The sequence below is a fragment of the Eupeodes corollae genome, chromosome 1 (genome assembly GCF_945859685.1).
Source record: "Eupeodes corollae chromosome 1, idEupCoro1.1, whole genome shotgun sequence".
Taxonomy (NCBI): Eukaryota; Metazoa; Arthropoda; class Insecta; order Diptera; family Syrphidae; genus Eupeodes; species Eupeodes corollae.
The window spans coordinates 14,819,685-14,891,773 of NC_079147.1; positions in this window are offsets into that span (position 1 = coordinate 14,819,685).

The window sequence follows — 72,089 nt, forward strand, 5'->3', positions numbered from 1 at the left end:
CGCCAATAAATTTGATTCCAATATCACCAGCCATCACTAGCACCATCAGTACCGCCATCACACACCACCTCGCCGCTTCAACGCCACCACCACTGCCACTTTTCCCCACTTCAGTAACCGGCCAGTCCGCCAGACGGAAGGAATGAGAATTGGTATATGAGATTGTCAGTCATCATCATCACATTTAACTAAAGTCACGGGTTCTTGAGATGAGTTGTCTTCTGTCACCATCATATGGCGCGAAGGTGCCATCTATGTTCACTATGCTGCAGCAGAAGAAGCAGAAGCACTTCATTACTCATATTGATTCGCTGTATGTTGCATCACCATGCAAATAATGAAGTGCAGACCGTGCTAACTCAATTGGAATCCAAATCCGAGCGCTCCGCATAGACAGAGAGTCCAACTGTCATTAGTGGCATTTTATGCCACTCTTAGATTTCGCGCGACTCCAACTGGCAATGGCGCAGTGGCGGGCGCGGGCTCGGGCGCAGCCAACACCGTTTGTTATAGTTTGTGTTTGACTTTTCTGTGGCTTCGGTATCGGCTGACTGGGAGCTGGGACTACCTTCTGCTTGCTGGATACTTGAGACAGAACTCGAGATCCACGAACCCGAAAAAGTGCACACAATGACAATTCTTTGACTCCTGAATGTTGGGATATTTGTTATGTCAATTAGCAGATTCAAAATGACACTTAATGTGACGGCCAAGACGATAAACTTATTCTTCTGCCCGACCGCAACCGCAACGCGACGCGACGCTACCACTGCACCGAACTGCGCGACACACCGCACCGCCTTGAGCTCACTTATATATTTCTCTGTGATTTTCGTAGGAAGGTATACGAATGGGCTGCCTGCCATCCGTCGGCGTCTGCGTTGTTGTCGTGAATGCCGGTGAGTTGTAGTTTGTAGTTCCCGTTTCCCTTGGTGATGGAGACAATTGAATCCACAGTTTTATTCCGAGACTGCAAATATACAATCCGAAGTTTTGTCCGCGATCCAACTAGCCAACAATAGCCATCAGCCAGCAAGCCCTCTGCAGCCAGCGGAACAACGAACGCCACCGCCAGAGGTATATTGTGTCGTTGTTGTCGTCGTCGTCATCATTGTTTGCGACAACCAACGGCAACAGCGAGAAGGCACTTTGATGATTGCCCGAACAGAACTGGTGTGTTGTTCTATTCCATTGATGATGATGATGACTACGACGATGATGATGATGATGACGGTGATTTGCCGTGTGAGGCTCTAATGACCTCCAACTACGCGGTCCTCATGTTTGATTCAATTGGGGACTTTGTTTAGCTTGGCTTTATTGTGATGGTACTTAGGACTCTTTGGTGCATTTTTGTTCTCGACTGATGGAGTCAATGTGTAGAAAAGTTATTGCTAGAGCGGCATAAGTGAGTCATTAAATAAACATAGACTTAGGCTGAGACTCTGACTATGACTCCGACTCTGGCAAAGTTCTTTCCATTGAAGAAATGCGCTTGAAGAGACATATTGATACTTTGTATGGAAAAATTGGTTTCAGGCTGTTAACTGAACTTCTTGTGAAAAGGTTCTTTTTTGTTTTTAATTTAAAAGTAGCTGACAGCTGAAGTAACGTGAAAGTTTGACATTATGTAACTTTGGAGAATCTAGCTAAGTCATACCAAAATAATTAATCCCAATGGCATTGTATAAGATGAGACATGTCTTCATTAAAAAAGAAGCTAGATAAAAGGGAGTTGGTTCTTGATGTAGAATTAAGTAGGCCAAATGTGCAAACTGAAAAATATACCTCGGGATTAGGAAGTAAGTCCCAACTTTACAAATTTGTCAAAAGTTAAACAGTGACTTCTTAAAACTGTTTCGTAAATTTTGGACGGTATCTTAGCTCAGCCATAACCTGAATAATATGGGTTTTATTGTTTTTAATTTCGGCGATGATTTTCGAAAGCACGGTCTTGGAGACGATCTGATGTCGGCGTCACCAAAACGTAAACTTGAAATACCAGAAAACTTCTCACGCTTGTTTTATCAAGCTTACATATCAAAGGAGTAGGACACACTTATGCCAGTTTATTGGCCCATTGTGATACCACATGAATCTTAAGGCTTCCTCCTAAGCTCATTGAAAGCAATTTGAGTCCCTTACGAAACTTGAGAGGCTGACTATGCTAATATGATTGAGCTAGAGCAGGGCAGGGCATGTACAGAGAATGTGAAGAACTGTTTCCTCCTTTTCCCTATCCATACAGCGTCTGCCAAAGTCATTTGAGAATACGCCTAACGGCGTGGCGTACTTTCCTATTAGACAGTGCGACCTGCTTAGAGATAGAAAGCACCTTGATCGCTTTTAATCTATTGTAGATGTTTTTTGTGACATCACACGCAGTGATGTTATTCCACCTGATGTTTGCCTTCTTCATGGGTTGTATATTACCATTTCATGGCGAGTTAATCTGCTTTACAATTTCCTGGAATGTCTCTATGGCACCCAGTAAAGGTGAATATTAAACTGTTGTGCCATCTCCATTAGGGATGATCGACGGTTCTGGACTGTTATAGAGAAACAGAGTCCGGAGATTTGATAGCGGACTGGCTATCTGAGAAAATATGGATATCAGATGTTAATATAAAGTTTTCTTTAAGCCAGGACAAGAGTTCTTCTATTGCCAAAAGCTCCGCCTGGAACAAGCTACAATGATTGGGAAGGCGGGATGAGAGACTTAATCTCAGTCGTGCAGAGTATACACCTCCGCCAACCCCTTCTTTTGTTTTTGACCCATCTGTATAGAAATGGATTTACTCATCTTCCAGGAATGTCATATCCTCCCAAAAAGATCTGGGAGGTATGGAAACCTGTACATTTCTGTCGAATTGCAGTTGGGGGATGGTGTAGTATGTGTGCTTTGGAATTGATTCTTGCAGCTATTTGGTTGCTTAATATATCAACAGGTGTTAGGTAGAGTAAGGTGTGCAGAGCCGCAGATGGAGTCGTGCGAAGCGATCCGGTTATACGTAGGCAAGCTGATGTTGGACTTTATTTAATTTGTCGCGGTTGCTTCTTCCTTTTGCACTTCAATACTTTCCTTGGGAAAATGTTTTGATCTTATCCTCTTAACGTGATCACCTGCGTCTGCTAAACGTCAACTCATTACAGGAACGAAGACATACTTTTCATACATTGGCTTTTCTCTGGTTCAGTTGCTCCTCTCTCTATATAACTCGATTTCTTTTAACACTAACATCCGTAACCTGAGGAACCCTCGCCTCTTCTACATAGCAACACTCCACACCTCATATGGCCTTAAAGAAACTGTGACTCAGATGCTTCGGTTGGTCAGCTTATATCCAAATTTATTAAATTTCAACATCAGCAAATAACTCCTTTTGACACACACCCAATCATCAGCTATAAGTTTACATTTAAGTTGCTAAGCTATGCATTATAGCTTGAATTAAACGAAATAAACAGGGATTAAGTCCCCACTAAAAATACAAATCTCATTTATAATATTATTTTTTTGTAGGTTTAAAAACATTGTAGTCTACATTTTTTTCAATTCAAGACTTCAGGATGATAAAAAAATTCGAGTATCGATGTTATGTCTGCTTGTTCGTTTCAAAGCCTGAAACCTAAACTACTGAAAGAATTGTTATCGGATCTTATATAAAATATAAACAATACGAGTTCGTTCCAATAAATGCTTAACCTACAAAAGAAAAACAAACATTTTAAAAAGTTTTCATATATTTTTCAACAAAGTCGGCTTTTAACTCCACATACTCGACCAAGCCATGTTGAAATTTCTTTAACATGTCTAAAAAATAGATTTTCTCAAGGTCTGCAAAGTAGGCATCCACGGTGTCAATGACCTCCTCTTTCGACTCAAATATTTGCCTCGCGAGTGACTTTTTCAAGTCTGGAAATTCAAAGAAGTCGCACGGGGCCAAATCTAGAGAATACGGTGGACGGTGCATCATTCGAAGGCTAATTCGACAAATTTGGTCGTGGCGAGGGCGGAGGTGTATGCGTTGTAATAGTAGAGGAGAACTTTTTAATTTGCCAAATGCGGACATTGTTTCTTCAACTCGAGGTCGAATCGATCCTTCGGATCGCGCTTAAACAGTATTAAACACTGCCTTGAAGTGGTCTCATTGTTTCACTTGTTGTACAGAGTGCGCAAACAAGGCACCCATCTTGCCTACAGCGTTCTCATACTTTAATTCGATATACCTAGGATATAAACCACGAGTTCTTTTGAGATGACTACTATCTCAGCTATCTCGTGTACATTCGATCGGCGCGGTCTGCCAATACATGATCGTGGCGCTCTCAGGCGGTATGCTAAGTAATTATCGAACCAATATCGTATACAAAATCAAACTTGAAAAATGATGGATTATTTTCGGTTAGAAGATTTTGATATGAAAAGAACTTCAGTAATAAAAATTAATTCCCATGTTATTATTTTTACATTTTCCTTAACTAATTGAATATTGAACCAATTCTAAATATTGAAGCCACAATTTTCAAAACAACCACTTTTTGACACATGTTGGGGTGGTATCTCAGCCATAACTTGACCATTGTTGGTTTTTAAGTGCTTAAAAATTAAAGGTTTATCTGCATAAACACGGTCTTTCGCGAAGCCCCACAAAAAAAAATCCAGCGGGGTCAAATCGCACGATTTTGGTGGCCAGTTCGCTGCCAGGAAATGTCTCTTTTAATTAAGTTAAAAAAGTCGGTTGTCATATGACCATATCTGAATTCACTGTAAGAGTCGTTTCATCGGCGTTTTTGAAGAAGCACCAAACACTTATTTTTTTGTGGATGTAATGGCCTCTCTTCAATTACTTGAGGATTCCCAGAACCAAAAATAATAACATACCTACCGAGTGAGAAATGTGCTTCGCCGAAAACCGAAAAATTGCAATCCCCGCTTGTTACGACGTTGTGAATGGTCAGCTGGTCTCAATTGTAGTGAAAGCTGGACTTTCTAAGCAGATTCTGGGTAGACCTAAGCAGCGATATTTTCAGTGGTACGATCTCTTAGGAATATCAAAACCCTTTTTAGCATCAGAACTTATTTCAATTGAGGGGGAAATAGATGAATTAAGTGGAACTATACTTGAAGTAGATACCATCAATTAATATAGAATTTGAAATCTCCAAATATTATCACAATAATTCCAGCTTGTCTGGATGGAACGACAAGCATCCTCCATTTGTTTATTACTCATATTTTCTAAACCCTTACAAAAATCACAAACAAACAACATAATTAAAGATTCAAGTGGGTATCGTAAAACTATTTTCTGCCAACAAAAACACCCACTGTGTCATCTGAAGTCCGACAGATGTTTTCCTTGAGGACTTTCCTAAATATAAAGAAACACAATGTTCATAAACCACAGGACATTTACTGCGCCTATACAGCACTTAAATTTGCCGTTTGTCATTGCTTATGTTGCCACTTAGAAGGTAATTGTAAACGAAATTGTTTTTGAAAAATGTTTCAGGTTAGGTACGGTACCCTGGGCGAAGTGAGTGAGGGTGAACCGCACACCTTGATTGTCTTTTTTTTCAAAAACGTTTTGGCGCTAAGATGTCTGCTTTGTTTTTCGGGAAGGTACGCATTTATAACAATGAGCACACGTTCTTCTTATTCCTTTGATTGGATTTTGTTTATAATAATACCTTCGTCCGTTTTACGAACAACAAAAAAATCATAAAATATCTGACTTTTCGACGAGAGCCGAAAAAAGAATAAAAAGTCATCCAATTTAAATAACTGAACTCTTAATTGCCTTTATCGGATTTGAAAGATTTTATCTTTTGGCTCTTTGTTCTGAGAATTATTTATTTACTTTTTTTTTATTCCTGCTCTTACGGGGAAGAGGACTTAAAGTCGTCGTTCTTCACCGTCGTCGTCGCTGTTTCGACAATAAGATTCGAAATTGAATTGTGTGCTACGTTGATTTAAGGGTTGTTAGGTTTATTTATTACTCCCACCCTTCTTCAATTCGGGCTCTAACTTACTCGTATTTTGTGTGGATCTTGATTTACCGGTCCTAATGCTCTCGTTTTGTAAAGCGATTACGCCAAAGGGAATTTCGAAAATCACTTCAAAGGGAGTTTTACATATAAATTTATCTTAATTGGATGGAATTGATGGGAATATTTGGTTGTTATCAGTTTTTGGGTAATGATTGTGCGATGACAATAATTCTATGTGAAGTGATTTAGATTATATTCAAACGTTAAAGCGCGTAAGGGGGGATTCCTAAGAAAATAATTTAGATAAGTAGTTATGCATACACATACATATTATATAAAAAGCTATTATAGGCTAAATGGACATTGGAAAATATTAGCCATAACCATCGAGTTACATAAAGATAAGATTTATGGTATAGTAGTGTGGATTATTGAGCAGGGCTTGAAACTAAGATTGAATATTAAAATTAAAAAGAACTTAGATGTGACCCACACAAAGCAAATTATTTAATAAAATATTTACTGTTTCATTTTGTACAAGTTCCAACAAAAAAGGAATAAAATAATATAATATTCAAAGGAAAATAGGAGATTACAGTCAAAACTTTCGAATACCTTTTTAGGCAGTCACATCGCAAGAACTAGTAGAGATAAGGACTCCAAATATTTTGCAGAGCTTGTTGCACTGATTACAAAACGGTATTTAAAAATTATGTAACATTCTCAAAATTTTGATTTATGACCTTCAATTAATTCAAAAAATCTAGCTACGTCAAATTTTAACCATTTTCGTATTTTTAAGCTGTAGGTATTGAAAAGAAGACATTTCGACATCTGATCTAGTTAAACCACCTAAACTATATAAGATAAACAAAAGTTCCATTTCCGTCACAGAAATACAATTTAGATCAGTTTCGAATAACTTTGCTTGACATTTCTATTAAACCACGAGATCAGAGTTAGTTTTGAAGTTGTGGATAAATTATTATGTGCGGTTAGAGTAGATGGGTTCGAACATGTTCATTAAAATTCTTTTTAGATTTTTTCTAAAAATCTTGACCAATTTTTCCATCAGCAAATTGGATTTATAGAAAACGATTTCAAGACAAAACCCAATTGGACATGATGTCGGAGTATTTTTGGTCAATAGAACGAGACACACACTATGAAAGAAAAACTTGCATCCAACTTTTGATTTATCTTTCTAACTTCCAATAGGAAGTTATTGTGATGGGTCCGATTTGTCGAATTGAAAATTTTAACATTTCTCGACGTTTCGAAGAGATATCGAATTCAAATAAATTTTGTTATACAGATAATAGTGCAGTAAGATGCGGATAAGGCTCTCAAGAAAATTGCGTACCAAACAGGTATATTTTTGAAAAAAAAAAACCAATTAACGTTTTTTTTATAAATAAAAAACAATTCTCAACTCGAAAATTTTAAGAATACAAAATGATTTTATCTCCAAAACAATTTTGTGCAACGGAAAATAATGTTTTTAACATCCGGTACAATTTTAAGAAAAATGGAATCGACAGTTTTTTTTATAAAAATAAAAACCTAAAAAAAAACATTACTCAAAGTTGGTGACTCAAACAACTTTTCAAAAATTTGAGATTATGGCTTTCAACTAATTTTAACTTATAAGAAATATTATTTTCACCATTGGGAAAAATTTTGTGAAAAATCGAATTGACAGTTTTTTTACAAAAAATAAAAATCTAACAATATTTACTTTCGACTCAAATAGCTTTTAAAAATTCAAAAATATTGTCTTCAAACTTTTTTTATGTCACAGAAAATATTGTTTTCGATATTCAGTAGTTTTTTTTATAAAAATCCAAATTTCCGTTTTTTAATAAAAAAAAAAATTAAATCTTCAAAAAGTAGTACGCAAAAAATTGATGTTTGTGTCTTGATATCTCTCAAATTAATTTCATTCATCCAATTTGTAAAAATTAAAGAAACGCTACTTAAATTGGTAAAAAATTGTTTTCGACTAAAAGTATGTTTAAAATAAAACTAGATTATCAAACTAAAGAAGAAATACTTGATGTAAAAAATATTGTTGGTAATTTTAAAATTTGTGAGAACAATTCAATTGACAACTTTTTTAACCCAACACGAAAACCTACAAACTTTTAAGTAAGAAAAATTGACAGACGGGATGGAAAGTTAGCAGTGTGGGTCGCATCCCAGCCTCTTTTATTTTATTTTTTTCCTGCTTCATTTTTAAAGAAATTATGTCTATAGGGCACACCAAACACTGACTTTTTGAGGAAATGGTGTCTAAGCAAATGCTAGTAAATTAAGATAACTTAAGTTAAGTTAAGGCTCATCGCTAAACAATATTCGCTTAAACTAAAATTTGTTTAGGCGTCGAGTCAGTCTATTTATTATGAAATGGAAATCCAAACTGAGATGAAGTGACAGCTGTCAAAACGACTACTTCTTCTTTTTGGTCTGCTATATCGAAGATCATGACTCGGACGATATGTGGTTTCAAGAAGACGGGGCAACAAATTTTTGAAAGGATAATTTTAGGTCTGTCTTTAGAACTGTCAGTTCGATTTTTCTTAAAATTTTACCAACTGTTGACAACAATATTTTTGAGCAACTTTCTGCATTATCCGTATCCGTATGACAAAATTTATTAGAAGTCGAAATTTCTACTGGTTCTTGAGCTATGGACGACGAAAAAAAACTTCGCATGCTCAAACATTTCTCTAAAAATCTTTTATTTCGACTCTAGTGACCTTTAAACGTCGAGAAATGTCAAAATATTCAACTTGACGAACCGGACCGATTCCAATAACATCCTTTGATAAGTTAAAAATTATTTAAAAATGTTTTTCGTACCGAAGGGTTTTGATTTAAATGTTTTTAACTACATTTAAATATACACATAGAGGGTGGTTACACTTTAAGGGCCGATGTTGAATGTGTTGTCTGCAATTCATTTGACATTTCTCAATTTCAGATCAATTCAGCGAGCATCGCGTTAAAGTTATAGAGGCTTATTACAAAAATGGGCGTTCAAATCAAAATGCATTACGTGCACTTCCTGATTTTGTGGGGCAATTTAATCTTCTAAATGTGCGAACAATCGAAAAAATCGTCCAAAAGTTTGAGCGAACCAGATCTGTAAGAGATGTGAAAACACCAGCTCGTACAGCTCGGACTCCAGAGAAATATTACTGCTGTTTGCGATAGAGCCGCCCTCCTCAACTCGTCGTCGTGCCCAACAATTGCACTTCTGACTCTCGTCGTTGGTGGGCATTATGCATAAAGACTTGCATTTACCCGTTTAAGGTGCAATTAACTCAAGAACTAAAGCCTGTTGACCACTTCAAGAGTCGTCAATGGGCGGAATGTTGGTACAAAATGGCACAAGGGGATGATAAATTTTCGAAGAAAATTATATATGGTGATGGGGCACATTTTCACCTCAGTGGATTCATCAATAATAATCCGAAAGTGTCGAAAACCAATAAACCAACAAAGAGTGACTATTTAATAAGAGTTATATGTTGGTAGCTTCATTGGGCCACATTTTTATCCAAAAAGAGGCCGTCAGACAGTTATTGTGAGTGGTGTTCGCTATCATCAGTTAAAAACGAACTTTGTATTGCCCAAATTCCAAAATATGGATTTAGACGATACGTGGTTTTAGCAGGACGGTGTTATCTCACGTGGTGACGTTGTCAACTGGCCGTCAAGATGTTATGATTTGACACTATTGGACTTCCGTCTTTGGGATTATTTGAAAGAAAAGGTGTACGCGCGCCGATCAGCCAGCAACAATTCAAGAGCTAAAGGATGAGAACATTAGGCACAATTATGGCCTCGGTGTAATCAAAAATTTCGGTCTCTGTCGTAATTTGACTGATATTTTGTTCTATATATAATTGAACCACCATACCATATGTGGTTGCATGCTAGTGAATGAGGCTTGCATTGGTGGATTCAATCTTGATGTGAATTGTCGTTGTACGCTTTTTAGCACTATTAAAAATCAAGACTTTTTGCAGAGTTTAATCCAATAACAAATGAACACACAAAAAGTCGTTGCCTTTTTTTGGTTCCATCGCACTTCTTAAATGGCTTTAGTTTCTACTTTGCAACAGTTAAAGACTTATTATTTGGCACAAGGTTTATATAAGGAGACATTTAAGGCACAGATCCGTAGTTCGTTGTCACTAAATCCTTCCAATTCCGATGCTTCTGGGTGCTTCGCAAAACACTTTAAGTGGTCGGGATGTAAAACCCCGACCGACCGTCCAGATCCTTAGTAGACAGAAAGCCGATTAAAACGTTCCTTACAGGTTTGTGCGCGGAATATGACATGTCGTAGAAGCCTTTTAAGGTGTACAATGGATATTAAGCCATTTCTCCGATACTCTTGGGATAAAAAGGGAGGTGTTTAAATTGAATCATTTTCCCCTTTCCCCCCTTTTACTAACAATAGCAACATTCCACGGACATTTATTTTTCAACTTCGCGCTCCGTTTGCCAAACTTTTAGCGATAAGGGTATTATCTGGATTGACCAAAATTTAAACAAGCAGAATTGTTTTTATTATGCACATTCCTCCGGGTTTCTTGATTAGAAAGTGGTGAAAATATTACCACAGGGCGCACAAAATCATTTGTTTTGGGCCAAAATTGTTGCTGACCAAATCGTTATAAGAAATTAACTTGGCCGACAAGTTCGTGTGATTTGACACATTTTGAATAGTTTTTTATAGAGGCTCTGAAAAACAGCAAACGATTGATTATCTAGAAGCAAAAATTTGATTTTTGATAAAAATTCGAATTAAGTTAACCTTCATGAATTGCAAGCGTTGATGCCATAAGGCAAAAATAGTTAAACATAATGTTGAAATTTTTTCATGACTGGTAGAACTGTATATATATGCCCCTAAAAGAACGATGTATTCTATCAACTCTTTTTCAATTCTGTCAACCTTTTGGGAAAATAAACTAATTAGGAATTTTTAGCTACAATCTAAGCCCTGCAATCTTCTATATGTACTTCAAAAATTCAAATGATTTCAAATTAAAATTTCGTTTTTTGTATAGTAGTTATTTCAACCCTCACTGATGACGGATAAATTTTCTCTTATCTTATCTCTATGATTTAATCATCTAATCTTTAGTTAACGAAGTATAAGTTTCTTAGCAGGGATTTTGTTTGTTCTGTAATTAACATAACGCTTGCCTTACCTTTTGTCAAGAATTCACAAGATTTTCTATCCACCCTCACGGTATGGCTGATTTGTTTTCATTCATCATCATTATAACTTACCTATTTCCTAAATTCACAACTACCACTTATCACTGTGATTATCGCCATCATCCCCTATTAATCATATGTACAGAGATGGGATTTATACTGCTGACCATTTTTATCCGATATGTAAACAAATACACACGACTGTCAAAATTTGCCTGACACATTAATCTGCTCAATAGTTCGTTGAATATAAATTTACTTACCATCAACTCGAACTCGAACTCGCTTTACCCGTATAATTGATCCTTTTGTTAAAATTGTCCTTGATGTATTCCTCACGTACAGTCAAAGATCGCCAATAGTTGATAAGCAATCGGTATATTTACACAATTAAATTTTATTAAATTCCTTGCCATATGTTATAATAGGATATAGAAGATATGAATCTTATTGGCAGATGATTATAATGCATTGCAAGAGATACTTTGCCTTTTGTCATAAAGTTAATTGGTTATATTTATTTCCATGTATAGTAAATTTGAAGGTTCTTGAGATGCTGTTTTTATTTTAAATTTTGTGGGAAACAAGATGATTCTTATTTTGAAATAAGAAATAAAGGTTTAATTTATCTGTTTTTGTGTTCAAATAGAAACAAAAAGATGACATTCGAATTTGACATACTTGATCGATCATGAGAATGAATGGTGAGGGTCTTGTGTGGTTCCCATGGTTGTTAAATATATAATTTTCTAATCAAAAAATTATGGGCTCATGCAGAAGTAAGTTATTTAATTGAAATATAAAATTATCTTGAAAGAATGCTTAGACTGTAACAGAAAAACATATCAATTCACATACTAATTTAACATGTATTTTAATTTTATATAAATGAACAATAAGGCATTGTACAATAATTCCTTATATTGTCACTGAAAGATTATACAACGACAGAGAAGTATTTAATTTCTTTTATAATGAAAATCTTGTAGCGTAAATAAGAACAATTAAAATGCTAGTTAAAAATTCGAAATCAAATAATCTTAGTAAAGAAAAAACGGGATAACATTTTGTATGATTACCGTACTTCGAGCGAATTCCAACATATTTTAAATGCAAAAGAAATGTTGTATAAATTGGATATAGTTTAGTTAAACGAAGATTGAATTTGGTTGTCTCGTCAACTTTTCACTTTACTTTCTTTCTATTAATTGTGTTTTTCCGTAACAAAATCTGGGGTAGTTTCCACAAGCCTGCCGAAGTAAGTTGTTTTCAGCAAAACTTGGCTCCTGAGGGGTAATATTAGTGTTTTTAATAAGTCTTTGACATTAGGCAAAAAGAACTTAAGGAAAAAATCTGCACAGTCTGTCGATTTTTCTTGCTTAAAAGTTTGTAGGTTTTCGTGTTGGGTTAAAAAAGTTAAAAAAGTTGTCAATTGAATTATTCTTACAAATTTTAAAATTACCAACAATATTTTTCAAAGAGAAAGAAATAGTTTAGTTTGAAAATCTAGTTTTTTTAAATAGACTTCTAGTCGAAAACAAATATGTACCAATTTAAGTATCATTTCTTTAAATTTTACAAATTAAATGAATGAAATTAATTTGAGAGATATCAAGAACCGAACATCAATTTTTGCGTACTATTTTTTGTAGATTATATTTTTTTTATGAAAAAAAGTACCTTTGGATTTTTATTAAAAAAACTACTGAATATCGAAAACAATATTTTCTGTGAAATAAAAAAAAAGATTGAAGACAATATTTATAATTTTAAAAAAAAACTGTCAATTTTTTCACAATTTTTTTTCCAATGGTGAAAACAATATTTCTTTTAAGTTATCAATCAATTTTTATCAACTTTTGTTAAATTGAATGTTGACAAAAATATTTTTTAGTCAATATGTCAAGGTGTTGAAAAGATATTTGAGTTAAAATTCAATTATTACCAACTTTGAGTGATGTTTTTCAAGTTTTTTATTTTGTATAAATAAACTGTAAATTCGATTTTTTTCCAATTTTTTTCCAGATGTTAAAAACATTATTTTTTGTCGTTGCACAAAATTATTTTGGAGATAAAATCACTTTGTATTCGTAAAATTTTCGAGTTGACAAATTTTTGTACAGTTTTATTTTTATTTATAAAATAATGTTAATTGGATTTTTTTCCAAAAATATACCTGTTTGGTACGCAATCTTCTTCAGAGCCCTTTCTGCATCTTACTGCACAATTATCTGTATAACAAAATTTATTTAAATTCGATACCTCTTCTGGTTCTCGAGCTATGGACGACAAAAAAAAAACGTGACGAACGTACGGACGTATGTACGAACACACGCACGCACAGACATCTTTCTAAAAAACTTTTATATTGACTCTAGGGACCTAGAAACGTCCTCTTAAAGCTTTAATAGTCTGTGTCTCGTTCTATTGACCAAAAAAACTCTGAAATCATGTCCAATTGGGTTTTGTCTTGAAATTGTTTTCTATGAAACCAATTTGATGTTGGAAAAATTGATCAAGATTTTTAGAAAAAATCTAAAAAGAATTTTAATAAACATGTTTGAACCCATCTACTCTACCCCACTTAAGAATTTATCCACAACTTCAAAATTACCTCTGATCTCGTTGTTTAATAGAAATGTCAAGCAAAATGATTGTAAACTGATCTACGTTTGTATTTCTGTTACGGCAAAATGGAGAAAAAAGTGATCGGGAGGTATGCCTATAAAGTATTGTTACGGAAATACGGTTAGGAACATTTCCGAACTATGGAAATACTATACTATTTGGGTGATATTACAATACATTCTAGAAAAATATCATACTTTTATTGTTGACATTCCAATAATTCATACAAACACTATAATGTATAGGAAATATAACAAAATATATAGCTTATTTAACAGATCTAAGTAAAAATGGACAATTTCCTACACTGTATAGGAAAAAAATGATGCCTGTATAGTTTTGGAAGATTTCCAATAAAGTATAGTTTTGACAACATTACAGATTGGTGTTTTTAAAATTCATATAAATGTACAGCTTAAATACCAATAATTGTTGATAAAAAGCCAATATTTTATAACAATAAAATAAACGTGTAAAAATAGAAATAAAAAGTTAAAAAAAAACGGTTTTATGGGTGCAATTTAACATTATGTAAGCTCAATTGATATTGATATCATTGCAATGACATATGGTGAATGCACCTACTAAAATTGGTTTCACTTGGTTTCCCATAATGTATTGGAAAAAGATGTTTATAATTGTGCACATAACCAATCGCTTCTACTCCCAAAATATTGAGGTCATATTCCAAGTCAAAAGGTAAAATAGCTATATCGGATAGTTATTTTAACAATACATATGCTTGGAAACTCTTAAACGATCAGGAAAAATAGCTATAATGTAAAGGCAATACCACAACCATGATTGGCTTGTAACCAATATGTGTTATTACGAATACCTGATTTCTATGTGTAAGAAAACTAAAACAATCGCGGTGTCACCTATTACTTTTGGGAAAGGCTTCAATACAAACAATTGGATACCCTTCATTTAATAGCTCTCTTTTCAAAAACGGCTGGTAATACACCTACATAAATTGGTGTCACGTTTCGTGCTTTAATGTATTTGAAAGAGATCTTTATTATTTTGTTAAAAACTTAACCCTTACCAATTTGAAATTATTAAGGGCATATTCCAAGTCAATAAGTTAAATAGCTGTATCTCTATCTGATGGTTATTTCAACAACACATTTTGTTGAAAGCTCTTATACAAATAATCAAAATACCTATTATGTTTAGACAAAAGCTCAAACAATATTTACATGTACCCAAAAATAGGTTTGTTAAAATACCGGCTCGCTTTGGTTGAAAATACTAAAGCAGAAGAACTATCACCCATTATATTTAGGTGAAGTTTCAATACAGAAAGTTTAAACCATTATTTGGTTTGGTATCACTGCAATAAAGTCCAGTAAACTTATCTATACCAAATGGCATAGTTTTATTTCCCATTTTTTATAGCAAAAATATCTCCTTTTTGGGGATTTATTCAACTCTAAAATATTAAAGTTATATATAAAAAGATAAATATATATAACTATTTTTACCTATACTCGTACCATATATAAAATGGATCTTTAATTCAGGGCTTAGATTATTATTTTTGTTCAACATATGCCAATTATAATATAATAAATTATAGATATATTATATCTGAAATTGATTCTTTTGCAACCTTCTCTCCTAAAATGTTCTTAATATTCGGTACAGCATTAACAACAGTAAAAATTTGCATTGGTTCAGAATGCAAATTTTATTTTTTCCAAAAAAAAAACAGTCAAAAGATTTTGTCTGAGCTCAAAAATGTTGCCTTGTGATAAGTTAAAACAATTTCTGCATTTCAAATATTGATGGTAAGGCATTATATTCCAATCTACAAAAAAATCAATATTTTATTTTAATTTCTACTTTAGCAAATACCGGTCATTTTGCTGTTTTATGTATTTTTATAAATTGAGGTTTTCCCGACCTAAAAATCAAATATTTAGATAATTATTCAATGACCTATTACTTCAAGTAAAAAGTGTGAATGATCTCATTTTGTTTTTAATTAAACAGAATTCGTATTTTTCGGTTTAATTTAGTTGTAGATACCTATTCGCTCCTTACAAAAGTTAATTGTGTGTCCCTGGTACAATTACGCTGGGCAACACTGTTTTGTTCCAGGCAATGATGTTTGGGTTTTTGCTGTAAATTTTCATAGACTTAATCCGACTTCATCAGTCTATCACACACATGAAATTATATACCTATACAACTTTTCAATACCAATAAAGTACTGTCAAATATCCAATACATTTTTGTGGGTTTTGTAACAATAAAAAGTAGAAGTCACGAAAACCCCTATATATTGGTTGCATTATACGTGAAAATTGAGCTAAATTACCAATAAGTTCTCTGAGTGTAGATCAGATGTTTTTTACCTCGTTGTCCAAATGTCTTCTTTTCAATACCTACAGCTTAAAAATACAAAAATGGTTAAAATTTGACGAAGCTAGATTTCTTAAATCCAGATTTTGGAAATGTTACAGAATTTTTAAATACCGTTTCGTAATCAAATATTTGAAGTCATTATCTCTGCTAGTTCTTGCGATGTGAGTGACGTAAAAGGTATTCGAAAGCTTCCACAGTACTCTCCTATTTTCCTTTAAATATTATATTTATTTTATTCCTTTTTTGTTGGAACTTGTACAAAATGAAAAAATAAAAAAGAGGCTGGGATGCGACCCACACTGATAACTTCCCATCCCGTCTGTCGATTTTTCTCAAAATTGTATCAAATGTTAAAAACATTATTTCTTATAAGACAAAATTAGTTTGAAGCCAATATTTCTAATTTTTGTAAAGATATTTTAGTCGAAAACCAATTTTTTACAACTTACGTTAATTTTTTTTAAGTTTTTAATTTTTTGTACAAAAACTGTCGATTCGATTTTTTTCAAAATTTTACTGAATGTTAAAAACAATATGTTTTGAAAGATAAAATTAGTTTGAAGCCAATATTTAAAATTTTTGAAAAGATATTTGAGTCGAAAATCAATTTTTACCAACTTTTATACATTTTTTTTAGGTTTTTATTTTTTGTAAAAAAACTGTCAATTCGATTTTTCTCAAATTTTGTCATAATATTGAAAACAATATTTCAAATTAGTCAAAAGCTATTATATAAAATTTTTGAAAAGATATTTGAGTCGAAAATCATTTTTTTACCAACTTTCGTTAATTTTTTTTCGGTTTTCATTTTTTATAAAAAAAAACGGTCTATTCGATTTTTTTCAAAATGTTACTGAATGTTGACAACAATATTTTTTGAAAGACAAAAGTAAATTAAAGCCAATATCTCAAAGTTTTAAAAAGATATTTGAGTCGAAAATCAATTTTTACCAACTGTTATTCATTTTTTTTATGTTTTTATTTTTTGTAAAAAAAACTGTCAATTCGACTTTTCTCAAGATTTTTCAAAATGTTAAAAACAATATTTCTTATAAGATAAAATTAGCTTGAAGCCTAAATTTCAAGTTTTTGAAAAGATATTTGAGCTGATATTCAATTTTTACGAACTTTGAGTAATGTTTTTTTTAGATTTTTATTTTTTATAAAAAAACTGTCAATTCGATTTTTCTCAAAATTTTATCAGATGTCAAAAACATTATTCTTCGTTGCACAATATTGTTTTGGAGATAAAATCATATTTCAGTCGTAAAATTTTGAAGGTGACAAATGTTTTTTACAGTTTTATTGATTTATAAAAAAACCCGTTATATTGATTTTTTTCAAAAAATATACCTGTTTGGTATCACGTTACAATATATTATATAAAATTTATTTCAAGTCCCTAGCGTTCTTGGTTCGTAATATATGTAGCGTTAACCAAAATTTTCACCTTTTTTTCAAACTGCTATGGTAAAAAAACCACCCACGCAATTTTCTTGAGAGCCCTTTCTGCATCTTTCTGCCTTATTATCTGTATAACAAAATTTATTTGAAGTCAATATCTCTTCTGGTTCTTGTGCTATGGACGACGAAAAAAACGTCGCGAACGTACGGACGTATACGGACGTACGGACGTACAAACGTACGTACACACGCACGCACAGACATCTTTCTTAAAATCTTTTATTTCGACTCTAGGGACCTTGAAACGTCGAGAAATGTCAAAATTTTCAATTTGACAAATCGGACCCATTACAATAACTTCCTATGGGAAGTTAATAAATATTTTATTAAATAATTTGCTTTATTATTTTTGTACAGAACTTAGGTGAATATGCTCAAAATAATGTCTCTCCCAAGCATTTTGCTATGCACACATATATTCCTGAACAAAAATGTTTCTCAATGATGAAAATGTTTCTGTACATATTTCATCATGTATATAGTTTAAAAAACTAAGCACCTATACACCTAAATACAATACTTACAATAGTAACGCCTTCACGCAATTTCTTCATTTCACAGACAAATCATTAAAATGTTAGGCAATATTGCATGGCTATTTGGCATTTCATCATTCAATTTGAAATTTTTTGACGTCATTAATTTCAAAAATACAAAGGTCATGAGTCTTTAAAAAATCATTTTAAAAACTCAACCATCTGTCCATGCCTTCTATTGTATAGTAACCACCTACGCCTATTCCATAATACACGTGGCAATAACGCAAACCAAATTCTTTCCAATCTGAATTTCTGCATAAAAATTACATTTCCATTGAAAAGTATCAAACTCAAACAATAATAAAACAACGAACACTAAAATAAAAATAACAAGAAGTAACTCCTCGTGCCATAGACATATATACAGCATCAGCAGTGTGTCAGAGTGCCACTAAATTGGCTAATAACCTTAATTCCATCGAATTCCAAGTCCACTTTATGCAGTTAAAAGGTACCTCTGCCACATTAGACCCATCACCAAACCAACAAACACTTCAGGATCAGCATAATAAACTCCTGTATGTGGACGATGTTTATCAATAACACAAACAACAAAAAGGAGCCTATTCAATAAGATTGCCACACCAGAAGACTCGACTCATGTCAAAGCCATCATAATGCAATCTTGAAGGACTCGCTCTCTTTTTTGTTTCTTTTCTTTTGAAATCTCTTTTACCTATATACCCTCTCAAGAATAAAGTCGCATTAACAACAAAAGGAAATCCCTTGGAACATCTATTTTCAAGTGTCAAACTGACATTCAAAGACATTTTAAATGCAATTTATACGCATTCACAGGACCTCTTCTTCGATTCTTCTTCAGTTTAGGAGGAATACGAATACAAAGTAAAAGAAAATAACCGAATACGTATTATAATGGCGGAAAGGTGTCCTCTCGTAATGCTCTCAAAAAGATCCTTTAATTCCTTTCTTATTTGCCAACATATTAAGGACTTCTACACACATAAAGGTTGCTGACTGATGATGGCACAGCTCGTTTTCCCCAGATGCCAGATGACTGTCAGAGCCGAAACGAAATAAGGTCTTGGCGTTTAGTTTGGATTGAATGTCCCCTGGTTCTTCTAGACTACTCCTCGGCGTGACTGATTGGTGGTTTTCCTGACATTAAATGGGGTCATAGATGTCCTGTCCTAGTCCTTAAATGAAAACTAGAATAGTGACTTGTTAGAAAAGAAAGATCATTTCTTTGTTTATGTTATGTTATCGTTTAATGTGGTAATGGTGTTGATATCCTTTTTTGATCCTTAGCATCCACATCCACTTAATCTGAAGCGCAGACAGATGTTTCCATGTTGATGCTTCGATCTACTGTTCCCATAAATACCTTTGTGTCCCTGATTATATCAAAATTCGAATCGAAAAATCAATGTCCAGTATTTTGTAATCGTGACCACTGACCACGATTCGCATTATAAGGGTCTACATCAATATTGTCCAGCATCACCATTCGAGATCCAAAATACCTACCTTCGAGTATAGTTTGTCTCGTCTCGACGAAACTGCTGGTCTTATCGCAATTTTCCAATCTGGGATTCATAATTAAATTTCATTATCGTTTCGTGGTGCAAGATTTTGGCGCCTACTTGAATATTCGCTGGGCGCTTCGCTTCGCTTGAAAACCAAATTGACTCTTTTATACCCGAATAGAAACGAATTTTAATTAGAAAACATGCTGATTTAGATTGAACTCTGATTAGAGTTGGCAACGGAGAGAAACTATTTACGAGTATACATGTTTATAGACATCAGGGTATTTTGTACAGTTTTCATTATTTCATTTATATATAAAATATGCAATGAATAGAAAATTAATTTCCATTATCTTTGGCATGCAATCATCCTTCGATAATAATGTAAGCTATTATCCAATGCGAAAAAATATTCACATCATTATTAAATTAATAATTTTTATAAATATGAAATGCTATGTTGGGTTGAATAATTGTTTAAAAAAACGATTGATTAGATAAGAAATTATTTGATTTATTGAATTCAAGAAACAAAATCAGGAAAAATAAAATAACTTCGGACAAATATTTAGAAAAACATTATTATTTTAATGTTGATAGGTTTTTTCTTTTACAACAAAGCTACGAAAATTAATTACCATTTATAATACAAAACTAAAATATTTACTTTCAATTCTAGAAAAAATGCATTTGTTTATTTTCTATCCTATTAATAACGGATTTTATTCAAAAAATCTTCTTCAAAAAAGGTGCTTTAAGTGCTTTTCGAATTTTTGAACATAATTTTTAGAAAATACAGATTCAATGAAGTTTTTCATGTTAAAAGTGCCTCAAATAGTGTCTTCCTATTAAAAAATCGTTCTTAATTAATGAAAAATTAATGAGCCTTATCGTTTACTTAAAAAATGGCTTAAGTTTGGAGAACAGAGAGCGAATTTTGTGAATATATCTCCATGATTTATACCCTTTAAAGAGCATTAGAACTTTCAATGGATAATAAAATTATATAATACAAATTGGGAGAAAGAGGTGATCTTAGAGAGTAAGTATTTCACACCCCTATGGATACATACTTTTCAAACCAAGATGAATGGATCAGCTAGTAAATTGGATTGAATTTTTCTTTTCTAAAATTATGTTGTCAATTCTGTAAAATTAAGGTCAATACCTTCCCATTAGAACGTAAGAGACATTTTTTTCGAAAATTACTTTTTAACTTCCTATAGGAAGTTATTGTAATGGGTCCGATTTGTCAAATTGAGAATTTTGACATTTCTCGATAATAAAATAAAAGATTTTTAGAAAGATATCTGTGCGTGTGTGTGTACGTACGTTCGTACGTCCGTACGTTCGCGACGTTTTTTTCAAAAATCAAAAAAAAACTGAAAAAAAAGTTTGTCACCTCCAAAATTTTACGACTTAAATATGATTTTATCTCCAAAACAACTTTGTGCAACGAAGAATAATGTTTTCGACATCTGATAAAATTTTGAGAAAAATCGAATCGACAGTTTTTTTAATAAAAAATAAAAACCTAAAAAAAATGTATAAAAATTGGTAAAAATTGATTTTCGACTCAAATATGTTTTCAAAAATTGTAGATATTGGCTTTAAACTACTTTTATCTTTCAAAAAATATTGTTGTTAACATTCAGTTAAATTTAAAAAATTGACAGTTTTTGTACAAAAAATTAAAAACCTAAAAAAATTTAGCAAAACTTGGTAAAAATTCACTATTGACTCAAATAGCTTTTCAAAAATAAAAACTTTCAAGCTTGACACATCGACAGACGGGATGGGAAGTTATTAGTGTGGGTTGCATCTCAGCCTCTTTTTTTGTCGTGGAATCAAAAAGCAAACTGCGACATTTTGGACTGGGTTTTGCTGCTTTTTCATGTTTGTAAAAGAAACTAAAGAGACATTTTTTCACTGGAAAAATCACCGAAATTTGTATTATCCGCCAGCAAAATCATGCTAAGGGAAATTTAAAAAAATCTTATTGAGTAAGTAACCAAACGTCCACAAATAAATTATGTTAGATGTCGCATAGCTGAATTAAAGATATCGTTAAGCACATTCGTCTAAATTGAACTTGATTTATTATTGCCGTTTATATTTTTGTCAATTTTTTACCAAGTCCGTTCATATTCCGAGGTAAAAACCTGGATTATTTAAAAGACCTACCGGGTGTACGCAAACTGCTCTGTCTGTCGAGAGGAAAGACTACTTGACTAAAAAAGAGGCTGGGATATGATCCACATCACTGATAACTTACCATCCCCTCTGTCGATTTGTCTTGCTTAAAAGATTGTAGGATTGGGTTAAAAAAGTTGTTAGTTGAATTATTTTTAAACAATTTAAAATTACCAACAGCATTTTTCATATAAAAAAATAGTTTCAATTGAAATTCTAGTTTTTTAAATTGATTTTTAGTCGAAATTTAAGTGGAATTTATTAAAGTTTTACAAATTGGATAAATGAAATTAATTTGAGAGATATCAAGAACCAAACATCTATTTTTATCAAATTTGTATTCTATTTCTTGTAGATTTAATTTTTTTTATTAACAAACGGACTGTTGTTCTTTTCGTTTATAAAAAAAAACTATTGAATATCGAAAATAAAAAAAGTTTAAAGACAATATTTTTAATTTTTGAAAAGCTATTTGGGTCGAATGTAAATTTTTACCAAGTTTTAGTATTGGTTTTTGTTAGGTTTTTACTTTTTGTAAGAAACTGTCAATTAGATTTTTTTTCAATTTTACGAAATATTGACAACAATATTATTTAAAAGACAAAATAGTTTAAAGCCAATATCTCAAAGCCTTGAAAAGATATTTGAGTCGAAGATCAATTTTTTCCAACTTTTATTCATTTTTTTGTTTAGGTTTTTATTTTTTGTAAAAAAAAAATCAATTAGATTTTTCGCAAAATTTTTCCGAATGTGGAAAACAATATTTTTAAAAGATAAAATACTTTGAAAGCAATAATCCTAATTTTTTCAGAATATAATTGAGTCGAAATTCAATTTTTACCAACTTTAAGTAATGATTTTTTAAGTTTATATTTTTCATAAAAAAAAATGCCCATTAGATTTTTCTCAACATTTTACCAGATGTTAAAAACTTTAGTTTTCGTTGCACAAAATTGTTTTCGATATAAAATCATTTTGTATCCGTAAAATTTTCAAGGTGACACATTTTTTTTCAGTTTTTTGATTTGTAAAAAAAACCGTTAATTAGATTTGTTTCCAAAAATGTACTTAGAAGGCTACACTATACAAAATGTTATATAAAATTTAATTCAAGTCTCTGGCAATATTGGTTCGGGAGATATTTAAGGTTAACCAAAATGTTTGTCTTTTTTTAAACTACTTTGGTAAAAAAAACACCCACGCAATTTTGTTGACAGCCCTTACTGCATCTTCCTACCTTATTATCTATGTAACAAAATTTATTTGAAGTCGATATCTTTAGTGGTTCTTGAGCTATGGACGACGAAAAAAACGTCGCGAACGTACGGACGTCCGGCATCTTTCTAAAAACGTTGAGAAATATCAAAATTTTCAATTTGACAAATCGGACCCATTACAATAACTTCCTATGGGAAGTTACCAATAGTATATTTCATGTCATTTTTACAATTTCCCTAGATCTAAAATAAATTTTAGATCTGGGGTTTTGGTGATTAATTTGATTACTGAAAAAATTGTTACTCAAAATACAAACTTTAAAAAAAATTGTTTCGTTTAAATAAGTAAAGCAACATTTTTTTTAAAAATTTAATTCAAGAATGGATTTCTAGCTTTGAGAAATACTACACCACAATAATCTAAAGGTGTTGCAGTTGTTTTAAAATCTTTGATTATGTATGCCAACTTCCGTTTGTGAAAAATTACACCTCCCGCTTAATAGCCCCCATGCTACCCTCTAGCAACTAGCTTTTTCTTTTAGCCCAATCTTCCCACTTAAGAGTTATGCTAATCCTCGACTCAAATATATTTTTTGTTATTTTATTGTTAATTCGTCGATTTTAGTACAAAAAAAATAACTTTTGTTAAATTTTCCCGAAATTTTGTGTTTTGAAAATGTGTCTATTAATCTGTTCATTTGAATAAGAAGTACACAACCAAATAACTAAATGAGACGTATTTTTCGTTTGCTGACAAATTGTAAAAATGTCACTTAATACCTTCTTACGGAAAGGTATCGATGATTTCTTTTTTTTTTTCGCAATTTAAGGTTTTTTTTTTTGGATGTCTCTCTGGAGATACAGAACTCGGAAACTGAATGATTGAAAAACTAAATTTAACGTCATTTCAGAGATCTATATTAACACCTCTTGTCGAAGGGATAGGGGAATCCTGGCTAATGCGTTGCGGTATCTGTAGGGCATTTAAAATGCAGGATATTAAAACAAGGGACTACAACTCGAAAAGTTCGAATAAAAAATACTAAGGTTTTCTAGTTACACTCTTATAAATGCCTGTTAAAAATTACAATACAATAATTGTATGCAAACCGTTCGTTAAAATAATTGTTGCAACAACCATGATCCGGTCCTGGCCTAATAGAACAAATATTGCGATCCCACGCCATCCAGCCGCGCACCCCAAGGCCCATGTTATTTTCCGCGTAAGCATGGTCTGCTACTGTGTCGCCTGACATAAAATGAACTACAAAGAATTTTCCAAAAATCTCTTCTAGAGTACATACAGTTATTGATTGTTCGTGGATGAAATCGTCCTTCTTCACATAAGGGCCAACAATTATCCTTCCCCTTGAATGCGTCTAAGAGGTCAGAGTGCTTTTTTACTAAGCGCCCAGGTCTCGGATTCCATTTGTGAGTACTGGAAGAACCATCGTCCCAGTACATCAGCTGCTTAGAAATTATGTTAAGGTTTCTATATTTAAAAAGCTTTGACAGATTGAAGTAGGCACTCTTATTTTTGAGCAACCGTCCGTGAATTTCATCTTCTATGTTGTTACTGTTGACCGTACGTATTTGAAGGATTACACTACTAAAAACTCCTGGTTGATTGTTTGACCAATAGTTCTTCTCGCAGTCGATGCCATTACGTGGCTTGATTCTCCTTAAAGGATGGGTAAAAGAATCGTGCATAGCTTGTTCGGTTTTTCCGATTCTATGCTATCGTAGGCGGCCTTAAAGTCTATAAACAAATAGTAAGTTGGAATATTAAATTCTATACACTTTTCCATCGCCTGCGTTAGGGTAAAAATCTGATCGGTTGTTGATTTGCCTGGGATGACGCCACACAGATATTGCGAAAGTTAGTTACCTAAATACAATATTTTAAGGATTTTGACAAACATATGATAATATTTAACAAATATTTTATTTTTCGTTTTGAATCCTATAAAAATACTTAATATCAAGTACACACAATTGTTATGTGATAAGAATCTTAATTAAAATAGGTTATTCAGAGATATTAATCTTGGATAAAACCGAAATTTAGTAATAGACCCGGTTAAAATATTTTTGAGAATATCAGTTCAAAGCTCTATGACATTTTGCACACCAAACAACTTCCTTAAACTATCGCATCTGTAGCCAATATTTTAACACAAAGTGATCATAAGTTGCAATGCCATTTAAATTAAAACAACACAACAATTCCCACTCCTTTTCTTCACATAGTAAAGGTAAGTAATCGAATCTACGTAGTAAGCCTGCACAGACCGCAATGCGCATGCAATTAACACCTCCACGAACACTATAGGCACATAGGTACCCAAGCCCTCTAAACACGCAAACTAATTATCCACCTACTTCTCCGTACAGAAAAAACGAGTGTATAGATATGCCACAGGGCTGTGCAGTTGCACCTAAGTTATTAACTTACACGAATTTTTTGGGTTTGGCTTGGGACGGGAGTGTGAAAAACATCCCGTCGAACATATGCCCCGGCCAGGCTTATACCTATACGAGTTACGAGTACGTATTTTTCTGCTTATTGTTTGTCGTGATAAATTAAATTCTATTAATTGGATTTCTATGGGAACCATATAAACGTAAGCAAACGCTTACGAACTCAATATACCAAACGCCTACTTTATTTATACCGCACAGACGGAGTCCGATAAGGAGTCCATCCGCTAAATAACAACGCAGACGACTGCAATGAACGTAGAAATCGACGAGGGACGATAGCTTGGGTACGGTTCGAGGCCGGTTAATGCGATAATTGCAGGTGATTTGCTTTATTCGAACAAATCAGCAGCTAGCTATAGACTTATATAGGTATAAACAATAAGGCTTCCTTCTGGCTCTGGGTTTGATACTAAGAAAGTGCAACGAGTCAATTCTTCAAAGAGCTGTTATTGTATCCCGCCCTTCTTCTCGTCAGGCATCTGATTGTGGGTACTTGAACTAGAAATTTGGCACGCATTTCGAAGTGTGAATTCAAGTCTTGTTAGGTCTTTCAATATCGGCGGCAGCGTGATAGGCTTCCTCTTTTGTTCCTGCACAATGTTGATGGCCACTTGTGAGTTTGAAGTGCATTTGAAGCGCCCTTAAAAGTATGCGTCCAACGGTCGGTCGGTTTATATTGTTCAATCAATTGTCCGACATATTGTTTGTGTCCTTTTGTTTCTTGATATTTGATTCCGATTCTTATTCAAACTGAGCCTCAGGGGGTGGATGGTGATATAATTGCAAGAATTTGCTTTTGTTCTTCAAAGACAATCCATATTCTAAACTGGAAAAGGTGTGACCTATTGGACATGTGCAGAGCATAGTGCAGTGCAATATCTATGAGGTGCATTTTATTTTTCTTAAGAAATCCTTTTTGTTTCTGATCCTTTGTTCGGGTCGCATTGTGTCACAAATTGATTGCTTTTTGTGTTGGAAAATACTTTCAAATTAGGCATAGAGAATGGAGTGACTCAAAACAACTCTGCCAGACAATTCGTCACGACAAGGTGTCTAGTGTTTTGCAAGAACATGGCGGGAAGTACGTTATTATTGTTTTACTTGTAAGGTGACAGTGGTATGATGACAAAAAGAGAGAACAAGATTCAAAAACCAAGAATTTATCAATTCTAAGATATATTTGAAACACATTAAAAAAACTAAATATTTTTTGCGTAGGTAAGTCAAAACTTAAATTTTTGCATTTATTAATTATTAAAAAGTTCTTTGAGAATAACGAATAAAAGTTAATTACTCTTCGTATTTTTGATAGGATATCCTTTTCAAAAATTAAAATTCTTTTATGGCATTTGTACGTATGTTCGCCGCACCTACGAGCAACATATTGCATTTAATCAGTCCAATTTCTCCCTACTTCCAATAAATCTGCCCTTTTGGTTTAAATGGTCTTTTGAATATTGGCTTCCAATAATTTCAAAGTTGTTTATATTTTGGTATTAACTATAAATTAATAACTTAATGAGAAGTGTTAAGCGAAAAAACGAAGGGAACAGTTAAAAGAAACACTTTGGACATAAAGCTGTTACCAAATCGATTGAATAAATTAATTCATAGTTAAGAGCTCCAAAACTAAACATTGTAAAATAGAAGAATTGTTTTGTAAACTTTCCAAACAGTTTTTTTTTCGCTCAAAGTACATTTTAACAAATTTTGAGTCTTGATCCAGTTTTCAAATAATCTTATATTCTTGATACTAAGAATTAAAAAAGGCACAAAAGATTATTTTCTTCTGGAGTAAGATAGTAATCTTTAACTCAGGAGTTCTTTTGATAGTGTTTTGAAGTTTCGAAGTAACAAAAACTTTAAATGCTTTCCAATCATAAAATTTGTCAATGTCGTTTTAAAAAATAAATAATAGAAGTCTTATATGACTTCCTTCAGAAACCACGGTGTGGTATAATTTCCCTTTAGCGGTCAGTGTCTGTCGTAAACAAGCGGTCATTGAAAAATCAGAAAAAAATTTGATTTTCTTCTTCATTTCCGCTCATTGGTGGTGGACATCGGTAACTTCAAAAAGTTTACTGACTTATTGAAATAAGATGTTGAACCAAAGCCTGTAAAGAAGATCAGTGTTACATTGTAGTAGAAGCGCAGTCTATGCTAAGAATATGGAAAGACCACTTCTCCAAATTACATACATAACGGCAATAAAAAATAAAAAGCGATGACTTGTTAGGGAGTATACGTACCCCAAGTCACCTTAAAAATATGGTAGGAAGAAAACATGCCCGATGAATGCAATTGCAGTCAGCATTGTTTGCTTAATACTCATGAAAATAGGCCGCCTTGAATTGAGCCAACTACAAAGACATAATATCTACTGAATGTCCTTTCTGCCTAATGTGAATATCTGAAGTCGTTCGTCAAAAACCTGATAAGGCCTTATCAGTGTGTCTTTAGATCAGGAAAGTCCATTATTGACCAAATATTCAAATTACGGTAGATCTTGGAAAAAAAAAACCAGGAACGTCAAATCGATATCCACTATCTTTTTATCGATTTCAAGGCCGCATATGACAGCAAATACAGGGACGAGTTGTATAGAGCCATGTCCAGTTTTGGCATCCCTGCCAAACTCTTCCGTTTTTCGTAGAATGACGATGGAGAATGTACGCTGCCCATCAAGGTCTGAAAAGATCTCACCGATGCATTTGTTGTCCAAAATATAAGGTGATTATACGACTTCTTCAACATCATTCTAGAAAGAATTGTGGAAAACTCAACCGTCAACACTAGAAGCACAATCTTCTAAAGGTTAATCCAATTACAGGGATACGCCGATGATATTGACATAGTTGGAAGATCAAAGCATGATGTCAGTGGAGTGTTTGGAAGCATTGCGACGGAAGCGGGGGACCAAGAAGACCAAGAACGTCACCATGGACAGCTAAGCCCTAGATAGGAAGTTAGGGACTTTGTTTACCTAGGAACCACTATTTTTTCTACTCGGCTGATTATTTACGCTGCAAAAGGTTATGCGGTGTATTCCATGAGTACTATTGAAGTGTAACTATCCTGGGCATCGACTTAAATTGTTTAAAGTAATCCGAGCAACTCACGAAAAAAATAAACACAAAATAGGAGCAAAACATCTCCATTCTAAATATGTCATCAGAATATTTCTTCTTCCAGTTTACGGCACAGAACAGAATAGTTTTTGCTTGTATAGGTATGTGGGATAACAAAACATTACATTACATTTTAAGCTACTCAGCACATAAATGTACAGAGTAGAGAACACAGCACCTTGAGCGACTAGACTATGTAAGGTGATAACAACACAAGACATTAATACAAGACAGAAGGACAGAAGAGAAAGAACAACAGACAGAAAGAACATATGAAAACAGCACGCGGTAGGCTTCGAGATGGTCCGCCATCTTCCTACTAACCACGCTCACTGATGCTTGATTACGGTAATCGATGGGAACCGAAGCTTTATCAGTAACTAGGCCGTTGCCTATGTGGGATAACATATAACATACTTATGCTAAGCTTCAGTTAATCTCTAAAGGGTTTTATCCAGAGATGGCAGAGTAGATTACGTCAGGTAATCATTTTCATCATATTTCTGTCATTATTCGAAATAACACCGTATATAGTGCTGTTAAACTTGTCTTTGCAGATTTCGATAGATTTCTCGAAAATTTTTGCTATTTCTTCGGCAGTTTCGCTCAAATTTGTGAAGTCGAAGGATTCAACAAATATGTTTTAACCGGTTATTGTTCTCATTATAGTCAGAACATTGTGTGTCTTGGTTGCTTTTCTTCCAGCCAACAACGACCAACACACCTTCCGTTTCTGTATGGAGCTGCATGAAGGCTTCCTTCACTTCCAAGTGGACGGTATCAAGGAACCTTTCAGCCAAATTTTTTTTGATAGAGGCTTAAAAGATGGTATTAACAGCCTTAAGAATGCTAGAAACCAATCCGACTCGACCACAGCTTTTCGTCTATGCAGCCTTGGCTTCGTTTTAATTCTTTTTATTTGGATTGGGACTTATAAACGCCTTCCTGGAGCTTGGAAGCTTTTTGAGCGATGATGTTGTACTGGCTGATGTAGATGGTGATATTGAAATGTTGCTTGGAGATGAGGACGAAGACGCTAAAGGGGTGGAATGATGCTGAGGTGGAGTTAGTTGACTTTGCCTCATCCGACACTGTCACCAAACTCGTGTAAGCTCTAGTTGTTGACGTAGGAGGTGCCTGTGACACATCATCGTCACCGCGATTTGGAACACAAACCCGTCTGAAAATAATTTATTGAAATTGAAAAATTTGATTTCTAGCGAATTAAATGGTTGTTTTTTGACTTGAATCTTTTCTTTAACCTTAATTGTATTGTCTCGACTCGACTCTAGGAAACAATTTTACTATTTGAGGAAGTACGAGCGTATTTACATGTGGTACTGGAGCATAGATTTAGTTGTGTTTTTTAGAATATTAGCGCATTCGTTGCAGAGCGCTCCTATTCTGCCGTTTTATATCTTTACAGGCGTGAAACCTCCTGGAGCTTTCTCTGTCCTGCTTAATTTGGCATTATTCCCTATAACTTAACTATTATTGTCTTATTTATGCTTTTCGAGGATTGGTTTTGTTCTTAAGTTCAGTTTTCAGATTTCACAACACACAACAGTAAGCGACGAAACTTGAATGAAATGAAACTCTCAATTATATGCCAGTAAGGTCCAGAATAATATTAACTGCATTGTTAACTGGTGTACTATTAAATGGATTATATTTCAATGATAAAACTTACAGTTTTTCAAGATTTTCCAAGATACTAGATTTAATTTATTACAAAAACAGAACTTAAAATTATTCATTAGGAATATCGGTAATGTAATTGCTAGAAATAACTAAATTTTGAGTTATGTTTCTAGAAATTATTACTCTAAATTCCTTATTAGACCTTTGCTTGAATATTTTTGTAACCGCGCAGCAAATTATTCAAGCATTGACAAATGCTTTACAAAATTTGCAAACTACTCCCACCTCACCTAATTTAGATTTTGAGCAACATAAGGAAAATGAAGAACCATTTAACAACTACATTAAAAGACTGGAAAATTATCTTGCACTACGAGGTGTTACAGATGCTACAAAGAAACGGCAAGTACTGATAAATTGCATTGGCGCCAAATACTACCAACTTCTTTCAAAGTTAACAGCCCCAGATGAGCCTGACGCAAAAACTTACGATAAGGTGGTAGTACTCCAATTTTACATGTATGGCATGCAAACAGTCAACCCTTTCAACTCATCTTCGATCACAATTCTTGCGAGGGCTTAGAGATTCCAACATTAAAAAAAGGCATCTTAGGAAAACATTGATTACAATGACCATGGATAAGGCTTTTGAATACGCACTCTCCATGGAGACTTCAAGGACAGAGACCCGCAATATGCTAAATTTTCACCAAGTGCGTGCGAAAAACACGTCTGTACAGAGTATGAAAACTCTGAGAACGATATTGAAAAAGAGCCGATTGATGATAATTACGAATAAAACGTGCTTAGCCCAAAATATCAATAAAAACCTTACATCGAAAGTTGAATCTCTGTTAAGTACAACATAACCTTACAAGTCAACGACAAAAGCCTGGTTATGGAGTTAGACACAGGTGCAGAAATATCGGTCATGAATTACGGTACATATATATCACTTTGGCCAAGAGCAAAACTTACACCTACAAAAGTTATCTTAACAACGTATAACAATGCAACATTTCCAGCTTATGGAAAATCTCAAGTACATGTTGGGTACAATGGGCGTGAGGTTATGTGCGATCTATACATTTTAAAGGAGCCATATAGTAAACTTTTGGGAATTACGAGAAGGATCATCGCCTATATTTGTAAATCCAGGTTCCATATGCTATACGCCCTCTCATTAAAGATGAATCACTCGACTGGAAAATTATGGTATCATTGAAAAAGTCGAACATTCAGATTAGTTAACACCGGTCGTGCCTGTTATAAAAGCAGACAAGTCGATGCATTTATGTGCAGACTTTAACTTTGAATAAACTCATTGTAAACGATAAATATCCTATTCTCAAAATCAAGAAACTCTATGAAAAACTGAAGTACGTTGAGTTCTATTGCATTTTCGACATTTACAAAGCTTACTTGCATCTTAACATGACGGAAGAGTGCGCTCTATTACAGACAATAAGCACAACAAAAGGTCTATAAAAAGTGAAGAGGCTAATGTTTGGAGTTAAAACCGCACCCAACTTTTGGCAACGCTTTATAGATCAACATATTATCAATGATCTCGAGAGAGCAGCTTGTTTCTTCGACGATATTATTGTTATGGGATGAAATTTGGAAGAGATTCTTAAGAGATGCTACTGCCTACTTGAAAAACTATATAAGTTCAATATTCATTTGAATAAGACTAAATGCAGACTGTTTGACAAAAGTGTAATTTATTTGGGACATAAAACAAGATTAGACTGCACAAAGCATCCGACAAGGTACATGCTATCTCTAAATTGAAGCCTCCGAAATATGTTTCTAAGCTACTCTAGTTTCTTGGCATTCTTAATTACTACCACAAATTCATTCCGCACTTGTATACCAAAATGCATCCTTATACAAGCTTCTAAGAAGACACACGATTTGAATGGTTTCCGGAGTGCCAGCATGCGTTCGAAGTTTTAAAAAAAGAGTTCAGCAGTGAGAATGGTCTCATACCATTTGACGAAAATGTGCGAGAAGTATTGTCTCGACAAGAATTAGTCTTGGAGGATTTGTTACTTCCTCGCGAGAAGGTAGGTAGAGATTGAACCCAAGACCTCTGGCGTGACAGCCCTACTCACTAACCAGTAACCACCACGCCACAAGAACTACTTTTTCAAGTTTTAATTGGTTTAAACAAATTTATTATATATATTTTTAGTTATTTATTTTAACGGGTGTTTAGTAAATCTTGTTATTATTTTGATGTAATTTTAGTCTATATATAAAGTTTAGTACTTGAAAGACGAAATAAATAAATGAATATTTAGCAGCTATATATAAAAATTCCTATCCATACTTCTATGAATGCACAGCAGTTTACCCTTGACAAAATGTCGGGCGCACTGTACAGATATGCTTTCTTAGCGGCACTGCAAGAATGTGGAATTCCTTACTCGGCTCATTACAACGAACATTTATTAAATACCATTGTACATCTGTATTTTTTTTTATAGTCCTACCTTAATTTCTTCCACATTGCATTTTTTATCATTAAAAGGGTATTCATTACCCCTCGTTTAATTTAAAAAAACCCTTTCTACTTGTATGTGAACTAATAAAAATTAATTACAAAATATGTCTTTTTGTGTATGTACACTTGTGCCTTGATTAATAAAAACCCCAATGACCTTAAGTTTGAGTTCAAAAGTATATACAACTCTCCGCGAAACATGCGTGCCCCAAAGTAAATCGAGTCAAGCCATACCAATAATTCCACAAGGTTGTCATAAAAGGCCTCGTTTGGCGCAATTAGCCACAATGAATGCATGTCAAATTAATAATATACAAAAAGAAGGCAGATAAATTATCCTATCTGATATCTGGGGAGGCTTTGTTGCCGTGTGACTCTTGGATTTATTGCTTGGAAGTGCGAATTAAACAGATGGTTATTATGGGTATTTGGTTTGGTTGGTTGCTTAGTCTCCCTGGGAGCAATTCTGAGAGTCTCTGTGTGTCCCTCATCATCAGACCTCCTTACTCAAGCCTCTGAAAGTCGGTTAAAATGTTACAGGATAATTCAATGCGAGTGGTGCATAATTGGCGGCATCATGCTTTCAGTCCAAATCGGTAATGGATTGTGACTTAAAGCTACATTGCCTTCGGTTTATGGAGACCTGAATGAGCTTGAAGGCAATAACATCAGGCAACATCAGCCCCATTCCGCAGCACGTCGCTCGCGTCGCCAATCTCAAGAATCACCGTGAAATGGGATTAAGGTTCGTGTAGCATCCGTAAGTGTCAAACATATCCTTACACAAATTTCCGATTATGAACACCAAATTAACACCACATCGCACGGATGGTTTGGTTTGTATATTTTCAATAATAAATTAGCCAGATGGACGCGACCCAACGCGGATACCATAAACGACGCGACGACTTCGACTCCACAAACGACGAAAGATGATTCTGCTGCTGCTGATTCTGCTTCTCTGCTTTGGCGCAGTGGCAGTTGTGATTTATTGGCTTATAATTTGCGCGCGCACATAAGACGCACCGTGTCTTGGGCTTCGTGAGTCATGGACATTGTGGACGACACCTTGAACCGAAAGGCTGCTGCTGATGATGATGATGACGATGTTGATGATGGCAATGCTGTGCTTAATCAATGGACGCAACGCATCGCCTGTTATATGCTTGACGCTTGATTTGCATGCGTGAGTGAATTCCATTAGGAGACTCGCGACACACGGATGACGATGATGTTGATGATGAAAATTGCACTTAGTCTTAAGCGCACAACATTTAGTGAAACATTGTAACGTTTATTATTTACCTGGCATATAGCTTAATTGAATTTATATATATAGATACTAAGGCCTACATGTGTTAAGAATCCTAGAGCGCAAGGTTTGTTTGTTTGGGTTGATTGCTTTGGGTTTTCAATGTTCAAAGGCAGAACTATACTTGGATAATTTTTCTTTTATTTGAACTACATAAACGAAGTATTCAATTTAGTTTAGAATGTCAGCTTTAATAACCGTGCAGTTTTTAAACTAAACTCATTAAAAATTTGACTGATAGTAACGTAATTCTTAGTGTCTTCACATTAGTTTCAATATCGTAGACAACAAATCAGAACAGTGGGAGAAAAGTAAAACAAAATTAGAGGAAGTAGTTCAGAAGCCGTTTTAAATAAAAGCTGAGAAAACATTTATCATCAACATAGTTTAAGACCAAATGTATTGAATCTAAATCCTTTTAAGAACTGCTGAAATTCGAAAAGTTCTAATATTCTTAAAGCTGTCCTAAATACTTTGCGCTTTTAAATCTACCGAAATAAATTATACTGATTGCTTTTAAATGATGATTTTTTGGAGAACAAGTTCTTCAATTCTTGTCCTGTCTCAAATAACCATTTCAGATTCAGCACAAAACTGTAGGTCCCCTCCAACACTGACATTAATCGCACACAGGAATGGTTGAGTGAGTCAACCAGTCTTCGGGCTGTTGTGCAACCTTTTTTTTTTTTTTAATTATTTGTAGTTTAATGAAATTCGGTTTCGAAATAACTTATCAATCGGCTTTTGTTAAAAAAGTTTTTTGGTTTTCATTTTTATCAGAATTCTTGATAGATTAAGAATTAAAATCTCAATTGGTAATGTTTAATCACTAAAATTCTAGTATTTCTCTTTTTAATCATCGCATTTTATTTCGGCGATGTGTTTGAGCTTCCTCCAATTCTTCGAAGATTTCTACTCACCTGGTTTTTCTCTATGTACTTCTAATCTCCCAAATCTTCTGGCTTCTTAAGTCAGTAGATTCCACTGACGGCTTCCCTGCACTGCTAAGCTGTCATTAATTATTCGACTCGTGTGTCCAATTTAATGACGGAACCAGAGGGGGGTCATAGGGGTCTTGAGATATTTTTGTAGGAATTCCCTTCAATTCAAAACTACTTGTATTGAGTAAATGAATATGACCCCTATTATATTTTGAATTATGTATTTTTTTTATATAAAAACATAGTTTGTATTTTACTTCTTAAAACGTTGTTGCCAGAAGTACCACTTTTAAATGAGGACTGGACCTAGAACCTAATATGAATCGGAAATTCTGCGCTATTCCAAAAATTTGGAACAAATTCATAAAATTTGGACCAGTGGACAACCCGGGGGGGAGGGTTATATGAGCCAAAAAGCTTGTACAGTCAAGTTGTATAAGTAAAGATTTTATCTAAAGTTTTCTTAGTAATAAAACGACATACACCAAAAAGTGGATTTACAGTCAAAAACAACTAACATTTTTATAACCTTAGAAATGCTTTGAATTATTTTCATATAATTTGTTTCTAAGAAAAAAAGAATAAGAGATAGTTAATAGTATACTAAGTTGCCTTTAAATTCCTGAAACTAGCCTTCAATTCCATCTTATTTTGAACATTGAAGTGATAAGACAAGTCAAAAAAGTGGGCCTCCAATTCCATCCGTCTGTGTGTCTGCCTTGGCCCCTACAGCCTAAACCATTGTGAAATACATATTTTGGTATTGCTCCAGAAGGGTACCCTTAATTATTTTGTTTTTAAGTTTTCTCAAGAACTAATTGACCGGTTTCAATAATCTTCTCTTTCAACGCAAGCTCTTGTCAATATTCAAATTTTAAAATTGGTGATGATTTTTGCTTTAGTTTTAAGAAAATTATATTTATGAATAAATATAGACACAATTTTAAAATTAATTATATATAATTTAAAAGGTTTTCGAATAAAAAATTAAGTTAGGTTTTCGTGTTAAGTTAAAAAAGTTGTCAGTTGAATTATCCTCAACAATTTTAAAATTACCAACAATTTTTTTCATATAAAGAAACATTTTAGTTTGAAAATCTAGTGTTGTTAAATAGATTTTTAGTCGAAAACAAATATTTACCGATTTTTGAAGTATTTCTTAAATTTTTACAAACTGAATGAATGAAATTAATTTGAGAGATATCAAGAACCGAATATAAATTTTTGGTGGAATTTGCGTACTATTTTTTGTACTGAATATCGAAAACAATATTTCCTGTGAAATAAAAAAGTTGGAAGACAATATTTTAATTTTTGAAAAGCTATTTGAGTCGAAAGTAAATTTTTACCAACTTTTAGTTTTTTTTTTTTGTTGTTTATTTTTTGTAAGAAAATTGTCAATTAGATTTTTCTCAAAAATTTACTGAATGTTAAAATTATTATTTATTAAAGGTGAACATTAGTTGGAAGCCATATTCTCAAAGTTTTGAAAACATATAGATATGAGTCTAAAATCAATTCTTACCAAATTTTTATAGTTTTTGTTTGTGGGTTTTTATTTTTGTAAAAAAACTTTCCCTTCAATTTTTGTCAAAACTTTTCTGAATGTTGAAAACAATGTTTTTTATAATTGAAAATTAGTCGGAAGCGATAATCTCATATTTTTAAAAAGATATTTAAGTCGAAAATCAATTTTTACCAACTTTTATTAGTTTTTTTAAACTGTTAATTTTATTTTTCTCAAAATTTTACCAGATTTTATAATTGATGTTTTGACAAATGTCCTTATCAAAAGTATTTTTTCTGGATTATTAACTTCCCATAGGAAGTTATTGTAATGGGTCCGATGTGTCAAATTGAAAATTTTGACATTTCTCGACGTTTCAAGGTCTATAGAGTCGAAACAAAAGATTTTTAGAAAGATGTCTGTGCGTGCGTGCGTCCGTACGTCCGTACATTCGCGACGTTTTTTACGTCGTCCATAGCTCAAGAACCAGAAGAGATATCGATTTCAAATAAATGTTGTTATACAGATAATAAGGCAGAAAGATGCAGAAAGGGCTCTCAAGAAAATTGCGTGGGTGGTTTTTTTACGCTAGAGACTTGAATAAAATTTTATATAATATATTGAAACGTGATATCAAAGAAGTATATTTTTTGAAATCAATATAACGTTAATCAATAAAACTGAAAAACAAATTTGTCACCTCCATAATTTTACGACTGAAATATGATTTCATCTCCAAAACAATTTTGTGCAACGAATAATAATGTTTTTCATATCTGATACAATTTTGAGAAAAATCTAATTGACAGTTTTTTTTTTATAAAAAATAAAAATCTTAAAAAAAACTTTACTCAAAGTTGGTAAAAATTGAATATCGATTCAAATATCTTTTCAAAAACTTAAAATCTAGGATTCAAACTTATTTTATCTTATAAGGAATATTGTTTTCAACATTTTGAAAAATTTTGAGAAAAATCGAATTGACAGTTTTTTCTACAAAAAATAAAAACCTAACAAAAATCAATAAAAGTTGGTAAAAATTGATTTTCGACTCAAATATCTTTTCAAAAATTGTAGATATTATCTTTTAACAACTTTTATCTTTCAACAAATATTGTTGTCAACATTCAATAAAAATTTGAAAAAAATCGAATTGACAGTTTTTTTTACAAAAAATAAAACTCTAAAAAAAACAATTCTAATACTTGGTAAAAATTTATTTCAATTTAAATAGCTTTTCAAAAATTAAAAATATTGGCTTGAAACTTATTTTATCTCACAGAAAACATTGTTTTCGATATTCAGTAATAACAGTCCGTTTTTTCATTAAAAAAAATCTACAAAAAATAGTACGCAAATTTGGAAAAAACTGGTACGAGTACATATAGACAAACTTTGAAGCAAGACAAATCGACAGACGGGATGGAAAGTTATCAGTGTGGGTCGAATCCCAGCCTCTTTTTTTTGTTTGCTCTCAAATGGGATAATAACTGGCCACGTTTGGGGAGAGGCCTGTCTCTCACACGTCGCGTCATTCTCAAGCGTTGGGCATCTCTGTGACGTCGTTGTGGTGAATTTTGCGAAAAAATCTTGGCCTTCATCTTTACAAGATTAAATTGACGTAAGAACTGAAGAGTCTTCACCACAAGGAACGTCGTATGTTCGTGAATTGGGCTGAGCAACTACTTGAAAATGATTCAGATTTTTATCGAACAATTATTTAAGCCTTCATTAGATGAAATGGACTTATAGGAAATTTGGTTCTAACAGGCTATTTCCAGCAACGATTGATGAACTTCGTACGGACATCGAACGTAAATTGCAGCAGTATCGGCCGATTTATGCTTGAAAACTGTCGAAAAATGGGTTCAGTTTCTGGACTTCCGCAAGTGTACCCCTTTTGGTCATCAAACAAAAAATCGAGATCCATACATAATGGCATCAAACGTACTTTCACAGGAGTAAAGAATTTCATTGCTATCTAAAACCGCTTTTGTTTTATTTAAAAAACTTTTGTAGCGCTCTTATTGAAAAAAACTCGTTACGAGTATAACCACACAAAATGTCTTAGACAATATTTTCAGTGCACTATTAGATAATTTTTAGTTTTTGGGTAAGGTTTGCTCTTATAAACTACTTTTTAAGATTTATAATTGCATTTGTCATTCGATATTAATATTACATTTTTTGTTGAGAAGGTTTCTATTACATCGAAATACAGTCCCTACGGTTTTCAAAAGAGTGTTCTGATGAAAATATGTGGTAAGCGTCGTTTGTACCCTAGTTTTTAACTATTAGGGGTTTGAAAATTCTTTCAGGGAGAAATATGTTAGGCGCCAGTTAAAGCTATCATTGAAATCGATCCGGAAAACTTTTTGAATCGATATTAGAAGGTGATTCCCTTTGATTACAAATGGAAATTGTACACCTACTGATGGATCGGAAATCAAACAAAGAATTTTTTTGAGAAAAAAAAGTGTAGCTAAGCATTTATTTTGCTCTAAAAATGTATTTTTTTATTTTGCGGACGGAAATTCATTTTCCCGAACAGATGATACTTTTATGTTCAAAAGTGAAACGAATCGTTCTACTGATTTGTGTTCCAATTTCACAAAATTCCAATGACAGATTTCTGTCAGAAAATTTGGTCGGTGGTTTTCAATCAGGAATTTCTTTTTCAATGACAGACATTTTAATTGAAAGCTTTAAACAACCTGCCAAAACATTCCATTGTTTGTTTTCAATTGTAAAACCAAAATGATAGCTATAACTGGGGCCTTATACACATTTTCTTTAAGAGATGAGATAATTTAAATTTTAGATTAATTGATAATTATAGTTTGTGTGGCTTACAAGTGCTTAAACCGGTTTTTCAAATAACCATACATCTTTCAAGTAGCAACTTTCTTAAAACCAGTCGCAATAAAGTTTACGAATCAAGTATTATTTTTATAACCAACATAGACGTTCAAATGCAAACTATGCTAAAAATCTGTTTTATATTTATAATATAAACTATAGCTACTTATAAACTAAACAAAAAAATATGTACCATATCATCAATTAAACAAATTCATAACATTTCCCCCTCTGAAAAAATTATGGGCTGAACCTTTCTTAAAAACTCCCAAAATTAACAAAAAATGTATTAAATTGATTCTTTCATAGATCGACCGGAAACAGGAGTTCCACCCATTTTTATAATTAAAACGCATTTCAAATTTCAGTTGAAAAATTATATATTTTAATAACAGAAACCAGTTGTTCAAACAAAAACAACTGAACCAATCTTATATAGAGCTTATCAGAAAACGGTGTGGAGACGAAATAACCCGAAATATAGATACTTAAATATTTTGTATCAATATTCAAGCAACCAACCAAATGACAAATAAACAAAATTTGATTAAGCGTGTCTCATTGTACAAACAAGAACCTTCATCACGTTTGTTTCCCTTAATTTCTAACACCCATCCGCTTCATCATCAGGAACAGAAACTAAAGGTACGCTAGGACTTCGTCTATAATACCACACAAAACTTGTATCATTAAAATCAAGAATATGTCATTTGAGGAACGTTAGGTATTTTGTGAACGAAAGTTGGTCCTTTTTATTGTGTCAGATAACAATGGAAGCGGACGAAAAAGAAGCAGTTGAGTCAGCATCGGAGCAGCCATTTTTTCCATTCAACACATTATTTGCTTCCTATATTTTGCAGAGCCATCATTTTATAGAAGACATCAGGAATTACGGAGATGGAAGTATTGGAAGTCCCTCCATCCATTCGTTTCGTTTTAGACAAATCGCATGGCAATAAACGAGAATGCTCAACCCTAAAAGACGTTTCCTTGTTAGTTTCTGGAATTCGTTCGAGTGTGATGAATTGCGTTACGAATTCCAACCAACAAATCGCTATGTTTCTATACTTTTTCCTGCCGAAATGAGTGCGCGCTTGTCACATTGTAATCTTGCACCCTACATTATTAGGAATATTGAGGGCTGTACTCGTGTTAGAAGCGATCATCAGGAGGAGTCAATTCACATAATGGCTTGGCTATGGTTCTCTTCTCGCAGCCAAAAAGCCGACACATGTGGCATCCATATCCATGGACGTCTTTTGAATTTCAATGGTGGTTTAATGAGAAACGCATTTGCGAAATGATATATTTATAGAGACTTTATAATAATTACTAGCGTAGAAGCATCATCAGTAACAAAAGCAATACAACGTCATTATACTCAAAACATCAAGCTGCGAAATTAAAAAATTTCCATGCGAATGGCGGCGGCCGGCGCAGAGGGTGTTCTTTTGGTGTTTTTGTATCGAAATAGTTTTTGATACTCTTGATTAAGATACTTGACAGCATTGCTGACAGCTTAACTATAGTTTTGGACGATTAATTTTCCATTTAAGGGGTGTTTAAATAATGCGGGAAACATGACAGTGTTAAGTATCAATGTGTACAATATACATATGAGTGTATACTTTACCAACTTGACTTCTAAATAATGGTAGATAATGGAAATAAATCGAGAACAGGATTAACAATAATTCAAGTGACAATGGTGGGAAAGTACAGCAGTTTAGTCGGAGTTTGCTTAAATTAATATACAATACGTAGATTATGGAAATCATAATAAAGGAAAGCAATACAAATCTGCATTTGTAATATATTATATTTAACAAAATGTTAGTTAAAATAAATTTAAATTTTATTTTGAATTGTGGTAAATTGTTTGATACATGAACATTTCTAAATGTCCTTAAATACCTCAAAAATTCTTAACTATATCATGATAATTTCGATGAAAGCAGAAAGGAGATGTTGGTGCATATGCATATTGATTTTGAATTTCCAAATATTGTAATGAATGGGTAAGACAGAGTGTGGTAAGGAATTCCATATTCGCGTAGTACGACTAAAGTACGAATCTCTGAAATTGGCAGTGCAACCGAAGTTAGGCTTGAGGGTATACTGACAATATTATAGAAGTACTGTATTATGGTTATAAAAGGGAGGAATGAAATTTACTATTTCTATTGAGCATTAACCGTTAAACTTTATGACAATGTTTAAGCGACGTAAATGAACCAATGACGATATTATTACCAATTAATTTAAATGCTCTACGTTCAATACAGGCGAAGAGACTTAAGTATCTTCTTCTTGCAACGCCTTAGAAAACCCAAACTCTTGCTGCATTTTTGGCGATATCAGGTATGTAATCCTTCCATAAAAGGTGGTTTGTTAAACACATAACGAAATGCAGGTGCTATACATGGCTAATGACAAAGGAGTATATCTCGCTTTAACGAAACAAGATATCATTATGTTTTTGAAGCTTTAAATTTCACACGGTTTTTTATTTCAAATTGTACAATGCTGTTTAATTTGAAATTTATATTATATCTTATCATTTTTTGAGGTTGGAGTTCAACATCCGAAGAAGATGGATGGGTGGCCGAAAACTAATATGAAAAGCCAAGAGTTCTATCGTCAGCGAAACAATTATTGGATAAGAAGTTGAATACAGGCATTCACTTAACAAATTATAAAGGTGTAGAAGACATATAAATTTTTTTTGAAATATAAACGGCAATAATCTTACTTTCTCCAAAACGATGCAAAGATCACCAATGGACCTATTGCTGCGAAAGCTGTAGTGCCAGTCATTAAAAAGCTTCAGTTCTTCAAGATATTTCTTGACCTGATATTTACTCACTATTTCCATGGTCTTAGAAGGAAGTTACGTTAGTGCAATTGGTTGGCCAGCTATACCTAAGAAGTACGGTAGATTGACAAGCTTAAACAGTGGTTTTTCCAGCGTTGAAGAACACCTCTTAAGAACAGTGGTGGATTTATGTGTGTTGAGATTTCTTAGAACTCTAGCCACAGTACGAATGCGAACAAAGATTGATCCTTAAAAAGATGTTTTTGAGCTTTGGTTAATCAAAACACAGTTCTTAACAATGAAAACATGAATTTGATGACTACAAAAATAAGTTACAATGTATACAATAAGTCAATAAATTTTCTAGAAATTTGTAATAGTTGTAGGCCTGCAAAAGGATAGATAAAAAAAGCAAAATATTGTGTTCTTAAAAATTTTATTTTAAAAAATTTGAATTTTTTCCAAAAATTAAAATGATTTCGAAAAACACGATTTCATTTTGAATAGCCCGTTATTTCATCAGCTGTCATTTTTAAAGTTGTAAAAGTAAAGCTTTAACAAAAATGGAGAAAAATTTGCGGTCACAATGCCCTAAATTATATATGTTTTTTGAGCTGTCTCGATCGGAAATATTAAAATTAGTGGATACATTTCAGGCAAGTTAGTTATACGAATAATCAAAATCGTATGCGTTGCTCAAGAGAAATTGAGATTATCGCTGTCGTTGTCTAGTTGTTGACATCACACCGTGTTTTAAATAAAGACATAGTTACTTTAGGATTTCGATTTAAGTTGGTCAATCGCCAACACCGTCGTATTTTCGCTCATTTGACTCTCGAAATGCACCAAAATGGTATGGATTTTTATTAAAAAATTATTTTTAGTGATCAGTGATCTTCCTCTTTGCAAAAAACTTTTCATCAAACTAAAATTTGAAAGGTCCAAAGCCTTTTCTGAGAAGTGATAAGTTATGTTATTTTGCAAAGTATTGTATTTTGGATTTTGAAAAGGTTTTCAGTAATGTGAAAGGAGACATTTTCACTTGTAAATAAGAGTTTGTTTTGAAAACTTGTCAAAAAAAACTAATGAATTGTTTTGAAAATTATGAAGTAAATAATAGTTTAACAGATAATTTTGACGAATTTACTAAAGAATATGAATTTTGAATCTTAGGGTTAACGCGTTGATTTATCTTTTTTTTAAAAAGTGGCTGGGATGCGACCCACACTGATAACTGCCCATCCCGTCCGTCGATTTATGTTGCTTAAAAGTTTGTAGGTTTTCGTGTTGGGTTAAAAAAGTTGTAAGTTGGATTATTCTTAAACATTTTAAAATTAACAACAATATTTTTCATCTTAGGAAATTGTTTAGTTTGAAAATCTAGCTTTGTTAAACAGACTTTTAGCCGAAAACAAGTTTTTACCAATTTAGTAGCATTTCTTAAATTTTTACAAATTGGATGAATGAAATAAATTTGAGAGATATCAAGAATCGAACATCAATTTTTACGAAATTTGTATGTAATTTTTTTTCTTAGACTTTATTTTTTTTATTAAAAACGGACACTTTTTATAAAAAAAAAACTTCTGAATATCGAAAACGACATTTTATGTGAAAAAAAAAGAGTTTTAAAACAATATTTTTAATTTTGAAAAATTTTTTGAGTCGAAAGTAAATTTCTACCAAGTTTAAGTATTGTTTTTTTGTTAGGTTATAATTTTTTGTAAGAAAATTGTCAATGCGATTTTTCTCAAAATTTTACTGAATGTTAACAACAATATTTTTGAAAATATAAAAGTAGTTTAAAGCCAATAGCTTTAAGTTTTAAAAAGATATTTGAGTCGAAAATCAATTTTTACTAACTTTTAATAATTTGTTTGTTTAGTGTTTTATTTTTTGTCCTGTCAATTCCATTTTTCTCAAATTTTTTTTCTAAATGAGGACTTCCTCTTGTAGCTGCTTGTGTTAACGGAACTATGATAGATATTGATTCATTATTTTTTTCAATCCATATTTGATCTTTATAAGCACAATCTTAGGTTAACTTTGAAACTATTCAAAATACGAACTATGGAACTGCAAAGTTGTATTTGAAATTGGTGAAACACTTTTACTTTTGAAATAAAGTCTAAGAAAGTAAAAAGTGAAACACTGTGCACTTTTCTTAATTATTTTATTGCAAAGTTAAAAGTGTTTGGTGAAATATACCCCAGGTTTATTTTCGGATTTGTGACTCAGAAAATCCAAGAATAATCGAAAGCGAGATTGCGCCATCTAGCCATAATTTGTACAGATACATTTTTTCAGGAAACATTTTCTGAAATTGTTTGTATTTCTCGAAAAGGTTCTCACATTTGAACATTTACCTTTACCAAAGCCAAATGAAAGATAGCATCCATGTCTTAGCTTTCATTCGTTGTCATAATTTAAACCAATACTTGGAATTTTTTGAAAGTTGGTCCTATTTTTTGTTGAAAATTTCTGTCATCGAATACAAATTTCCTTATTGGAATATTGAAACTAAAGCTGAGAGGTGCGAGTACAAACGAAAATGTAATGGTTTTTGTTTTGAAATGAAACGATTATATTCCAAAATCTGAAATCAACAATCACCTGTTCATTTAAAACGATTTCAACATTGAAAAAATAAAAATGAACTAAATGAAAAGTTCTGGGATAAATAAGGTTTAGGTACATAACATATGTGGTTTTTTATTTGGAAAAATCTGCAACTGATCAGCTTCATTTTGATAACAACAATTTTTTTTAACTTTTGACTTTCAAGTACAGATTCATATTTGTTCCATCGAATACCATAATTTCAAACAAATAAGCTATATGCTTCACTTGAAATGGATCTTAGAAGCATAAACTGGAATAATGTCTTGGAAATCCGATCCCCCTGCGAACAGGCAGATTTTCTGAATAGCAGGGTGAATAGATTATTTGAGAGCCATGTGCCCTTAAAAACCAAAAGCTGCGCTCCTCACAACAAACCATGGTTCACAAATGACATACGTTCTTTGATGAAACAGCGGGACCTAGCCTCTAGACGGTTTGTTTGCAACTCGCATCAATGCGTTGTTAGGAAGTAAGCAAATTTTTAAAAAATTGAAGAATATCGGTGTTGGAAAAGTATCTTTTGGTTTGGCTGAAGACATAGACATCAACGCTCTCAACAATTCTTTCGTTTCTAACCCAATTATTAACCACCAATCGTTAGAACCCCTACAATATTTTGAAGAGATTTTTTCATCGCATACCTCAAACTCAAATTCATTTATGTTTTCTGCAATAACTGCAGAGGATGTTGTAGAAGTACTTCTCTCTATTAAGTCCAATGCTATAGGCCTTGATAATATGCACCCATATTTTTAATTCCATCTTGAAACAAAATGAATTCCCAACACAATGGAAAAGGGCAAAAGTCTTACCCATTCCAAAAACTTTAAAAGGAGACGAATTTAGGCCAATCTTAAAATTGCCATTTGTATCAAAAGTTTTTGAGTAGATTATACAAAAACAAATGAATGAGTTTCTTAATCTGTTCAGTCTATTAACCCCCAAGCAATCAGGCTTTCGAAAGAAAAACAGCTGCATTACAGCTTTGTTAAGTGTCTCGGAGGATATAAGGAAACCTAATAGACGAGGATGATGTCACAGTTTTAATACTCCTCAATTTCTCAAAAGCGTCAGGCTCTTATTTTCATACCTTCCTGATCGAAAGCAAGCAGTAGAAGTTAACAGAACTCTTTCCAACTTCCTACCTGTCGTTAGGGGTGCTCCGCAAGGTTCAATACTCCTGTATGCTGATGACACCCTACTCTATTTGAGCTGCCCATTGGGACGTATTGAATACTCTGCAGCTTGTATAAATGAGGACTTAAGCTTGATTGAGCGTTGGTCGGTTCATAACTGCTTACTTCTTAACTCGAAGAAATCAAAGTGTCTCGTGGTTTCAAAAAACAAAATTGATGTGTCTTACTTTCCAGCAATCCTTTTGAATAACTGTCCTGTTGCTTACGTCGACTCAGCTAAAAATTTAGTTATAGTTTTCAACCGCAGCCTTACCTAGACACATCATATAAACAACAGAATTGGGAAGTCGTATGATGTCCTACGCATGCTATAGTCAACACAGCACTTTATTCCTTTAAAAATTAGAATTCTGCTAGTGAAAACGCTGATTTTACCTCTGCTTACTTGCGGATGTGAAATTGTAAGTTAAACTTGGAGAGTAAAAGGAAATTAACGGTTGCATTTAATAGAGCAATAAGATATATTCACGGGCTATCGTTAATAGAGTTTCGCAGCATACATTTGTTTGAGAATTTTATAAAATTCCGCACAATAACCTTGTTCTCTGACATGCTTCTTACCCGCCAACCTGTGGATCTTTACAATCAATTAAACTTTTTCAACTCTAACAGCTGTCGTGATCTAGTAATATGATATTGTATCTTAAAGTGTAAGCTAATCAAGAAAAAAATAAATTCAAAAAAACTAATACATTACAAATACTCTTTAAATTGCCTTTTAATCTCAGTAAGATGCTGACATTTTTATTTGACGGTAATACTAAATCTTTTCAAAAGCTTTATTTGATATATTTTAATAATATTCTATATGATTCTTGGCACATTTCTTGCTTAAGATAGTTCCTAAGATAGTTTTGCTTATGTATAATGCGTTGGACCTAAATTATATTAAACGTTTTGGTCTATTTGGCCTGTCCCCACTGGTTTGAGGATATCCTTGATAGCAAGGCCCCTGAGTGAAAGTATTTCCTCCAAAAGGTATCATTTATATTTATGTATTGTAGAACTGATCATTGGGATAGAACGGTATTTACCAATCAAATCAACAAAAGAGTTTGGTAGCATCAAATTTATAAGATAGTTGATTTGTGAAGTGTCTTAGATCCTTATCAACAACGGACCTTAATCAAACCATCATCCCGCATTCTTAAAAAATAGTATTATCTAAACATACAATATTTTAAAATTAAAAATTGTTTTCAACTCAAAGGTCAAAAGACCCATATAGAGAGAGCCTATGGCAAGTCCTTAACTTTCTTACAATGTCCCATTATATCCTTAATCTTCACATTTTCATGATAAGAGAAGATCTTTGTTTCTTTAAATTAACAACCAGTATCTTAAAGTCATTTAACAATGTAAATTGTAGTTATTATACTTGAGTAAAAAACCGTCTTGATAACGAAACCATTGAACTTCTGTACCCTCAATCATTCCAACGTAATTAAGTGTACAAGAAATAATTCTTAAGATTTAATTGCCCAAGAAAAAAACAAACACAAAAACACTAAGACAACAATCAGCATCAATAAAATTTTCAAAATTATTATTATTTCGTTTTCATTCGGGTATAAAAAAACCCGCCCCGATAAGACGAAAATCGATATTTCGGAATTACAGTAGTGGAAGAAAAAGAAGTGTCCCGTCTCAGCCGAACGTCTTCCTTTATCATTCCCATAAATCACCTCACACTTTCTTTCTTCCCGACTCCAAAAAGTCCAAGAAATATTCATTATAATCACATAGAACGCGGGTTTGGGATGTCGATACGTAGCGTATACGCTGTATAAAGAAGGACAACAAGGTCAGGAGCAATCTTGTGCCATAAAGGAAGCCTTATCACCCGAGAATGTGATATCGTAATTGAAATTAATCTGACTGCACAACATTCCAATGGTTGAGACACCCAACGCAGAACAGAAACAAAACGCACATTAGGGTTGGTAATTGCGTCGTTGATTGAGTTGCGATACCAGAGGAGGAATTTCTGTTCCCCAACAGAACTGCTAGGACGGCCTCTATAGACAAATGCAGCGATAAGCGCACTTGACCCTTTCGCTGGTAACCTCTATCCTAATCGCTTGTACATTGATTGTTAATTGATGCTTGTCCGCATGCGAGAATGTCATTATCTCGAAACAATTATACACAGCCGATAAGGAGCATCGCTACGCCGCGCCGACCGTTTCAATGTCACCAACCAAAACGCTTTGTTTATGAGTTCTACTTTGGAGTGTTGTGTCGTTTTCGCTTCTCGAAACTGTCAGATTTCACGCCTGTTTTTCGCTGAGAATGAGAAATTTGAATCGAACGCCAGTGTAAACTGTGCGATCGGTGAATGGCGCCAGGGGTGTTAACTTAACTGTCTGGCGGAGGTGTGTATTGCTCATTCGAAACACATGCATCTTCCTTGGACATGATACTCTGCCATTTCGTGCAATACATCGAGAAGCCACTTCAGATCCAATTACCACTGCATCAGAAGTCGTCCTTCCACGAAGGATGATGCGGCGCGGCGGCAATGCTTTGCACTATGATCGTTAGCCCTCCATTTAATGATCCTGTCAAATGAGATCTCGACCATATTCGAAGGAGTTTGACGCGATGATTTATTTCGCGGTCAAAACATGTGTTTGACTTGACAGCTCTGAACGCCACCGCCGCCGCTGCTCACTCGAATACACCGCCAATGAGGCTGCCATGATTAGTTTGTGGATCAAATTTCTAAACGTATGTGCGGTATAAGTTCGACAAGGAACACGAAAAATCCGTTCTGGTTGAAATGATTTCCAAGACACAGAGACGTTTGGGCTTCTGTCGCATCGCACAGGATGTAGGAGTTAATGATTTGTCAAAATAAGATTAACAACGTATCTGTACTCATGAGTAGTGTTTAATTTCGAAGAGGATACCGGAAAAAATTGTTAGGATAGAATTTTTGAAAACGTGTGCGATTCCAAGGAAATTGTTTTCGAATGGAAATTGCGTTTAATGGATTTTTACACGGTGAATTATTTTGGAGTATTTCTTAGAGGGAACCAAAACTCATTAGAAATGAATTTGGGATTTTTAAATTAGAGCATTTTTTGAATTTTTTGTTAATATTGTTGATGCTGTTTGTAGTTTTTAGTAAAATAAAAATATAATTAATGGATTGGAATAATGTTAGACGGGGAGTCACCATAGTTAAAGAGACATATTGAAAATTTAGTTTTTTAAGAAATATCATTAAAAACATTGTATTCGGGAAATAGTTGTCATTTTGTATCATCATTCATTTTGTTTTTTAAACTATATCCTAAAATACTTATTTTCTTATACGTTAAATAGAAAAAAAAAGCAGTTGAAACATAAAGAAGATTTGTTTAACTCTTAATATCGGAATATGCACAATTCTTTGTACATTAAAACTTTTATCATTTTCATTGACAATAGACATACAGAAATATTTGACTTATAAGGAAGGATATATTCAAGGAAAAATCCATTTAGAGAAATAGTTGTAAACGTTTCCCAGAAATCAATATGAGATTAAAATTAGGGAAAATATGATATTTTTAAATCAACGGACAAAATTACAATGTGCAGTGTTTTTAAAAAGAAATGCTAACTGAAATATCGTCATTTTATATTTCAATATTTAACAAATCTTAACAATTGCAATTACATTCTTTTGAACAGCAGGGCTTTTCAGTCGAAATTATTATTTTTTGCTTCTCATGAATTGATATACATTTTGTACATATTTTATTATTTAAGGAAGTACACGTATGTGGATTAGGAAATCGTTCATAACAAAATTTATTAAATGGCTTGAAGTCTGAGACTTACAAAATTAATACTAATGATCTGCAGTCTTATTATAATCTCGGAATACTGCTCGTCTTCTTAAAAAAATAAGAGGTAAATTTAGAAAAAAATTTAGAATTCTTTTTACTAGGGAGAAAATCTCCAGCGAAATGTTTGATTGGAAGTCCTATAAAGATTCCATTAAGATATTTATATAAAAAAGAATTGAGAAAAACCTCGAAAATGTTTTGGACAACTTTTTGCAGCAATATAGAAGGCCACGTAAGATCCTCCCAAACCTTAATGGTTCCTGCAAAGAATCCCTTAACCTGTTCAAGCGAAGTAAATAAACTTATGATGATATTAACATCTATCAATTCAAATGCTCTATGTTCAATACTATCCAAGAGGCTTAAGTAAGTTGCAGGAGCACCAGCCCAGAGATGGAAGTTACACTCAAGCTTTGGACGTATGTAATTCTTGTTGATAACAGCGAGATCAGAAGGGGTGAAATATTTCTTGCATCGCCTAAGGAAACCCAAACAACTTGCGGCACAAGAGGTGATTGGTGACACACATACCGAGAATATCGAGGTGTTCAGTCTCATTGATGCAAGTGCCATCCATGGATAATGGCAAAAGGGGTATATCTCACTTTAATGATACAAGACAGCACTGGGTTTTCGAAGCATTAAATTCCACGCTGTTTTTTAATCTCCATTGAACAATACTGTTTAGGTCGGAATTTAATGAGCTTATCATATTTTTTGTTGCAGTTCCACATCCGAAGAAGAGGGATGTGAATCTGAAAATGAATATGAAAAGCTAAAAGTACTATTGTCAGCGAAACAATGTATTGGATTAGATGTTGCAGACAGGAGATCAATAATAAAAATGAAAGAGAGTGTTGGAGATAAAACAGAGCCCTAGGGCACACCAGCATTTATTTTGTGGTTTTCAGACTTGAATCCATCCAATACAACTTGTATTGAACGATCCGAAAGGTAATTACTAATGCAATGAAGCAGGGATTCATGAAAACCGAAAGCACGAATTTTCGATAAGAGAGCCTGATGCGAAACCGTATCAAATGCTTTTGAAATATCAAGTGCAATAATCTTACTTTCTCCAAAGCGATCTCACTATTTTGTGAGATCACCAGTGGACCTATTGCTACGAAAGCCGTACTGCCGGTCAATAAGAAGCTTTCAATCTTCGAGATATTTTTTTAGCTGATAATTTATCAGCGTTTTCATGACCTTGCAAAGAAAGGACGTATGTGCAATCGGCCGGTAGTTAGAGGGTGAGGAAGATTCGCCTTTTTTAGGAATAGGCTGGACAAATGCCGTTTTCCATCCGCTCGGAACGAGACTTGAGAAGTACGATAGGTGAAAAAGCTTACGCAGTGGTTTTGCCAGTGATGAAGAACACTTCTTCAGAACAATAGCGGGGATACCATCCGGACCATCGGATTTATGTGTGTTTAGATCTCTTAGGACTCTTGCCACAGTACGAGTGCGAAAAAAGATTGGACTCATAAAATCACTTACTCGCTCAAGTACAGGCGGAGTCATGACACTCACTGGCAGCGTAGAATTGTCGGCGAACTGCCTAGCAAAGAAATTAACTTTCTTCAAAAAGCTAACAAAAGGAGTGTCATTGACAACGAGCGTAGGAACCGAAGAAGATTAAGAATTCTTCATGTTTTTTACAAATGACCAAACTTTTTTACTGCCTTTGATTACATTGCAGTATTTTTTGCCTTAAATGTTGGTCATGTAAAAATTTGGTCCTTCGAATATGGCGTTGCAGGCCTTCCTGGCTTTTTTGAAGTTTTTTCTTCAGTACGGTTGGCTTTATAGCAACGGAAACTTACCTCTTTGGCCCTAATAAACTTTTTACAGCTCGAATCGAACTATGCGTTTAAATTGGGTCTGATACTTTTAACCCTGTTCGGTATAAAAGTTCTCATTCCCAGGAGAATTAAACTTGTGAGCATAGTGACCAGTTAAAGATCCTGAAGTAATTATTGAGAATGTCCCAGTTGGCTTTCTCGTATTGCCAAACGGTTCTCTTAGGAGCTCTTTCTTTAACTGAACAGTTTTGACACGAGAAATTTGCTGATTTAACACAATGGTCAGATGTGCCTAGAGGAGATAGAACACTAACAGTGGGCAGGTGGGCTCGTTGACTAGTTGAGTTAGGTGGTTCAACTCAGCGAAGATTTCTGCACACACTCCATCGGGTATTGTCTGGCCTGAATGTTGAAGTTATGAAGAATTGTGTACATTGAAATCGCCCGTAACAACGATTTCAGTGCGAGTATAGGACCAAACAATTCTGTGGATAGAATCAGACAAATCATCAAATTCACAAGAAGTTGATACACTGTCTAAATTTGGGCTTCGATAAAAGAAGCAGTAGTGAATGGTAAGCTTATTTACGGAGAATTTAAACCACATATAATTAAAAAAGGAATTGTTGCAAAGGCCATATTGTGGTCAGAGCTGATAAGCAACATCATTCCTAATGTATATGGCGAGGCCATGGTGGGAAAAGAATAAAGGCACCAACCATGAATACAAAATTCAGCAGGATTGGAATCCTCACCTAGTGCCAAAACAGCTGGCATGTATGAAACAGTATGGCGGTATGCCAACAAAAAATTCTAGTTTTGTTAACAAGAATTTTTAGCCAAAAACAAATATTTACCAATTTTAGTATCATTTTTGAAAAGTTTTTATTTCTTAGTAAACAAATATAAATTGGATGAATAAAATTAATTAATGAGATATCGAGAACCGAAAATTAATTCTTTCCAAATTTGCGTACTTTTTTTTGTAGGTTTTATTTTTTTATGAAAAACGAACTGTTGGATTCTTATACAAAAATTATTGAATATCGAAAACAATATTTTCTGTGAATTAAAATAAGTTGATACCAACATTTTTTAGCTTTAGAAAAGCTATTTAAATGAAAGTAAATTTTTACTGAGTTTTAGTTTTGTTTCTTTTTCGGTTTTTATTATTTGTGAAAAAAAACTGTAGATTAGATTTTTCTAAAAATGTTATCGAATGTTGAAAACAATATTTCTTATAAGATTAAATTAGTTTGAAGCCAATATCTCAAAATTTTGAAATGATATTTAAGTCGAAAATCAAATTTTGTCTACTTTTGTTGATTGTTTTTAGGTTTTTTTTTTTGTAAAACAAGCTGTCAATATTATTTTTTCTACATTTTACGAGTTATTGAAAACGTTTTTTGTCGTTGCACAAAATTGTTTTGGAGATAAAATCATTTTTTGTTTGTACAATTTTCAAGGTGAAATTTTTTTTTGATAATAAGAAAACCGTTTTTTGGATTTATTTCCAAAAATGTATTTCTTTGGTATCAAGTCTCTAGTGTTATTGGTTCGTGAGATATTTAGGGTTATTAAACAATTTCACCTTTTTTTCAATCGGACCCATTACAATAACTTCCTAAGGGAAGCTAAAAATGTAAAACGTCCTTAAAAAAAACAAAGGATGCGAACTTTCTTTTGTTTTTTTTTTCAAAGTATTTTTATTTTCTTTTGAAAAATTCAGCAGAATATTTTGGATTTTAATGAAATATTTAAGTTTTCTTTATTGCTAAAATACACTAGAACTCGGTCAAAAGCTCGACTGCATTTACACTGATTATTCTAAAGGAATTTCCTCCCCAGTTTATAGCATGGATTTCATCTCATTGTTAAAATAGATCTTATCAAGTTAAATTCAGAAGTTTATTCTCAAACTCTTTAATTGCCAAATCAGGTGTTTCCCAGGGTAGTCATTAAGGATCTCTACTCTTTATCTTTTAGCTATCTTCTTCTCCCACAAATTACCGACCGATAGCACTAACGTCCCTTCTTTCTAAGGTCATGGAAACGCTGATTAATTATCAGCTTAAGAAATATCTTGAGGAACGGAAGCTTCTTAATGGTCTCATGGTTCATCTCACCGAACAGTGGAACAGATCTTTACATCGTTTTGGAGAAAGTAAGATTATTGCACTTGATATTTCAAAGGCATTTGATAAAGTTTGGCATCTTGCTCTCTTATCGAAAATGCGTGCTTTCGGTATCGACGAATCTCTTCTTCGTTGAATTAGAAATTTTCTTTCGAACCGTTCAATACAAGTTGTTTTGGACGGATTCAAGTCTGAAACTCATAAAATAAACGCTGGTGTGCCCCAGGGCTCCGTTTTGTCTCCGACCCTCTTCCTCATTTTTATAAATGATCTCCTGTCTGCTACTTCTAATCCAATACATTGTTTCGCTGACTATAGCACTCTTAGCTTTTCATATTCGTTTCCAGACTCACAACCCTCCTCTTCGGATGTGGAACTGCAACGGCAAAATATGATTAGCTCATTAAATTCCGACCTACACAGCATTGTACAATGGGGAATAAAAAATCGTGTGGAATTTAATGCTTCGAAAACGCAATGCTGTCTTGTATCGTTAAAGCGAGATAAACCGTCTTTGCCACTATCTATGAGTGGCACTTGCATCAACGAAACAGAAAATCTTGACATCCTAGGAATGTGCATCAGCAACCACCTTTTGTGGAGCGATCACATACGCGATGTTGCCAAAAATGCCGCAAGATGTCTAGGTTTTCTGAGACGTTGCAAGAAATTTTTTTCTCCGTCTGATCTGGCTACAATCTACAAAACCTATATACGTCCGAAACTTGAATATAACTCTCATCTCTGGGCTGGTTCTCCAGTAATTTATTTAAGCCTCTTGGACAGTATTCAAAAAAGAGCTTTAAAAATGATTGGTGACATAAACACCATCAACTCGTTTACATCACTCGAACATCGACGCAAGGTTTCTTGCCTCACCCTTTTTTACCGTTATTTTAACGGACTATGCTCTAGTGAAATAGCCAGTTGCATGCCTCCCCTTAAACAATTTAACCGTAATACCCGCGCTTCTAGGAATGCCCATCAGTTTACCCTTGAGCCCAAATTCGGACGTACTATGAAGTACAGAGATTCTTTTTTTAGCCGCACTACGAGAATTTGGAACGCCTTGCCACGCTCTATCTTTCCCTGTCATTGCAATGTTCAGAAATTTAAAACCAATGTACACCGACACCTCCTATCCAACCCTTCCCTCTTTTCCTAATGCTCACACTGTGTCTTTGGCATATTAAAGGTATAAAAACCCTTTTAGTTTTTACTAATTATAAAAAAAAAAAAAAAAAAATGATATACCCTTTATGAACGATACAGCAACGTTTTAATATATGCGGACGCAGAGCCGGATTAACGGGAGTGCAAACGGGGGGCCCCCACAATATAGGCTTGGAAAATTCAAATACCAACTAAAAACAACGCCTATTCGGAAATCAAAGAAGCTCTAACCAGCCTATCTTTCAATAAAGAGCAAAAAGACATCGTGAGGAATGAAGCAACGCACCTTCTACAGAAGATGAGTGGTCTCAAAACCGCTTTGTTTGCAACATTTTGGAACGGTATCTAGGAGCGATTCAACGCTACAAACAAGATGTTGCAAGACCCTATAAATAATTCCTGAATCTGCAATGGTTGCACTAGACTCATCGAAATCATTCGTGGAATCCAAACGAAATGATTTTGATAAATACAAGGAAGCAGCCAAAAAAATATCCCATACTGATGAGTGTGAAATGTGAGGTTGAATCCACTCGATTACGGGAAAGCACGAGACGCAAATCTGTCACCGAAGGAAAAATACAAAGTATTCGCCTCCATCCCAGTCATTGAACAGCAATCCGTTTCTCTTACTGAAAGATTTGCCTATGAAGCTGTATACGTTTGAGATTTGGATTCCTGAATCACATCGTGGAGACGGATGCTGAAAATTTGCACACTGCAACAGAGGCATTTGTAAAAGTGTATCCGAATGATCTAGAGCCTAGGTAATGAGTTGTTTCAATTTGTGTGTTTGATTGCCTCAAACAAAAAAGAAAAGGACTATGGAACAGATCAATTGCCGGAACTGTTGTTAATGAAAATGATAGTGTAATTCTCGAAAATTTAAATTTCAGAGCTACATTCCCAAACCTCGAAGTTGCATCGCGAATGTATTTGGTTTTGATGGTAACAAATTGCACTGAGTAGCGCTCATTTTCGAAAATGAAAATTATAAAAATACGATGGAACAAAAACGTCTATCGAAGCTTTCTCATCTGAGTATTAAAGGCGATTTACACCGAGAACTGGATTTCAACGAAATCATCAATGATTTTTCGACGAAAATAGCTCGAAAGGTTCCTTTCGTTAAACCTAAAATTTAATTTAAGATAATTCATTTTTACGTTTGTATTTCAGAATAAATTATTTATTGAAAACTCTAGTGAAAAAAAATGGTTTACTTTATTTTTAAAATAATTTGGGGCGAGGGGGCCTCCGCTTTTTTATTGCCCCGAGGCCTCTGAACCTCTAAATCCGGCCCTGTGCGGATGATACAAATAATCGATAACAACTCCAAGAGGCTATTGACTGTTTGTTATTTCGTGCAAACAAAATGGGCAAAGGCAATGACTTTCTTTAAAAAAAAACGTATTTTTAGTTTGATTGGTTATAAAAAATGGCAGAACTCTATACATCGTGTTCATAGTTTTAAAGGTCTTTGAATTCTTTTTAATTCTAATCTTTATTTAACGCAGCATATTAATTCGATCGTTAGTAAAGCTATCTCTATGTAAAGATATGTTAAACCTTGGTCTAAATAATTTAAGGATCCTTATGTTCCTCTCACTTTATAAAACACATTGTTCAACCCCTATTCAACAACATTAGGATAGAAAGTGTTGAACGCAACTTCTTACGTTTCGCCCTTGGAGGGCTACCATGATCTGATCCTTGCAAAATCCGTCCTTATGAACATAGGATGAAGCTTCTTCAAATTCATTTCCTATCACAAAGGAGGGTTAATAATTTTTGTTTCTTCATTCGTTAACTTAACAGGTGTAATAAATGCACCTGATTTATTAAACTGTATAAGTTTAATATATCATGCAAGTCACCACAATACCCGTAGTTTACAAATAATTCATGTTTCCCAACACCGCACTAATAATGGCATGCAAGACCCAATGTAGTACCCGGTTCATGACGGTTAGTGTGTTGGACTGTCATGCGAGAGGTCTTGGGTTTCGTCAAAATCGAAAAATGTCAATCTCGCTTCGGTATCGACGAGTAAGCACAGCATTTCTTGAAACTTAAACAACTGAGTATGCAGTTAGTTCTAGTTGTGAAGATGATTGTTTGTAGTAGAAAAAAGTAAGATACTATATTAATTACGAAATATCACAATTCACTTTGTGAAGTTCATTTATCATTTATGAGTATAAACATTTAAAATCGTGTGAAATTCCTCTGACCAAATATTTCCCACAACGCAAACAAAAAAGTACAAATTCGACAATTCAACACCTTTCACCTTCACAATGAATATTGAATACAAAACCACAAAATAAGGACGAACGAAAGGTATCAATTGCATTCAATTTTTCATCGCTCCATTAAATTCGCATTTCTTATTTTCATTTTTGTATAAACGACTACAAGTGCACATTAAATATTTATTATTGGTGAAAAAAATCTTTTACAAGGACTCCGTTCCGAAATGTCACTGTCTCACTCGCATTACACGCAATAAATTTCCCTAAATAATTTCAATACAAAGCGGGTCTTTTTTCCCATTTTATTCCATCAATATCCCAACTATATATCTTAATTATGTCAAATGTAATGAACTGTCAGTAATCGCAACTTTACGCACTTTGATGTAACGCGTTGCGTTGTTTGTTCTTTTTCATTGTTGGTTTTATCTGAATCCCATTTCATTCATGGGAGAGGAGAAAAAAAAGAAATAATAAAAAATCGTTTGAGAAATAAAAATTCTGCTGATAAATGCAATTTGTTCGTCCTTTTATCCTTTTTTCGAATCAATGAATAACTGAATGAATGAATATTATGGACAAAGACACCTTGTTGTGTGTGTTTTCGAGTCTTGGCATCGGCTTTTGTCGGTTTGTCTTCAAATCGAATTGTATAAATAAAGTGCGTAAAAAATGGACGGTGCCGATGATGATGGTGATGGACATCCATGTGGTGCAGTACAAAAGGAAGCATGTCCAGCCTCGCCTAATGTCCGAGGATCAGAGATGCCGCATTGTCGTATTGCTGCCACCCTCGACATTTTCGAGTGTCCTTTTTCACACTCTTCATACACAGTGGCAAACGTAATTTATCACACCGAGCAAACATTGCTCCACAACTGGACACATAAAGGACATGCATTTTGACACCTCTTTTTTATGTTTTAAGGACATCTTTTTTTGTGTTAATTTTTATAGAATGTGATGTGCTGCATGAAATTCGATGCCGAAATATTATATCTCGGACGGTCATACATAAAAATGTAAGGAACATATAAGGAGACACAATAATGATCCTTCGCGGGTCATTAAGTCTCAATCACATAATTTTATCTTAAAGCGATGTCTGATCTTCTGAAAGACACATTGATGTTGTGTACTCAAAACGTTCTGCGACAATATCCTCTCGAACATTTATTTGGGTTTAATTGTCATCCTATGAATGTAGGTAGGTCCATAGGTACAGATATACGAGTGGCGGAAAAGGATTCTTCGTTAAAAGAGTCACCCGTCTAGAAGCTGCTGCTGCTTCTGTAGCATCCTCCCTATTAATTCCCATTTATTGTCATTATTATGATTATTTTCATGCATCGCTGCATCGAATTCGGTTTAATTTTTCTTCCATTAAATGGCGGAGTTAATTTATTATCCCTGATTTTGCTCTTGAGTATACAATATATTCCTACTTATGTGTTTTTGAATGTCGGTGACGGTGTCCTTTAATGATGGTGACATCGCTCGCAGATGAACTCTCAAAAGCCATATGAGTGCCACAGAGTCTATTAAATTAAACTAGTGATCCTGTTTTTCTTTATTTTGTCCTTTCATATTCCCTTCCCTCATTTAACGATGATGATATTCATATAGGATGTAGGTATAGGACTACCTATGAATGTCGTGTCAATTTGAAAGGACACTTTAATTTTCGTTTAATTTTGAAAATATTTATTTAAGTGGATGAATATAATATAATAGAGAATGAGTTGAGATAGATTTTAAGGACCCCTATTTAAAGGACATAGAACAGTCATTAGGGGATTACAAACTTGGCGAAGGATTTTAGAAAATTGCATGTGATTTATGGCAAAGCGAGAATAAACTCATTATTTTGAAATTCTATTTTGTCTTTTTATTTTTTAAATTTAATTTTCTGAAGTGCTGTGCTTTTGTGTAGTTTCTGATTATGAATAAGGTACGTTACGCTATACCTTACTTATATCGCTTCGTTGTATTTTTTTTGATGATTGGTGGGAAAAAGCAGAAGATTAGGTATGTTTAGAATAAGGACATTTCAAGTGTAAGGTTTCCAAGAATTATGAAAATAAGTGCATTTAATGACACAAATAGTGTTTTTTAGTTTCATTAGCATGTCATATTCTTCTTAAATTGAAAAAGCGTTAAGATTGTTTTGAAAAAAGTTGTTTTTGAGTTTCAAGTGCTGGGCATTTGTTATTTTTTATTTGTATAGTTTCTAAATTTAAATTAATTTGATTTAAAATTCTTCTTTTATTGAATTAATTGTTGTGACTAATCATAACAAAATGATGATTTAATAATAAATATAATTTATTTATTTGTATGTGCAAATAAATGTTCGCAACTTGTTTTCAACGTTTTCTTGAACAAAAAATAGACTGAAATAGGGAATTTAACTGAAATATTGAAGGGAGTAAATCAGATATTTGTTACCTTATTAAACATAAATTTAAAAAATTAAAAACTTAAAATATATCCTTCAAAAACAAGCAAACAATAGTTCCGATTTATCGAATTGTAAACTTTGACGTGTCTCGAAGTTTTAAGGTGCCTAAGAAGTGTACTTTTTTATTTCTTCCTTTAATTCTTTCAATCGAAATTTTCAAAATAACAATGAATCTACTTTTAATGCTGTACTCCTAATAGTATTATTTTTTAAATTCGTTTCTAATATAATTTCAACTAATTATAAATTAATAAATTAGGTGGCGCAACAGTCCGTTGGGAACCAGGGCCTAGTGACTTACAACTCTCAACCATTACTGATTGATTAAGAGGGCTATTAGCGCCAAAGTTCGATCAGCTAAAAATACATAGGTCTAAGCGGTAAAATCCTTCTTAAGCTAGCCCGATTCAGATCGCAATACAATCGACCAAGCAAAGATGGACATAAAATCGTTCGATTCAATACACCAGCTATAAAGCAGATATGCAAATACGCTCTAATACCAAAAATGTAAGGGAGATTTATCAAGAAAAGATTTTGAATGGATGGATGTAATAAAAGTCTATCAGGCCAGGGGAAAAAACGAAACAAAATCTTAAGAATATGCGTTGAATGCTTTCTATTCTATCAATATGAACGGAAGCGTATAATGTCCTTGTGACGGAACTGTCGGAAAAATCTTTTGCGAAACCAAAGCATTGTGTTAGCTTTCTTAATAATAAAGGGTTATTATTTTTTTGGCAACACTGGTTTAAACAGCTGACACACTTTTCGTGTTTTGTTTCACTGTCAAACATCTTCAGTTTGGTCAATAATTTTGCCATGAACAACGCTTGAAAATTATTTAATTTTATTATTAAAAGAAAGTTCATTGAGCGCTTTTTTAACGATAAATTGTGTTCAGGCGAAGCTCATGAGTACGTAAATAAGCAGAATTGTCGATTTTGAAGTGAATATCAGCCAGAAGCATTGCAAGATCATCCGATTTAACGCCTTCATTCTATTTTTGTGGGGTATGTTACAGTTCAGCGAACTACTTTAAGGAACGGCAAATTGAAATAGCGGCAAGAAAACAACTTGAAGTTCTAGTTCAAAAGAAAGCATTCAGCTGCAAGTGAAAAAACTCGAAGAGAAAGTTTCCTTGCTTGACAAGAAAGATTCAGAGTCCACGATTCAGCTAAGTCCAAAATATATTGAACCTGAATATCAAACTGATGAAGAAGAGCTCTTGTTTGAAACTGAGAAAAAGAAAAATAAGCATACCACAAAGAAACGTAAACGTAGTCCCGAGACTCGTTCAAGAAATTAGAAAAGCTCTAAAACCGAAAATAACTAAGAGTTGATTACAGGAACTAAAGTGGATGCTGTTGCTAAATCAATATCTCACCCTTAAAGCAGCAAACAAATTACACCACCATCAATTATGACAAAAAAAGCTTGCAAATACACATCATACAACAAAACAACTGGAAAGTCACAGTTGAAGAAGCTGACGAGTATAGATCCGTCACTGAGGAACTTAGAAAACACCAAATACAATGGCACTCATATGAGAACAAAGCTACAAGGTCAATAAAAGTAGTAGCCAGAGGTCTTCATTCCTCGTGCTAACCCGAGATCTTGTACAAAAAGGCTTCCAAACCCTTGATGCAGTCATTCTATTTAAGAATGAGGCAATGAAAAACTCCTTTGGAGAATCGATGACAAGTAAGAGGTAACTGGCTTTATTCATGCTTACTTTTTACTGCAAACAAAGTCTCGAGGAGATTTATAAAGTAAGATCAATCTTGGGCATAGCTGTTAAAATTCAACCACTCAGAAAATCCGCATTGCAAACGTTGCCAAGCTTTTGGCCATACCCAAAAATACTGCAACCGAGAGTTTGCTTGTGTAAAGTGCGAAGGAAAACATACAACTAAAAATTGTCCTATGATCAAAGATCAGAAAGCAAAATGTGTGAACTGCAAGTATAATCACCCGGCAAGCTATAGAGGCTGCCCAGTTGCCAAAAAATTCTAAGAGTTCAGAAGCAAAAATACATCTGCTAGAGACAAACCCAGAAACACAGTAAATAACGATTTAACTGCTGAAAACAATAGGTACTAAGAAGGAACCGCCTAAAAAGGCTGTTCAAAGTAAAAGCGATGAAAAGAAAACCTATTCTCAGATTGTTAAAAATGTGCGGAAGAATGAAGAGACTTCCATAAAAGAAATCCTACAACTTATTCTTCAAATATCAAACTGCTTAGCGAAAGAGTTGTCTTAAAAACAATGATGACAGAACACTTAAAATCGCTTCATCCAAATTAAAATTTTTTTTAGATCTAGAACATATCGATATTTGCCTGGTGTCCGAAACTCATTTCTCCAATGGGCAAAGTCTAGATAATGTAATAGAAAACTATTCATGTTACTACGCTCCACATCCAGTTGACAAGGCAAGATGTAGATCAGCGATTCTTATAAAAGAAAGCTTAAAACATTATGAAGTAACCAAGTTTACTAGTTAAAATGTGCAAGAAACAACTATTAGTATTGGTATGAAAAAGAAAGAGTTTAAGATAGTAGTTATTTAGTGTCTACCAAGGCGGTCCCCTACAGAAGATGACTAAACAGAAGACTTTTCCAAGCAGGCCGTAAATACAATTACGAATTCTATTTCTCCAGGTCAACAACTTACTGGCCTTCCGATACTAACAAAATACCAGACGAGTGAATCGGAAGTACTAGAAAAAACTAATCCAAAGCTTGTAAATAAGAAAACAAACTAGAATGATTTTAGAGAAAGGTTTTTAAGTTTTATAAATTTAAGATTTCCCATGGATACAATCGAGCAAATTGACCATGAAGTGGAACAGGCCGCTGAAGAAAGAACTCCAACATTTTCTAATAGAAGACAAAATGAAATAAAATATCCTTTGAGAATTGATAATAAAGAAAAGAAGAGCTCGAAGAAAATGGCAAAATACTAGATTTCCAGATTGAAAAACAACGTTCAACCGGATACGCAACAATCTTAAACAAACAAATTTACAAATTCAAAAATGATTCACTCAGTACATTCCTAAGGAATCTAACGACTGAAGCTTCAACCGATTTTTCGCTATGGAAAGCAGCCAAGCGCCTGAAAAGACCGCAGTTACAAAACTTGCCCTTAAAATCTCAAGATGGGAAATGAATCGGTAACCCGAAAGAAAACGCTAACCTTTTCGCTGAACATCTTGCGAATGTTTTTAAGCCATACTCATCAAAAGCGGCTGAAAAGAGCTCACAGTTTGTTGATAAGATAGATAAGAGTGAAATACTAATTGTAAGACTTAAATAAATAAAAAGTATGTGTTTACATCAACTATCCAATAAAAAAATCACCAGGTTACGATCTAGTTACTGCTCAGGTTATAAAAGAAATGCCATTGAAAGCATTCATAAAACTCCAATATATAATAAATGAATGCCTTAAGCACGGGTATGTCTCACACCATTGGAAAATTGCTGAAGTAATTGTTATACCAAAGCATAAGCAATTATGGCAAACGTTTTTAAAAAACTGCTTCTGAAGAGACTTAGCAAAATAATAGAAGAAATAAGTTTAATCCCAAACAATCAGTTTGGCTTTAGAAATAAACATTCCACGATGGACCAAGTTCATAGAAATGTTTAAAGTAAGGAACGATCAAGAATACTCGAAATTGAAGAAAATAGAAGCCGGTGTACCACAAGGATGTGCCCTAGGTCCTACCCTGTATTTACTATACACAAGGGATATTCCAGTTGGTAATCACACCATAATGGCTGCTTTTGCAGATGAAACCGCAATTTTGGTACCCGACAAATATGTCTCTAAGGCAGCTACAAAATGCCGTCGATACAGTTAGAGCTTGGACCGAAAAATGGCGTATTAAACTCAATAGAACAAAATCTTCACATATGAACTTTCCAAATAAAAAGATAAACAATATTGCAATAATCATTAATAATCAAACTGTACCTTACGCCAATACAGCCAAATACCTTGGAATGATTTGGATACAAAGCTTAAGTGGAAAGAGCACATCAAAAAGAAAAGAGAAGAACTAAACTTGAAATATAGAAAAATGTACTGGTTACTTGGTAACAACTCTGGTTTATCAATCCAAAGAAAACATATACCGAAATCATCTAAAAATTCCAAAACAAAGTCCTTCGTAGAATAGTTAATGCACCTTTGCTACATAAGAAATACCGATCTACATCGTAACTTACAAATAGAAATGGCTACAGAAGTTGTTAAAAAATACGGTGTATCGCACAACCAGAGACTACTAATTCTGAAATTGAGTCCGTCTTGAATATAAGAAACCATGTTCGGAGATTAAGAAGAACCAAGTCTCATGAGCTTATGGTCTTAAAAAACAAAACATGGGAAAGTATTAAAAGTTTAAATTGTACAAGTTAAGAAAGAAAAATCGGAAGTCGATCCTTCAAGATTAATCCTGATGCTCTTCATCATTTTAGTGGTTAAGAGTCCCACACTACTTAGTGTCGAATACTGCCAAGTGTCTTTTCAAGATTTCCACCTGTCAAAAAAAAAAATGTTAAAGCTCATGTCTATACAGACAAGCCCGCTTCAACTGGCGCTTTGGAAGACAACATTGAAGTATTTATTCGGGAGATACTGGTCAAAATGTGGGAAAGAGTATGCCAAAATTGGACTAAGCGAATGAACCATTTAAGGCGCAGTCAAGATCAGCATTTGCGTAAAATAATCTTCAAACATTAAATTATATAGACTGTACTATCGATTCAAATAAAGATTTCATGAATGTTAATGAATATAACGTGTTTTTTTTCAAAAACTTTCCTATAGCTTTTAAAAAATCACTCTTTTTAACTAAAGTGATCACTTGATCAGTAAACACTAAATTTGGATACTCTATCAAATCGTGACGAATTGTACATATAGTCATAAATTATCGTATTGCGTTTGCGTGTAAAACACATTTTTCTACATTTGTCAATATTTCAAATTTCATTCTCAAAAGTTTTATAGCTATTTACAATCCGTGATGGAGTAAATAATTCGAAAAGTTGTAACTAACAGAAGGCAAATCATTAAAAAAAAAGCTAGGATGCGACCCACGCTGATAACTTCCCATACCGTCTGTCAGTTTGACTTTAAAAGGTTTGTACATTTTTTTTGCTAAAAAACGTATAACTTAAATTATTCAAAAAAATTTAAAAATAACCAACAATACTTTGCATCATGATGAAATAGTTTGATTTCAAAATCTATTTTTTCTGAATAGATTTTCAGTCAAAAACAATTTTTTGTATCCTTTCTTAAATTTTTAAAAATTCGATGAATGAAATTAATTGGATAGATATCAAGAACCGATCATCAATGTTTGGACAATTTGTGTACTATTTTTTGTATTATTGATTCTTTTATGAAAAAACGGACTGTTGGGTTTTTAGAAAAAAAAACTACTGAATATTGAACACAATATCTTGTATGTGAAATAAAACAAGTTGAAAGCCAATATATTTATATTTTGAAAAGATATTTGAGTCAAAAGTAAATTTTAACCAAGTTTTAGTATTGTTTTTTTTAGGTTCTTATTTTTTGTAAAAAACTGTAAATTTGATTTTTCTGAAAGAATATTGTAAACAATATTTATTATAAGATTAAATTAATTTGAAGCTAATGTCTCAAAGTTTTGAAAATATATTTGAGTAGAAAATCAATATATACCAACTTTTATTAATTTTTTTACGTTTTTAATTGTTTGTAAAAAAATTGTCAATCCAATTTTTCTCAACATTTTATCATTTATAAATTGTTTTGGAGATAAAATCGTTTTTGTTCGTAAAATTTTTAAAGTAACAAAAAATTTTTTTCAATTTTTTTTGATTTATAAAAATAACGTTAATTGGAATTTTCCCAAAAAAATAGTTGTTTTTGATAACACGTTGCAATTTATATTATAAAATTTTTATCCAGCGTTATTGGTTCGTGAGATATTAAGGGTTAACCAGAATGTTCGCCTTTTTTTAAATTGATATGGTTTAAAAAAAACACCCACGGAATTTTCTTAAAAGCCCTTTCTACATCTTTCTGCCTTATTTTCTGTATAAAAAAATTTATTTGAAGTCGATATCTCTTTTAGTTCTTGAGGTATGAACGACGAAAAAACGTCGCAAACATACGGACGTACGGACGTACGAACGTACGTACACATGCACGCACAGACATCTTTCTAAAAATCTTTTATTTCAACTTGAACCTTGAACCTTGAAACGTCGAGAAATGTCAACATTTTCAAATCAGAACCATAACAAAAACTTCCTATGGGAAGTTAATAAACAACAATGGACCAAGGTGACTCCCTTGAGGTGCACCAGAATTGATTTTAAATTGACATGAAGAGTAGCTAAGTTTCAAGAACTTCTTTTGTTGAATTGCGTTAGGTATTAATATTTCAAAAGAGACTCTTTGAAAAGGAGAAACAATGGATAGGAATTATAAGACATACATTTTTATTTTAAACAAGAAGGATTAACAATAAATTGGAAAACAGTCGAAAAATAAAATTCGGTAATTTATCAATTTCCGTAAAACTTAAATCAAGACAAATAAAACAATGTTTCTCACCTGCAATATTTAACGAACTGAAAACGATATAACATTTTGAATAATTTCTTACATTAAAGGATAAACTTTTGATAAAAAATTGGGCAAAAAGAGATATGTATGTAAATTTATGTAAATTTTAATAAAGAAATCAAGTATTTTCAAACCATCTCAACATAAAATGATGGTTCCGTAAATTACAATTTGGCTTAGTGTCAAAAATTTCATAAGAAAGTTTAAAGGGCTTTACTAACTCAAGTATATAGTCCACTCTGTGATGTGAATAAAATTGTTCAATGCAGTAGTATATAAGTTCTATTTAATTGTTTTTCATTTATTTTTCGTTTACGAGTTAGGAAATTTAAATAGAGATCCAAATTGTCACACTATTTTTTAGCAACTATTTTTGTAATATGTTCCGTGTTCACACTGAAATGTCTAATTTTTTTGTTTATAATTAAATTCACGGTAGCTATTCGTCCCATTTTCCAAAATTTTAAGGGACCATTATATCTATCATTTTATTTCAGTAAATTTTTAATTTTTCAATAATTTTTTAATAAACAACTGATTTTTGATTTTCAAATAATTCGGAATATTATCATTCGACTGAAGACGTATCGTTGTCAACTCTAACCTTAAAAGAAGGATTATTTAACAGAATAGATCAGAATAACTTCAAAGTTACTTTAAATTTCTTTTCCAAGTCTCTTATAAGAATTTAATTGAATGAAGTTTTATTAGAAAAATGACAGACAAACTTCTTTTAATACAGGAAATAGAGGCAACGTCTTTTTTCACTATTTAATACTAATAGTACATTTTACATACAAATTTAAGCGAATAAACAAATTAAAGACATTCATTTTCTGGAAGATATTTTTTCAAATTATGGAATATTTTTTCGAAATATGTAGGTAATAGTTTTGAAAATATTTTTTTTTTTTAAGAAACAAAAAATAATGAAAAAAATGAACGAATTCATGTAAAACTCCTTAAATTGTTTTAAGCGTGTGCGTTGTTGATATTCTTCTGCTATGAGAATGATTGTTAAAGGCACCTCTTGGTGTTTTGAACTAACGCCTTTTTCATATGTATATATACATACGTCTTCATGGTCTCACTAGATATACGACCTCATGGGGCTTAAAGGTAAACATTCACTCTGAAGATGCGCTTTGAATTTCGTGTTTGTTCTTTTTATATTATTAATGATCACTCAATATATTAATATTTTTTTATCAAATTCCTTCTTTATAAAATTTTTCATATTGTTCACATTAAATCAAAATCAATTTGTGAAAAAAACAATTTATGGAATGGACCTACAAACACATAACGTAAAAATAATTGTCTTCGTATTAATTGATTTTCACTTATAGAATATGTGCTCTTTTTATTACATCTACAACACAAGACCATGATTGATATAGTCTGGCATTTAAAGTTGTGTTTTAAAAGCGACTGAAACTAAAACGTATTTGATGCATACACTTTTTCTAAGATACATAAGTGATTGTAAGTGAATTTCGGTTCTATTTCTTTCTTCAAATATTTATATTCAAAATAAGTAAAAAGACAATAAATGTTGAATTTAAAAAAAAGTGATATTCTTTTCCGTGGATTCCTGTGAAGTAAAAAAGCAAAAATTCATACTTTTCTTCATTCATCGATTGAACGATGTGGACTTCAATAGCTCATTATAGAGCTTTATAAAGCTTAATAATGGTAATGGTACTAAGCATTTATAGAATCAGAGTTTCTGAGGTAAGACAAGGATAAGTAAACAGAATAAATAACCAATCTATACAAAACGTATAGAAAACGTCGTTTACTGAAAGTCAAAATATAGAACAGTTGAAATTGCTAACATATGAACTTGACTTAAATGTTAAGGAAAAAGTTCGAGAATGTGTTACGTGTAAATCTTGTAAAACAGAGATTAGAGTAATTTTAAAAACCGGTAATTAAAACAATTATTTTAAAGTTAAATACAAGGTTAGGTTAAGGTGGTTCGTGACAGAAAAAAAGACGACACACGTAGACAAATAGTTGATCTGTTAAGATTTACCTTGCTTATTAAGACCAATTGCTGCTAGAAATGAAATGATAAATGTCAGAATCTCTCATATCACTAGAATCATTATACTAAAAGTCTCCTGGGTTGTGTATTCGTCTTTGTGATACGACAAGACATGAATAAATAAGATGAGACACAGTCTCCTACTCTTCTTCTACCAAAAATTGTCGTCTTCAATACAAAACCTATTAGGTAGTGTTCTATTAGGAACCTTTAACGGAGCTAAGGTGCAATCTAGCAACACAAATGGGTTGCTTTGCATTGGCCAAATTAGTTTAGTTGACAGACAAGTGATGGTATAAATCCATCTGGTGCTTCGTTTTTTTGTATGGTATCATGCTTTAGCATAATCTTAAGAGCAGATAAAGGTAAACCGATATTAGATTTGTTGTCTAACAAAGGTTTCTATTATTCTTTTGTGGAAATGTTTTTTGTACACTTTGTAAGGCCTTGACCTTATTTTTAATAAATCTTTAAATATTGGTGCTTTCGTCAGTGAATTGAAAATATCTTATGTATATCCAATTTATAAGAGTAGCCATAAGCACATAGTAAAGATCTATAGAACCATCTCAACACTCACGTGGTTTTATTTAAGAAAGATCGTCTTGTACTAATTAAAGTCTTTTTGGAAAGTTTTGCTATAGTCAAATCATGTCGAAAACGATAAATACATTGATGGCCCTTATACTGATTTTGGTAAGGTTTTCAGTCGCGTATATCACGGTCTTCCCCTGCAAAAGCTTGGGATGTTTGAATTGAATGTTTCTTTTTTAAAATGATGATATAAATGTGTTCCAAATCTTATAGATGAGATGTCATCTTCAAGTCTTCACTTGCTGATTGCATCCTAATTCTGATATGAACAATTTTCTTAATTGGTGTGATTATTCTTATCTTCAGCAGAATTAATAGAAATATACAATTTTGCAGATATGCATCTAGATCTTTATTATCCATTTATTTTGTATATAAATTTGCTATTAAAGTTCTTAGGGTGAATGAAATAAATGATCTTTGAGTGATTTTTGACTCAAAGCTGGATTTCAGATCTTGATGTTGATTATGTTCTTTGTAATGGTAATTTTACAAAGAACTCCGAACTCCAAAGATTTTAATTATTAATTTATTTTAAGACCGTTCTTATGTCTATATTTTTATCATTTTTGTAATATTGTTATGCACTCTGGTCGCCTTTTTACGAAAATAATAATCTGAGGATTGAAAGAGTTCAAAAAATTGCCAGATTATAGGTCAAGATTATCACTATGCTCTGCAGTTTCGCGGAATATTGCTATAAACTAAATGACGTGAACGTTTTGAACTGATTTGCAATCTCCATAAGAAACGATCGACAGTTTCGTGTTGTTATTGAGTTTATAAATAAATTAATAAGGTGGCACTACTATCCGTTGAGAACTAGGGCCCAGTGACTTACAACTCTCAACCATTCCTGTGTGTGAGTACTGTTGTCAGGGATGTTTTGAGCAAGCACTTTTTATGACAAGAATTGTTAATTCCTCGCAAGAGTCAGTACCTGTGAAAAGATTTTTAAATGGCACAGGCAGGGATTAAACCCAAGACCTCTGGCATGACAGTACAACGCACTAACCATCATGCCACAGGTTATTGAGTTTATGGAAACAAAGTCCAATGATTTTATGACAACTTGACTATCGGAGAAGATGCGTACATCAGTAGTTTATATCGCGCCTTCTTTTAGTCAAGTTAAGGCTTCTTTTATAGCCAGACTTTTTTCATGGAACATGCTACAGTGATTGGGACGACGAAATAGAGACACAAATTTAGTCTATCCAAATACACGCCTCCACCAACCCCGTCACCTGTTTTAGATCCATCTATATAGAAGTGAATGAAAAAAATGATTCATACTCTAGGTAGACCTGAAAGAGATGGAATTTTATGGAATTGAAGAGTGCTCCACTCATATATAGACAGGCTGTTCGTTAGTAGAGTCTATGTGAAAAATTTAAAATTTCCTAGTAAAGAGGTCAAGATTGATTTTGTGTTGATACCAAGTCTAAAATCGATCTAGAACCCCTCCATTTCTAGAATTCTTTGATCAGTAAAATCGCTCAGTTTTTTGATAACAATCCTGCTTATCAGCATATGATTTATCAACTTATTGATCGACTTATGTGTCTATCTTTTCTATCTAAAAACAAATAAATTAAAATGTTTTCCATAACTTTTTCTGTATGTCTTAATTTTAAAGAATCTGAATGATTCTTAACTAAATTATTAAAAATTGAATTTGAAACTGAATCTCCTAGGCTATTCGAGTACTTGAATACATTTTTGTTTAACTAATAAGCACGATCATCTTCTCCCTTGATTGATTTATTGTTGATCCCGTTGTTGTTGAGCTTCTCGGGATATACCCCCAGACCAATGTACTCAATGACGAACGGGTCAACAAGTGAGTTCATATTGAATCATTATTCAATTAAAAATCTCTTTATACGGTCTTAATACATTCGATCAAAAACCCAAAAAGAACTAAATCGAATCTTTCAAAGTCATTCCGACATCAAGACCGTACTGACACCTCTTCAGGGAAATAACAATTATTGTTTGAGTTGGGTGATTTCTTTGGTGAATTGTTTGGCGGGTTCGGTTCGGGTATTTGTCAATTATTATAAATTCGAGGAGATGGATCATTATGGTGCTTTTGGATTAAGTGGCGATTCGAGAGGATTCCAATTGGACATGCCGCTGCTGCTGCCGCTGCCACTCGCTGTCTGATGTGACCGATCTTTGAATTTGAATGTGAATCAGAAAGAATAAAAAATCAATTCAATGAAATTTATTTATTATTTAATTAGGAGTACTATTGATGTTGATACTCGTACTTCTTCTTGTGTGCGCATATACATTTGATTTTGATTGTGATTTTCATTACGATCGATGATTTTTTTTTAAGTTTGATCGTTGGATCGTCATACATGATTGATTATAGTTAATAGGCCTCCATTTTAGTCATCATTAAAGAACGAAGACGAAGAATAAGGTCCGGAGTTTGATGAAGAGTCAAGAATCAATTCGTAAGAAATCAAAATATGAATATGCTTCGTAGAGTGATTGCGGGTAATATACAATTTTTTAATAAATTGATGTTCAAATCAAATAATGGTGTTATATCGTCGATCGGTGATGGTGTGATCACCGTAACTGACTTACGATCGGTAATTGTGTACAAATAAAATTAGCTACACTTATACTGAAATTCATTTTGATTTTGATTTTAACCGAAATGGATGGGTAACGATAATTTTTTGTTTGCTTTTCTCGTGTGGGCGAGGAGATGATGAGTGTTTGGATTAATGAGTGTAATTGATTAACATCAAAAGAATTTGTTTGATTTCTATAAAAGCATTGATTTTGTTTTTTTATCTCAAGACTTATTTATTTGAATTTATTCAAGTTCTATGAGATACCTATAAAAGGGTCAAATAAAAAAATTACTTAGAAGATATAATTTTTTGTGGAAACAACACAACTATAGATTTGTTTTCTTTAATTTTTGGAACCGGTTTTTCTGTTTTTATGAAGAGGGTAAA